The following is a 71,674-nucleotide window of genomic DNA, read 5'->3' as shown; positions in this document are numbered from 1 at the left end:
AGACTCTATGCAGCCAAATAAATAAAAATAAATATTTGAAAAAAAAATAATGAAAATCAATATGCCTTTTGCTGAATGCTCAGGAACAGAAACAAGGAAATAAACAGTCCTATCATATCAAAACTTTGTCTAAGAGGTCTGCTCCTTCTACATGGGATCCCTGGGGTAAGAGCATCAGAGCTGACGCCTTCCCTTCCTAGACCTTGGTCTCCCTCGACTTAGGGGATACTATTTTCATCCCCGCCTGCTATCAGGACTCCTCCAAGTCTAGACAGGAGATGGACAATGGTCTTCCCTGGATCTGTGTGCCTGTCCTTTCAGGTCTGGTGTCGTGTGTTCTCACCCACCTCCCCTCTGAGTAATTAGAAGTGATTGACTTTCTCCTCTGGACTTTAATTTCTTTACAGCCTTTTAAAGAACACCATGGCTACCTTGTCTGAAATCAAGTCTGGATGGAGCCATGAATTAACTGCAGAAATTTGATTCAGGCGTTTGACCTTTCTGTGTTTCTGTTTTTCTGCTGGCAAAATGAAGGGTTGGAATGAGTGGTTAGCTCAGTCTCCTTTCTGATCTCTCTATTATTCTAAGGCCATCTAACAGGCATGACTCAAATTGCTCGTAGCCTGTTTTTCTTCTACAGCGATACACTGGGGGAAATTGCCTGAACCTGAAAAGTCACGTCTAAGATCCCATTGCTTTTAAAGAACAAGCCTGGCTGAGTAGAATCTGGGCTTCTCGATTCTCTATCTCCATAGAGATGGTATTTAAAGTACATGAGGGGGGCTTCCCTAATGGTGCAGTGGTGAAGACTGTGCTCTCAATGCATGTCCGAAACCAGATCCTGAAATGCTGTAATTAGAGATTCCATGTGCTAAGACCCAGTGCAGCCACACAAAAAAAAGTGCATTAGGTTTAAAGAAATCCAGAGCCCTTCCTATCTCTGGCAAGCTCAACTGCATGTAAAAACAGCATGGCTGATACAAACACAAATGCCCAATCATCAGCTTCCTCCTCAGGCCCCAGTATCCAGTCTCTGATATTATAAGCAGGATTCAAGCTAGAGTCATGACAACAAGCACTTTTGCAGGAACAAACAAATTGGTATGGCTGGGACATGCCAATGGGCCATCAGGATATACATACAAACAACTCTGAGCTAAACACTGGTAGTCACAGTTTCCTTTTCATATGTGAAGATGTACACAGTTTTACTATGATGATGATAATGACAAGATTCATGTTCAAAGAGTAAAAGAACTCAAGTGAAAATAATAAAATGTTTGAGGTGACCCCACTGCTATCAGCGATATCTAAGATTGTGTGGAAATTCACACTAGTGCCTGAAGGCTTTTTACCAGTAAGGATCTAGAATATCAGATGCTTCTCTTTTGGCAGGAGACCTGGGAGAACTAGACCCGGAAGACATAGATATAATAGAAACTAGATGGAGACACCTCTCAGTAAAAGTCTAGGAGGCAGCAAAACCAGGAACCCTGATCCAGTGAAGAAACAAAGTTAAGAGATCAGAGTGCAGAAAGCAAAATCAGACTTCGGTACAGAAGCAAGGAATTCAAAGGCAGGAAAACAGAAGAGAGGACCAGTGAATGAAATGAATTAGCAGAAGATCATTTGGACAAATACCAGAAAAAAAATCTTTATTATCTGAGGTTGGATATTAAGATGATCTTCTAATGTCATGGTAATATGGGACACAGGGTTCACAAAAGGTTCTATAAGTCAATCTAACCCACCAAAAAAAGACAAAGGATGTGTGTTTTCTGGGTTTCATGATGGCTTGGGCTTCCAACTGAATTTGGTTTGATAATATATTAGCACATATCCTGCTACATATCCTTGAGTAACAATTAGCAAGAAACTTAGCAGCTTAAAACAGCATATTTGTATTGTTTCGCTCCAGTATTCTTGCCTGGAAAATTCCATGGACAGAGGAGCCAGTTGGGGTCACAAAGAGTGGGACACGATTGAGCACACACACCATTATTCTGTGGACCAGGAGTCCAGGCCTTACTTTGCTGGGTTCTCCACTTCAGAGTCTCATTTGAAAGCTTCAGCCAAGGTGTTGGCCTGGGCTGCAGTCTCACTTGGAGTTTCGCCTGGGGAAAAAAATCCTCTTCCAGGGCCACGTGACTGTTGGCAGCATCACAACTGAGGCTGTGAGACAGACCTCAGTTAGAAGCTCTTCTCAGTTCCTCATCATGTGGCTTCCTCCACAGGGCAGCTCATGACATGCCCGGCTTCTTCAGAGCCAGTTAGGAGAGCCTTCTAGAAAGACCATGTTACAGTCTCATGTAATGTTACCAAGGGCATGCACATATGTTCCATCACCTTTGCCATATTCTAGTGATCTGAAGCAAGTTAGAAGACACACAGGCACTCAAGCAGAGGGAATCATGCAAAGGCACTATCAGAAGGTGGGGATCATGGAAGTCCCTTCGAGTCTGTCACCCGTAAATAGAGGTGTTATTTGTTGCTGGATCTCAGTATTCTTCCATTCTCTTTGACAGATTCAGAGAAGACACCACATGCTTGGCAATGAACAACATCACACAGTTAAGTACAGGCTGCTGGACCAGACAATGGAGCTCTCTAATCATTCCTTAGTTGACGACACAAGGTTGTTTCCTTTCTCTTGGGTAATAGCTGAGTTTCCATTCCCAGAAATCTAAGCTTTCCTTTTCCCAAGTAGACAGAAACCACGAACCAGATGAAATGAGGTAAAAATTTAACAAGGAAAAGTATTAGGGTTGACATCTGGGTCCCTTAAACCTACCTCACAAGTCGGGGCACGATGTGGTCATAAAGACTTGTGAATAAGGCTTAAGGGATTTGATTGACTCAGTCTGAGTCAGCAGTGTGATGAAGCTGCCAAGAACAGCAAAGGCTTTGTTAGACGCAGTGTAATTAGTCCAGATGGGCGATTACTCCAGAGGAGACGACCCTTTCTCACTCTGGGCTGCTCTGACCACACACTAAGACTGGTGCTGATGCCAAATCTCACATTCTGCAGGGGACATGGGTACATCGTGCTTAGTCGCTCAGTCGTATCCAACTCTTGGCAACCCCATTGACTGTACCCTGCCAGGCTCCTCTGTCCATGAGATTATCCCAGCAAGAATACTGGAGCGGGTTCCCATTCCCTTCTCCAGGGGATCTTCCCAACCCAGGGATCAAACCTACATCTCCTGCATTGGCAGGCAGATTCTTTACCACTGAGCCACCTGGGAATCCCACGAGTCCATCTCTGCACTGAAAGAGTAGAACCTCTCAGGAGGCTGAGGAGGTGAAAGCATGAAAGATAATAAACCAAAAGGAACGAATTCCTGAATAGTGGACAGCACTGTTTTCAAACCCTAGAGGGCTGTCTTATGGACAGGTATGAGATGGTTTTATGTGAGTCCAAAGAAGAGCACTGATACCCTTAGTGGAAATCGTGGAGGATCAGAGTTCTGCTCAGAATGAGAAACATTTTCAAAAGCCACAGCTGCCATAGAAGAGGTTACATGTTTGTCACTGGAGAGCTTCATCAAGTCATTCAGTTATTCAACAAACATTTATTCTGCCGACAGCCAAGCACCAAATTATGTACATAACCAACAAAGCAAGTGCATTCCCTGTCTTCAAGAAAGGTATCTTGAATAAAACAAATTAATAAACAGTTTCAGTGACAAGAAGTATTCAACAACCTCCAAGCCTTAGATAGTCAGTTCTTACTGATGGCCCGTGTAGGAGACCATAGCTTGGTGCCATGTGCATGTTCATTCTGGAACCAGAATGAAGGAACTTAGGACAAGAGAAGAACAAGAGAGATGTCATTGAAAGCTTCCCCTTAGATGAGGCTTGTCTACTCACATCCCATTGGTTAAAGCACGTCACATGGCCAATGCCAATGTCCATGGACTGTACCAAAAAGTACAGTCTTGCCACATAATGACACAGCAACAGTCAAGTATGTATAACCCTATACAGGAAGGTGGGAGCAATCAGTTCAGTTCAGTTCAGTCGCTCAGTCGTGTCCCAGTTTTTCTGACCCCATGGACTACAGCGCGCCAGGCTTCCCTGTCCATTACCAACTCCCTGAGTTTACTCAAACTCATGCCCATTGAGTCCGTTATACCATCGAGCTATTTCTTCCTCTGTCATCCCCTTCTCCTCCTGCCTTCAATCTTTCCCAGCATCAGGTCTTTTCAAATGAGTCAGTTCTTCCCATCAGGTGGCCAAAGTATTGGAGTTTCAGCTCCAACATCAGTCCTTTCAATGAACATTCAGGACTGATCTCCTTTAGGATGGACAGGTTGGATCTCCTTGCAGTCCAGGGTATTCTCTAGAGTCTTCTCCAGCACCACAGTTCAAAAGCATCAATTCTTCAGCACTCAGCTTTCTTTATAGTCCAACTCTCACATCCATACGTGACTACTGGAAAAGCCATAGCTTTGACCAGATGGACCTTTGTTGACAAAGTAATGTCTCTGCTGTTTAACATGCTGTCTAAGTTGGTCATAACTTTTCTTCCAAGGTGAGAACAATATCAGGGACAAAAACACACTTTGTTCTTGAACTCAGTCTGTAGAAGTTGAGAGAACAAGATTTTGTGGACTATGTAACTCTTTGAAGGGGCTTCAAGGATGAAGAAGACTGTTTTCTTGACAGTCTTAGGCCAATCACTGTTCCTCTCCAAAATCATTCTATATTTACACATATACTTATATAGAATAATACAGTGTGGATGTTTATAATTTAGTTAACTCTGGTCTAAAGGAGATGGTTTTCTTGCCTGGGGAGAGAAATGAAAAAATAAACAAACTTTCCACTCAAGAAAAAAATCTCCAGAAATTTAAATAAGGTAAATGAAATTTAACAGTTGAGAAATTACAACTATGAAGAACTAGGTTAATCCAGGAATGAAACAGAGTGAATCAGGAAAAAAAAATATCAGAAGCTGAATTTAATTAAGGGACCAAGAAGGAAGATATTAGTAGCTGTTCTCTGTGAGGAATAATAAATGAAAGATTGTCATTTTTGGTTGTAAAGGCCTAAATTATGGTCTTCTGCATGCTTCCCTCCTCAAAAAAGAATGAATTTAATTTATCTGTAAAAATTTCACAAATGGAAGGAGCCAAGGCAGGCTGACTACAGTTTGTTGATTTGTTTGTTTATAAGAAATTCTACTGCCTTGGCTACTAGAGGCAAATCAATTCCCAAATGGGGAGAAAAGAAATGTCCTTTTTTCATAAGTGTGGTTGGTGAACCAAGAGAAGTTGTTTGAGGCAGAGACGGGCCCTGAGCCTAAAACACGTCATTGCTCACACTGCATAACTTCAAATACATTTAATTCCTGTGTTTGGGGAGTTCCTTTTTTTTGTTTGTGTGTCTGCATGTGTGTGTTCAACCTCCTGATGCAAAGTCATTCTATAAAAACTTTTGGAATCTTGGAATCAACATGCCAAATGCACCATAAAATGGCAGTGAGTTAACCGCTACTTCAGTAATTTCCAGTCAAAAACCACTTTGTTCTCTTCAGAGGAAAAACACAATTTTAATATTTTAAAAACAGTGTGGTGATTATAATAAAATGACAACCAGCATTTTCCTCTAAAGCTATGACTAGGGCCTTGGGTATGTCGCTCAGTCACATCTGACCCTTTCAACCCCACGGACTGTAGCCTGTCTGGTTCCTCTGTCCAAGGGATTCTCCAGGTAAGAATACTGAAGTGTATCCCCTGGGGAACCAGGGGATATCCCCAACCCAGGAACTAAACCCACATCTCCTGCATTGCAAGCAGGTTCTTAACCACTAAGCCACCAGGGCCCTAGTTGGGCCCAATCAGGGGTGACTAAGGTGAGTTCCAATCTTTCTGGATCTGTAAAGTAACGGTTTGCAAGGCAGTGTTGGTAAATGGGAGTTTGAAGCCTCTTTGGAGTTCTGTGTCCACAATGTGCTAGCCATGGGAACCTGACCGGTAACAAAAGCGAACGCTTACGGAGCACTTACTATGCGCCACATACGGTTCTAAGTGTTTACATGCATTAACTCATATAGTCCTAGCAACAACAAGATGTAAAGTAGGCATTATTATCATTCACATTTGTAGGCAGAAAAACAGAAGCATAGTAACTTGCCCCAAACATACAAAGATTGTCTATAAATCAATAAACACAAGACAATAGAAAAATGGGCAAAAGACATGAATAGGTGTTTTATAAAAGAGGGATACATTAGGGGTATGGGATTAACAGATACAACCTACTACATACAAAGTAGACAAGCAACAGGCTTATGTTGCACAAGACAGGGGGTTACAGCAATCATCATCTCGTAGCCTATAATTGAGTGTAACTGCAAAAATACTGATTCACTATGCAGAAACCCTACTCCTAAGTTTACAACAAACATAAATGTTTACATTTCTGCACCAAAAGGACACACACAAGAATGTTCACAGACGCATGATTTGGGAAAGTCCTAAACTGGAAACAACCTGAACGTCATCAACGGTAGGACTAAGAATCTTCCAACACTCACACAATATTCAGCAGTAATAGAGAATTCCATCTCCAAGCAATGGCATGGATGAATTGTATAAGCAATGTAGAGAACAAGATCTGGGACTCAGAATAGTGATGCGTGCTGGTATTTAAATCATATTCCGGTTTGCAAATTTAGTCTCTAACTTTAAAATTCAGGAGAAGGGGTGACTTTGGGGAAGGAAGAGGGGGAGGATGTTTGATGAGGAAGAGGCCTGAAAGTCTCCTGGAGGTAAAGACCTACTCCTCCATCTAAACCCACTTCTTCATTCCTGGCTCAAGAACCAAGTGAGAGTGAATTGCTTGACAAGTTGCCCTTCTTCAGACTTCCATGGGTCATCAGACAAGAATGTATTTGGTCATTTTCTATATAAAGTAAATATTGAAGTATTACTAAAACTGATTTTTTAAAAATCAGAGACTAGGCTCCGGTTTGCACCCTTTCCTAAGAAATCAGAAATCCAAATATACAATAATGTTATGTTTAATAAAGTTAAACATAAACAACTTTAAATGCTATAGACTTAGAAATACTCTAGTACAACAAACTGGTGATTTCAATTTCGTTTTTCATTTCAGTTATTATCTACCCAGTCTTAATCCAGGGATTGCCTTCAGGTAGTGGTATTATTGTTTTCTTTTTTTCTCTGTCTAGTTTTCTGTGATTTTTTTCCAAATTAGCTGTAATGAACAAGTATTACTTTATAAGAAAACAAATGCCAAAGCAAAGTTCAAAATTTAGCTTAACCCTTAACACTGGGATATGGAGGTTTAAAAACAGTATTTAGCCCTCGCTTGTGTGTCATTGGTGGCCTGTATGCTTTTTTCTCCTCTGATCTGTTCAGTAAATTCATTAGAGAATTTTGCCATTTGAAACGTCTACTGAAACCAAACATTATGGTACATGGATGTGGCCCAAATCCCACCTCTTTGTGAACGATTCTGTTCCCTGATTAGCTGATCTTTTTCTCTGAATCCATCAAACACTCTGAGGGTAGGGCTTCCCTGGTGGCTCAGTTGGTAAAGAATTTGCCTGTAAGGCAGGACACGTGGGTTTGATCCCTGGGTGGGAAGATCCCCTGGAGAAAGGAATGGCAACCCACTCCAGTATTCTTGCCTGGAAAATCCTACGGACGAGGAGTTTGGCCGGCTACAGTCTATGGGATGGCAAAAAGTCAGACACGATGAACATACTTTCGCATGCATAAGGACTTCCCAGGTTGTGGTGGTAAAGAAACCACCTGCCGATGCAGGAGACTCAAGAGTCTAGGGTTCAATCCCTGGGTCAGTAAGATTCTGTGGAGGAGGAAATGGCAGTTCACTCCAGTATTCTTGCCTGGGAAATCCCATGGACAGAGGAGCCTGGGGTCACAAGAAGTCTGACATGACTGATCATGTCCAACTGATCATGCATGAAGCAGCTGTCGTATGCATAGAACTTAGTGGTATCCATCTCTTGACTGATTAAATGATTTACTAATTAAGTACCTCAAAATTTGATTCCACAATTTTGGCTTTCTTTACTCTCTATTATAACATATAACTGCAAAGGTCATGTGAAAATTACAAGAAAAAATTTATAATACATCATGTAGGGGTGCCATTTCAAAGCTTCTAAGAAATAACATTGCATTTCACTGACTTTACGTTTTTTACATCTTAATATTTATGAAACTGAGATTATACCACAATGGATAGCATCTCACCATTGTGGTCGGCCAAGAAGTTGTCATGAGGCTGATGTCGCTGCCTGCTCGCGCATGGACTTGCCTGTTGCCGCATTTAGTGTGTACTATGTACCAGGCACTTTCTGCGTAATAAGAAGAGAAGGGGGCCATTTTCATGATTTTACAGAAGAAGAAGCTGAGGCTAAGTAACTCAGATGAGATCACAGAGCGTATTCTGCAGATCTAGGATCTGAACCCTGGCAACCTGGATCTGGAATCTGCCCTCTTGAGGTTTGTCATATGTCCTGAATGTTTATTTTGGAAGAATTCACCTCATGTTCTCTTTCCAAGAATGAGTAGGGCCTCAAAGGTATAAACTATGAACCCAACAGACTTACAATAACCCCAGGCATTGACCTTGGCCATGGTTAACAACTAGAGCACAGGACGGTACGTAATGAGTGCTAATTACGGGCAGTTCTGGGGTTCAGCTCAATGACACTATGAGCCGTGCTGTGTAGGACCAGCCAAGACGCACGGGTGATGGTGGAGAGTTCTGACCAAATGTGGTCCACTGGAGAAGGGAATGGCAAACCACTTCAGTATTCTTGCCTTGTGAGAACCCCATGAACAGTAAGTGAATTAAGGTAAAGGGGAAAAGAGTTCATCAGTTGGGAGACTTTAAATCAGCTTCTGTAAGTGGCACCCCTATTCCATGCCCATGCCGTAGAGACCAAGATGGACGTCGGCTAAATAAGTCCTTTATTACTGAGGGAAAAGAGATTGCAGAAATTTACCATATGAGAGCTAAGAGGGCTGCATAACTGAACCCCAGAACTGGGCACTTACCCATGGGGGAAGAGACAGCCCTGGGCCAGAACAGACCTCTCTCCCATAGAGGTGGATCCCAAAGAGGCAGCAGAGGAGTCGAGCAGGTCGGACATTTCCTACAGGCATCTTGCTCCCAAGAGGAAGAAAGGCAGAACTAACGGATAATCTGAAGATACACTTCCAAGTTCTTTCACAAGTAAGTCCATTCACTGGGATTCCCAGGTGGCTCAGTGGTAAAGAATCTGCCTGCCAATGCAGGAGATGTGGGTTCAGTTCCTGGGTTGGGAAGATTCCCCTGGAGGAGGAAATGGCAACCTGCTCCAGTATTCTTGCCTGGAAAATCCCATGGACAGAGAAGCCTGGTGGGCTACAGTCCATGGGATTGCAAAGAGTCAGACATGACTGATTAACTGAGCACACACATACACACTGACACACAAGTCCATCCACTTCCCTATTCAGGCAGAGTGTCTCTACCAATCAGAACAGCTTCCAGGTAGAGTGAATCCAGAAGGGCAGGCTGAGCCCAGATAAGGAGCAAGAGCTGTGAAGGGCATTCAACCCTCCAAAGGATATGTGGACACCTTCCTGATTTTCAGCTCTAAGACGACAGGAAGTGCTATCCTGTCCACTCCTGTATCTCCAGGGCCCACCCCTGTGCCTGGCACAGATGAAGAACTAAAAACTACATGATGCTGGAATAATGAATGAATGACCACAGACACCAGAGCCGAGATCTGAAACCCTGCATGAAATCAAGGGCCGCAGTGTGAGATAAAGTTTGCCAGCAATACATCTTCATCATAAATGTATGCAGGGTGAAAAAAACAATGACATTGAGAACTGAGCTTTTAAGCCTAGAGTTAGTTTACTAAATGCAATTATAACAGTATCATGAATATGGGATTTAAATACCTTATGGTTAATTCCTAGAATGTAAGTATCTTTTCAAGGCCTGAAGAGAACCCCTGATCTCTTCTTCATTTGGAAGAGATAGACCATAAACTCCACTGGACTCTTCTTTCTTTGATGAAGTGAATACATGAAATTAAGCAAGAAAACAGAGATTATATCATGAGACAGGAGGACAAAAACATAGAAAGACTTGATGTTCAGTTCAGTTCAGTTCAGTCGCTCAGTTGTGTCCGACTCTTTGCGACCCCATGAATCCCAGCATCCAGGCCTCCCTGTCCATCACCAACTCCCAGAGTTTACCCAAACTCATGTCCATCGAGTTGGTGATGCCATCCAGCCATCTCATCCTCTGTCATCCCCTTCTCCTCCTGCCCCCAATCCCTCCCAGCATCAGGGTCTTTTCCAATGAGTCAACTCTTCGCATGAGGTGGCCAAAGTATTGGAGTTTCAGCCTCAGCATCAGTCCTTCCAATGAACACCCAGGACTGTTCACCTGGTCCTAAATCCAGCACTGCTGGTTGTATGCCCTTTAGGAATCTCCTTAACTGCTCTATGTCTGTGCAAAACGAGGATAAGAGATATTCAGATCTCCTAGCACAAATCTTATCAATAAACACCATGATTTTTGCTTACCTCTTCATACCTCCACCTTATTTCTCATGCTGTCTAATACATTTTCCCAACTTTGTACCAGTTAGCCATTTTTAACATGGAATTCAAGCATGGTTTCATCTAATCAAAGTCACTCAGTCGTATCTGACTCTTTGTGACCCCATGGTCTTTGTGACCCCATGGACTTTGGAGTCCATGGAATTCTCCAGGCCAGAATACTTGAGTGCGTAGACTTTCCTTTCTTCAGGGGATCTTCCCAGCCTGGGGATCAAACTCAGGTCTCCCACATTCCAGGCAGATCCTTTACCAGGTTTCATCGAGTCTCTGTCCTAAACCGTCTTTGGTCCACTTGTTTTGACATCTTCTGTGTCCTGGAGGTCAGACTTTGTTTCCATGGTGAGGTCTCTCATGGTAACAGGATAGATACAAAACAGAATTGAGGTATCATATTTGCAAGGTAGCCATTTTAAAATTTTATAATAAATATTGTTACCAATATATTGAGATATGTCAACTTGATCATTTTAAATATCAAATGCTTTTTTTTTCTTTTAGAGCTAAGTTGTCTGAGCTTCAAAGTGTTCTATAAAATACACATTACTACCATAAAGGAAAAAAAAAAATATATATATATATAGCGAGCTCTTTTGGAGTGTCATTACAAACTCTTTTAAAAGAAAAGTATTATAAAAGTCAGAAAGAGAACTCACAAGCACCTTTCAAGACTTTTCTCATAGTTTTGATTCTATTTTAAATCTGGAATCAAAACAAGGCTCAGAAGTGAGAAGGCAGCCCTGCCGGTTTGCAGGGACAATAAGGCCACACTCTGGAGGACTTCAGCAGGGACTCCGAGAGGAGAGAGCTGCTAGAAATAGCAAGGGCTGCTTGAAGCTGCAAGTTCAGGGTAGAATGTAAGGGCGTGAGAATCACATTCCAAATGTTCTGTCGACCTTCCTAGTACACCGGGAACCTGAGCGCATGAGAATCGTCAGGCTGAATTGTAATTTTTCTCTTCTGCACATCTGTGAGCCCCTTTGGGGTTAGGGCTTACACTTTATTCTTCTCTGTACATCTCCACCCAGGTACTTACCACCGGGCTGCTATCTAGGACGTACCCAGTAAATGTTTCCACTGAACTGACAGGGCTAGAGAGAGGTAAAGATCCTTTTTTTTTCTCCTGAAGAGTTTGAACCTCTCAGGATCCTTGAATAAGGCCTAAAAGAGAGAATCAGCAAGACCCGCTTATCAAAGCATCATCAGCTTTGGTCCCTGCAAACCCGAAATCAAAGAGAGTGCCACAATTTCCCGTGGCCCTGAAGTCTTTCTGGCACTCAGCAGGGTCTAACAATTTGAACAAGAGGACCACTTCAGGGCTGCAATATTGTAATTTCTGCAGCACTGATGTGTGTAATTTGGGGCAAAGCTTGACCCAGGACCAGAAATAAAAGCAGCATGTTTTCTATAGTTGTTTATCCAACATAACAAATGGACCTTGAAGTATGAGTCTGGAATTGCGGTTTTCATGCATACTCTGTGTGATCAGTCTCTCAGTCATGTCCGACTCTCGGTGACCCCATGGACTGTAGCCCTCCAGGCTCCTCTGTTCGTGGGATTTTCCAGGCAGGAATACTAGAGTGGGTTGCCATTTCCAGGGATTCTTCCTGACTCAGGGATCAAACCCATGTATCTATCTCCTGCATTGGCAGGCAGATTCTTTACCACTGCACCTCCTTACCAGAATCAATTAAGCATTCATCCCCAACAACATGACCACCAACACAGGGCCAACCACTCCATTAGAAATCTTGAGATTTCTTGTATCTCAAGGTACTTTCAGGGCCTTTCAAAAATATTGTAATTTCTTTTAAACTCTCAAGAAATACTGATTTGGGGGACCTCATAAAATATTTAAATAAAAATAATATCAATATATTCTGGAGAAGGAAATGACAACCCTTTCCAGTGTTCTTGCCTAGAGGATTCCATGGACAAGGGAGCTTGTCAGGCTACACAGTCCATGGGGTCATGGGGAGTCAGATCACAACTGATCGACTGAAGACGCACACACATGCTTCTTTATGGCGATGTAGACGTGCCATATAATTTTAATGTTTAATTAATTACAAAAGCAATATGGGAGAAGGATAGGTCCTATAAAGGCAAAAGTTAGAACTGAAACTTGTCACCACATGTGCCATGAGTATCCAGTGTTACTAAGGGGATGAAAGTCCTGTTTTCAGAAAAAACATCCCATAGTCTATTAATCACAGAGGCGTGAGTCATTTTCAAGGACACACAGATAAGGCTGGGAGTTGGACAGGCTGGTGGGGTAGGCAGGTGACAGGTGTGCTGGCTGGGAGGAATCACAATCCTACATATTTTCTGGATATGACCATCATTTTTCTATTCTCACAAGCCTTCTGCTCCAGCTAATTAGCAAGTCAAAAGAAATGGAAACAATTCTAGACCTCAGCACAATCAAATTAGAGGAGTTATTTGAGGATACCATTTTCACACAGTGCAATCACACTCCCTTTGTTTTGGTCAAATGAGTGAAAACTATTTTTCAAAGCGAACGCCCTCTCCTCTCCCAACCAGCTCTGTGCACAGCGGCATTTCATATCTGCTCTCATCCATTATACACGTGATCTTTTCTATGAAGACAGGGATGCACAGTCTACAATTAAACACACCCATCCAGCTTTCTCTACAACAAGGACCTTTTAAAAGTACATTGACTTTTAAGGTGATTCAGCACTGAAAGCCATTAGTGCATCATCTAAATCAAGACTTGGAAAGTTTATTAAAATTGGATTTTTAACCTGATCCCAATTTCCTCTGCTTATAAAGAATCCCATTGGACTCCTTAATATTCATGCTATTAACCTGAAAGTTTCAAATGGCCATTAAGGGAGGAAAGGCTGAGGCTGTACAGGGGAGCCTTACAGATAAAATCAGGTTGAGCTCAGGAAGGTAGAGTGACTCTGAGTCCTCGACGTCATCTGAGGAAGCAAGCCCTCTCTTTCTCTCTCTCTCTCTCTCTCTCTAATTCTCCTTCTCCTGACCTCTCTTCCATCATATATTTGAGGAAAAGTAGAAAACCAGAGATAACAAAAGCAAACATAAACTATTCAAGTACAGAAAGCAGTGGGCTAGGAATCTTTTTCATGGCAAATAGATGGGAAAAAATGGAAAGTGGCAGATTTAATTTTCTTGGGCTCCAAAATTACTGTAGATGGTGACTTCAGCCATGAAATTAAAAGATGCTTGCTCCTTGGAAGAAAAGCTATGACAATCCTAGATAACGTATTAAAAAAACAGAGATATCACTTTGCTGACAAAGATCCATATAGTCAAAGTTGTGATTTTTCAAGTAGTCATGTATGGATGTGAGAGTTGGACTACAAAGAAGGCTGAGCACCGAAGAACCGATGCTTTGGAACTATGGTGGTGGAGAAGACTCTTGAGAGTGCCTTAGACTGCAAGGAGATCAAGCTAGTCAACCCAAAAGGAAGTGTTAGTCACTCAGTCATGTCCAATTCTTTGTGAGCCCATGGATTGTAGTCCACCAGGTTCCTCTGTACATGGAATTCTGGAGGCAAGGATACTAAAGTGGGTAGACATTCCCTTCTCCAGGGGATCATCCTGATCTAGGGATCAAACATGGATCTCCCACATTGCAGGCAGATTCCTTACCATCTGAGCCATCAGGGAAGCCAGGAAATCAACCCTGAATATTCATTGGATGGACTGATGCTAAAGCAGAAACTCCAATCCTTTGGTCACTTGATGCAAAAAGCCAACTGATTGGAAAAGACTCTGATGCCGGGACTAAGGGCAAGAGGAGAAGGGGGTGACAGAGGATAAGATGGTTGGTTGACATCACCAACTTAATGGACATGAGTTTGAGCAAACTCTGGGAGATAGTGAAGGACAGGGAAGCCTGGCGTGCTGCAGTCCATGGGGTTGCAAAGAGTCAGACAGGACTTAGTGAGTGAACAACTATAAGAGCAACAAAGATGCTAAATAAGAACAAATAACCAGTGAATACTTTCTTATTTACCTAAGCATAAGACTATTGATCACTGATCAATGAATGCTGGCCAAAATCAAAAAAGAGAGAGAAGCTAAAACACCAATCCTTGCCAGTGGCCAGATCTGTCTGGAGTCATTTGGGGCAAGAGAAGCTTGTGACAGAGTCTCAGGGCTGTGGCCTGAGGTTCTAGTTCCCTTTTGGGGCTTGTAGTGGGGAACTAAGTAGATCAGTTAACCGGACTTTGGCTCCCAGGGTACAAATGGAATCACTGCCAGTCTCACTTTGCATCTCACAAATGAGTTGTGAAATCCAGACTGTGGGCCCAAAGGCACTTTGAACTCTTAAGGAAAAGCAATCATACCAACTTAGGACATCAAAGTGGCTCCCTATTTTGAAGAACTTGTGATCTGCACTGGGCTTAGCTGCTGGTAGGAGCTTAAGGACTCCAGTACTTGGCAAGGGTATATTTGAAAATACCATTTGACCTGCACAACCTCATCATACATGATTTTACAGGGGTTCATTGAATGAGGCAGGAAAAGTACTTTTTTTTTAGAAGCTAATGCAAATTTGAATCTTAAGGCTTTTCAAAGAGAGGCTTTAAACTGACTTTGTTTTTTTCCAGGTTTACTGAGATGTAATGGATATACATCACTTTAAGTTTAAGGCATACAGCCTTCTGGTTTGATTTACATCTGTTGTGGTATGATTATGACAATGAGTTCAGCCAACAGACACCTTCTCACGTAAACCCAACAAAAGGGAAGAAAAGAAGAAAAGAAAAAAGTCTCTTTGTGATGAGAACTCTTGGGATTTACTCTATTAGCAACTTTCCTCTATACCATACAACAGTGTCAGCTATAGTCATTATGATGTACATTATACCTCTGATATTTATCTTTTAACTGGAAGCTTGTACTTTTTTCCTACCTTCTTCCACACCCAGCCCCCAACCACAAGTTTGATTAAAGTGACTTTTTAAAATACATATGTGTGTGTGCGTGTGTGCGTGTGTTCAGTGGCTCAGTCATGTTTGAACCTCTGCAGTCCCATGGACTGCAGCCCACCAGGCTCTTGTGTCCATAGAATTTTCCCGGCAAGACTATTGGAGTGGGTTGCCATTTCCTTGGGCTTCCCAGGTGGCACTGATGGTAAAGAACCCACCTACCAATGCAGGAGATGTAAGAGAGGACTGTTAGATCCCTGGGCCAGGAAGACTCCCTCCAGGAGGAAATGGCAACCCACTGCAGTATTCTTGCCTGGAGAATCCCCATGGACAGAGGAGCCTGGTGGGTTACAGTCCATGGGGTCACAAAGAGTGGAACATGACAGAAGAAACTTAACACAAAGGTACTCCAAAAGCATTTTAAAAGTTCTAAAATATTATGTCAATATTAGTCTGGCTCAAAGAAGCGATCAGGATCATTAAAACTTCTATAATCTTATTTTCCAAAATAAGACTTGGCCTTGGCTTCCCAGATACTACTGGTTTTATTAGACAGCCAGAAAATGCTGATCATGGTTTTGCTTTCCAAAAGGGCAGTGGGTAACATTACAAGAGAAAGAGGTCAATTTCCTACAGGATTTATTACTTAGGTGGGTGTGTATTTTTAATCTGAGCAAAGTTAATGAGGTTTTTTACACTTGAAGGGCAAATTTGATTTCTTCCAAACATTTATTTTCCAATACTTAAGATATGGAAGAGCGACTGAAATTTCATCTAAAATAAATTACTTTGACACTCATCTGGCACGTTTTCTTTTTCCTTTATTTAATTTCTTAACATATTGGCTGATCTGCCTTTTAGGGCCACTAGTTTGGGCTCCGATAGAGAGACAGCCTAGCTTCTCCAAGGGGATTCCTACTCTGGGTCCCTGGAAACCTTACATTTGAAATTAGACTGAAGGCTGGTCTAGTTCTGACACAAAACTTTCAGGTACAGGAACGCGGGGGAAGGGGGCAGGGGGACCGGCTTAATTTCAGAGCCCGCGTTTGCAATCCCGATGCCCTAGAGAAGGCAGAGCTAAAAAGCTCTGCGTTCTCCGGATGAATCCGCATCCGCTCCGGGGACGCGAAACCGAAGAGGGAGGGAGTGATCAATGGCGACACCGAGCGCTGGGGAGCCGGCTCCTCGCGCAGATCCTCGCTCCGGCTGCCCGGCCGCCGGCGTCCGGGTCCGGCTGCGGTGCGAGTGGATGGCTCCCCTCGCTTCCTGGGCGGCGCAGGGAGCAAGCGATGCCTAAGGTGGGCACCTGCCCTGACGGAGACCGGCCGCGCTGACGCACGTGGGAGGGCCCGGCGAGGCCGGGGAGTGGAGGAAGACGTGGGCTCCGGGTTAGGACCTCGCCTTCCCTAACGAGAGTGACGGTGGAGACAGGATGTCCCAGGTTCTCAGGGACGGCAGTCGCCCAACCCACAACCGGCCCCACCCTCCCGGGAGGGAGCGCTAGTCCCCTCCCCAAGTTCCATCCCCACCCCCAGCTTCCCAGGGCTGAAACCCCGGGAACTGCCGGGCCAGGGAAGGGGCGGGACTGACTCGTGCCGTACCTGTCCGCGGGATTTCCCGAGCCCTGCCCGGCCGCCCCGGGAGCGGAGTGGCGAGCCGGACTCCGAGTCGACCCGACCCCGGGGCAGCACCGGAGCGGACCGGGCAGCAGTGGGCGCTCGCGATCCTCCTCGGCCCGACACGCTCTCCCTTCGGGCCCGGCCTCCTCTGTCCCCTCCTCCCGCTCCCGCTCCTCCCTCTGCTCCTCCCCTCGGCGGCGGTGATAACCTCGCCTCCCCGCCTGCAAAGTCCCCGGCGCGAGGGCAGCCGCGAACCGCCGCCACCACTGGGTCTCCGCGGGCGCCTGCGCCGGTGTCTCGCCCTCCGGCCCGGGTCGTCCTGGAAAAACTCGCTCCGCTGGCCGCCGGGGCTCCACGGCGCTGCCCATGGCCAAGCCCAGGAGCCGACTTCGGGCGCCGGACCGGCTGGACAGCCGAGGCGCGGCTCAGGTGAGTGCGGCGCGCGCTTGCGGCGGCGGGGGTCGCCAGTGTGGGGAGCAGCAGGACCCGGGGCCATCGAGGTGCCCCGACCTGGCATCCTGGACTTCAGGACCAGAGCAGAGCCCAAGGTGAGTGAAGGCTGGCGCAAGTGGAGTGCACGTAGGTGGAGGAAGGAAGGAGAGCCCAGAGCTTTCCCCATCCTACTAGCCTCCAGACTTTGTCCCTCAGCTAGGCAAGTCTTCAGGGACTGGTTTTTTTCAAGCAGGTTTCTGACTCGGTGGATTTTTTTTCTCTTTTTTTCCCTTACCCCCTAGAAGAGTCAGGAGGTTTGCATCTGCCCGACGCGTCTCTCTAGGACCGACCGTGAGGGGCAGTAGGAGCGCAAAGCTCCGCGGAGCCTGGGTACCACTCTGGCTGGCAACTGGGGCGGGGATAACAGCAAAAACTCCGTCTTCAGGGAGCATCCAGGGTGGGGAAACCTCAGTGCGGTTAGCTTTGGGAACGAAGCAGAGATGGGACATCTCCCGAGGGGCGGGCAAAGCTCGGGAGGAGAGAGATGGAAGCGGCGGACAGACAGTAAGTAGCCTACCCCTTCGCCCCGCCCTCCCCCCCCCCACCAGTGCCAAACATGCACGGTTCTGGTTTTTCGTGTTACTTTTTACTTTTTTTTTTTTAATCCTGCGTCTGTTTCTATTTCGAGCACCTTGGGTGGTGACGGCAGATGAAGGTGAGGGGAGGAGGGGCGCCAACCCGCGGTGGAAGCGCGTAGACTCGGACTCAGAACCGGGCACACTCGCGGAGCCTGAAGTCTGCAGGTGCGACCTCTAGGCCAGGCGGCCGGCTTGCGCTGCTGACCCCAACCTGTCCCGGAGGCCGGCAAAAAAATAAAAAAAAAAAGAGAGAGAGAGAGATGGAGAGGCGAGAGGGAGCGAGAGCTGGGATGCAGGGCGCCGGGCGCGGGGCGGGGGGGGGGGGCGGTGCGGGGAGTGTGAGGTGTGCTTTGCTCCGCGGAGGTTTGCGAGCTCCGCGAGTCTTCCATCTCCTCCCCTCGGCGAGGCGATCGTCCACGCTTCTTCGCGCACCCAGGCCCCTCTCTCGGGAGGGGATCGCACCCCTCTTCCTCCGCCCTCCACTTTGCAGGACCAGTCGGATCCTTGCTTAGCCTTGCGTGAGTCTCGCTCCTCCCTCCCCCTCCCGGCGCTGTCCGCTGGCTATTTTTATCCACTACTTGTTCAGAGATGCTTTCGGGGGGGATTCTGGGGAGGCGACTCCAAATCTGGTGTCTTCTCGCTCCGCTCCCAGAAGCGGTCCCCTCCTAGCAGGGAGCAGCCGCGAGAAGCGGCCAAGGGATGTAGACGGAGCTCTGGAAACCCGGGTTCCACCTGCCCCGCTTCTCCGCCTGCCGCTAGGTGCGGGCGCGGATCCTCGAGGGTCCCATAGCGCCCTGGGGCCGGTACTTAGCTGGCTTTTGTGGCCGCAACCCGTTTACACTCAGGATCCTTTGGGCCCTACTTGGGCGTTATTGCTCTGCAGCCACATCTTACCCTATTTTGTTGAAATGCAATTGCCCACTGCCGTTCAAGGGTTAATTTCAGGAATTTTATGTTAAAAATAAAAAAAAAATTAAAAAAAATAAAGGAAAGAAAGAAAGGGCAGGGAGATAACCTAACTTCTGCCTCCTTGAATTTCTAAACCCCATCCTTTGGCGTTCGGAATTATTCTTCCTTTCTGCTTCCTCGGTACTGATTGGGTGCGACTCGAATAAGCCTGACCGAGTGAAATTCCAGAAGATGAACGCTTCAGCTGCAGATCCCCGCGTTACTCTTTGTATTTCTAGAGCTTAGATTTTTTTTTCCCTTTCCTCCCATAGGATTGCAGAAATAACATATTGAAATGGCCCACTGTGTTACATAAGATTTTCTCCAGCGCTCGGCAGAGCAAAATCAACTTCTCATGGAGCGTTTCAGGGCTTCAGCGGATCCCTCTAACTCAGCTGAGTTTGCCTGGGATCAACAACTTCGTGACTAAGCACTCTTAAGTCGAAACAGTTCATTACCATGACAGCATACACTGAGGATCCCTTTCTGAGGCATCCTGAGCCTTGCTTTTGCGGCTTCTGATTCAGGCTAAAGCTGCCCGCTGTACAGTGCACTGTAGCTTTAAGATGGGAGATTCTTTGCTTGGGAAACTGGTGAGAAAGTGATACCTTGAACTCTACAGGGGAGAACAGGAAAAGCCCATGGTTCTAGCTGTGCTGTTGGTGTGCCTTGTGTGAAATTTCAAGTCTTCCACGTTGTTGTTCAGGAGTCCTTTACTTGTATTCTCCCGTGTAATTGGGGATGTGCTTTAGTTCTGAAAAGAAGACCATTCTCTTACTGGAAATGTCCAGCGAGCTCCTTGAAGGGAAATGCAATGTGGAAGCTTTCCTTATGTTGAATTAAAATTTGATGACGGCTAAAAAGAAACTAGGGAGAGGGACTGGCTAATGTAATGTGCTTGATTGGTACAGAGTGGCTTTTCCAGAACAGAGCATCTACCCAGGGTGGTCCAGACCCACAGTGAGTCCTGAGTCATGTTCTGGCTATAGAAGCCAGTTTGGAGAAAGGCATAGTAAAAGGTACTGATGTCCTGGTGGAACTGAGTCTGTATTCAGGATTAGGACTGAGAATTCAGGCTCCAGGGCCTGCTTCTATGCCAGGGTTCTTGTATAAGAGACAGTCTTGGAGGAGTAAACACAAGTAGCAACTTTGGTGAGTAGCAGCAGCCTTCTAGCTGCTCTGTGGGAAATGAAGTGACTTTCTGGCTGTTGCTGAAAGCTGTAATTTTCCAGCTGATGTTGGAAAAGATCTGCCTTTTCCCCCATCACTTTGATGTAAGTATCTTCTGTCAACCCCACTAATGGCCCAGGGCTTCCCAGTCAGGCCAACCTTTTCCAGTAGGGAATGGCAAGACTGCTAACTGGATTTGGAACCAGCTTCTTGCTTCAGGACCCTAAGCAAATGCTTTGTCCTCTCTGAGCCTCAGATTCATCCTCTAAAAAATAGAGCTCGAAATATTATTATGAGAAAGTGGGAAAGATACATGTGGAGAGCATTTGGGCAGTTCTAAAACACTGGTGAAAAACATACTGGGTTAATTTCCTTTTCCTGCAAATTTCATTTGATCTATTTTAATGCTAATTTTCGTTTTAGTTTGTGAATGTCTGTGTGAATTACATGTTTTAAATATTCAATGAGGGAGAGGATTTCGTGTAATGGGCCAATATCTCCTGATTATTCCACCTGAAATTCACCAGCATCAGGCCTCACTACTTCTGAGAACCATTAGTTTCTTATTTGTAGAATCAGAGTTAAAGTTTTTTGGTGCTTCTTTTTTTTTTTTTTTAGCTTAATGCATTTTGTATATTAAAGGAAATGTATGTTTCAGGAAGGGCCTTGGTATTGATTAACCAAAAAAGGAAGAATGTTGCAGATTAGTGTTAGCAGTTGGGGAAAAGGGATACATGATCAGTTTTAGAAGATGACCTGGGTCTCCGATGTCTACATCTGTCATCTAGCATAAAGCACTGTCTCTCTGTTGCATTTTTGTTATTCAGAATTTGTCCCCAGGTGCTAGTTAAGTGGCTTAGTAGATGCTCAAATAGTAATTTCAAAATAAGTGAATGAATATTGAACTGAACCTTCACAGCAAGCTCATGCGGTACACGGGCAGATGGCAACTTTTCTATTTTAAAGATTTGGAATCTGCCGATTAGAAAAGTTAATTAATTTCCTAAAGGTACAAAGGATTCCAGATTGGAGTTGAGGTCTGCCTGTTCTCATTCCATTCTGTTCTTCATCCTGTTGCCCTCTCTCCCATCACCACTTAAAATTCTCCTAATCCATAGTGGACTTTTGCATTTTGTAAGGTTTCCAGCAATCAAACACCCTTCTTCTTCAGGGAGGTACCAACCTTCCCTCAGGTTGGCTTAGTAGTAAAGAATCCACCTGCCAATGCAGGTGACATGGGTTCAATTCCTAGGTGGGGAAGATCTCCTAGAGAAGGAAATAACCCACTCCAGTATTGTTTGGAAAATCCCACGGACGGAGGAGCCTGGCATGCTACAGTTCATGGGGTCGCAGAGAGTTGGACAGGACTTAGCCACTGCTGCTGCTGCTGCTAAGTCACTTCAGTCGTATCCAACTCTGTGCGACCCCATAGATGGCAGCCCACCAGGCTCCCCTGTCTCTGGGATTCTCCAGGCAAGAACACTGGAGCAGGTTGCCATTTCCTTCTCCAATGTATGAAAGTGAAAAGGGAAAGTGAAGTCGCTCAGTCGTGTCTGACTCTTAGCAACCGCATGGACTGCAGCCTACCATGCTCCTATGCCCATGGGATTTTCCAGGCAAGAGTACTAGACAGGGTTGCCATTGCCTTCTCCAGACTTAGCCACTACACAACAGCAACAGCAACCTCCCCTCATGGAAGGACTTTAACACGGGGCGGGGCGGCGGGGGATGGGGGGCTCTTTCTTTGTATCAGTATCTCTGAGCTCTGAACTGGGACTCAGCCTGGTGATCCCACCTGAGGCTTGGAATCTCAAAGGACTGACTGAAGGACAAAAGGACAATCAAGCGTTTATTTACCAGTGTGAGTCATGAGTCAAGAGGTGTCAGCTGCAGCCCCAGTGTCTTAGGATGTCCCAGGGATGCTATTCCAGGGGCATAATCCTGATGCTTCCAGGTTCTCTTCATTCCTTCTCGTTTCCAAGACCGGCTTTCCAGCTTCTCATGAATTCCTCGAGGTAACTCAATAGTCTTCAAGTAAATTCCTTCTCTCTCCGATTCAGTCAGTCTTGTAACCAACTGATGTCAGCCTCTCACAATGCATCTTCAGGCCTGCCTCGGGCATGAAGCTTTCTCAGCTTCCTCTACCCACAGGGAATTAAGTTTCATAGCTTTTTCAGGCCCTTAGAGGAATATTTACTGGGCCATAGTATGTCAACAGTTATGTGATACTACCAGAGTTCTAGAAAAATGAATACATTATTCTTCCGAGAAATAGCCTGAACATAAGGGAAATAGGTCCCAGTGGGCATTTTTTCTTTTCTTTTTTTTTTTTAATCCATGCTGTGTGTTTTTTGGTAACTTTCCAGCAGGGGTCGCTCACTCAAATGCCTTCAGCAACCCGGCAAGTAAATAGCCTGAGTGAAACAGGCCTGGAGGACAGGCCGGGTAAGGGGGAAGTCTTGGCTCTGATCCAGCACGCAAGCTGGGACCTCAGGCTCTGTCTTGCCGAGTATGATTTTATTTTCCAAGATAGGCTGTGAGTTTACAATTTTATGTAGAATTGACTGACTTAAGTTGTGTTAGTTGTTCAGTGTGTCTAACTCTTTGTGACCCCATGGACTGTAGCCCACCAGGCTCCTTTATCCATGGGGTTTTTCAGGCAAAGAAGACTGGAGTGGGTTACCATTTCCTTCTCCCGGGGATCATCCCAACCCAGGGATGGAACCCACATCTTCTGCACTGGCAGGTGGATTCTTTATTGCTGAGCCACCAAGGAAAGCCCTTGACTTTTAATTGTGTCTGTGTGTGATCAGTCATATTGGATTCTTTGTGACCCCATGGACTGTGGCCTGCCAGGATCCTCCGTCCATGGAATTTTCCATGGACGAGAATGCTGGTGTGGATTGAAATTTCCTACTCTAGGGGATCTTCCCAACCCGGGGATCAAACTCCAGTCTCCTATCAGCAGCTAATTCCGTATTTTTAAAATAATACGATGTGGATGAAACAAAGCATGTCTATACGTAGACCTCCTTCCTCATCTGTACCTGCATCCCACAGGCCTCCAGTTTATGGCCTCTGGGTTCCAGGCACAGAAAAGTAATGGGTGGGACTACAGAGGCTCAGTATAGTCAGTTATTTATAAGCTTGAAGCAAGAGTGCATCAGGAGTGTAGTGTAAACAGTGTTCCTGTGAGTTAAATTTTGCGTTTACAGAATTTCTGTTTGCGGTGTTACTTTTTCCTTGTGCTGTAAGCAGCTACACCAATCACATTTATGCCCTTAACACATGTTTATTGAGTTCCAGTCATGTACCAAGCGCTGTTCTTCTCACTGGTGACACAATAGGGGATAAAACAGATGGAAAGCTCTGCTCTTCTGCTTGTCTTCAGTGGAGGAGACAGGTAAAAGCAAGACGGGGAAGGACAGTCCATCTTAGGTCAGACTCTTAGGTACTAAGAATAAAGATAAATTAGGGGAAATGTCAGGGTACCAGGGTAACACCTTTGGCAGAGGGCCAGGAATCTCCAGGTTCAGTCTCTGATCCAACATAACGAAAGTCAGGTCCGACATAAAGGACATAAAGGATTTGAGAATTTGGGAGTTTGGACCTAGTATTATATTCCGGGACTTGCTATTGTGGGTAAACCCCTAAGAGCAGACTATTCTCTTAGTTTTAATGAGGTCACCTCTTGAGCCCATTCATTGAGTGTCCAGCAGGTGGTAGGTGCTACGTTAGGTGCTAGAATCCATTAACACAAAATTTCCAGTCCTCCAGGAAGTTGTAGGCCAGTGTGGAAGACATGACCAGATGATCACAAAAGAGATTACTAAAGTGAGTGACGAGGGCGAGAAGGGAGTCGTAACCGTTGAGTTTTGACACTCAGAATGCTGACATTCAGCATCTTTTTGACTTTTTTTTTTAAGAATTTTTACTTTTTAACATGGACTGTTTTTAAAGTCTTTATTGAGTTTGTTGCAATACTGCTTCTATTTTATGATTTGACCTGTTCCCTGTGAGGCATGTGGGATCTTAACTCCCTGACCAGGAATCAAACCCAGGTGCCCAGCATTGGGAGGCAAAGTCTTAACCACTAGTCTGCCAGGGGAGCCCCCATTTAACCTCTTTTTAATGGACCATCTGAGATGTACCAGGAACAGTTTAGATCTGTGCTTTTCATCATCAATACAATTTTTTGAAGCTTTTTTTTTTTTTTTCTTTTAAACCTGGCCATGGCATTTTGTCTGAGAAGGCACTGGCACCCCACTCCAGTACTCTTGCCTGGAAAGTCCCATGGACGGAGGAGTCTAGTAGGCTGCAGTCCATGGGGTCGCTAAGAGTCGTGTCACTTTCCCTTTTCCCTTTCATGCATTGGAGAAGGAAATGGCAACCCACTCCAGTGTTCTTGCCTGCAAAATCCCGGGGACGGGGGAGCCTGGTGGGCTGCCATCTATGGGGTCGCACAGAGACAGACACGACTGAAGTGACTTAGCAGCATGGCATTTTGTATTCTTAACCAAATTTCATTTTGTATCAAGACAATTGAGTCTTTAAAAAAATCTTTTCTAAGTGTGAAATGTACTTAGGCCCTTTGAGACTCTGGTACATCTCCCTCTCCAGTCGACTTTGCCATTGATGGTGACTGTTGTTGCCAGGGTAGCTGCACAGAAGCGAAAAAAAAAAAAAAGTTATTGTTCTTGAGGAACTTACAGTTTAGTATTGGCAGTCAGATAAATGAGCAATTTTTCTGTGTATGAACCGAGAAATGCATCCTGTTTGGGCCTTTGCTTGTGGCATCAGGTAGGCCTGCCTTTGAGAACAACTTCTTTCCAATCACTCTGTTTCTTTCTTTCATGGCAGTCCTCCTTCCCACAGCATGGTTTTGCAGCCATAATGTTGATCTGGAGTCGTCCTGTTACTTCGGTGGTTCTCGTCCTCCCCACCTTTCACGCCCCCGTCAGAATATACACCGGGTCTGAGCAGGCATCTGGAGCCTCAGGTTTGTTTCTGCCACCAGTTTGCAGAACAGTGTGTCTGGTTCCAAGTAGTTGCTCAGAAAAGGAGCAAGAGGCAACATTTCTGCCTGGGGAACTGGGAAAGGCTTCATGGGGGAAAGAAATATTTAAGGAAAGAGAGAGGCTTGCAGAGAAAAGCCAATGAATGGTGATGATACAAGATTATCAAAATATGGCCCCAAGCCATCCCATTTGTCCATTTTAGAGATCCTCAGTGTGGTCAGTCCAGGTAAATAGCTGGCATGTTAAACACAAACCCTTCCCTGAATAGATTCTGGCAGCACAAAAGTACTCTGGCGTGAAAAGAATGAAAATGATTTAAAAAGAATGAAAAAATGGAAAAAATAAATAACAAAATAAGAGAAAAGAATGAAAATGATAACTCTTAACTTCCATCTAGAACTTTCATACCCACTGTCTCCTTTTTGTCTTGTACCTGGTCCTTCAAGGGAGACAGGGATCTCTTAGCATTTTTATTTTATATTTAAGGAAACCAAGATTCTGAAAAGTGACTTTTCTTAGATCCTCAGAATGAAGACGGCAGACCCTGGTCCAGGGCCACAATTCTCCACTTGCAGTGAGCAGATGGCTCAAGATGGAGACAGGTTAAATCCCTGGGGGGCTGAGTAGCCAACATTTTCTATAAGCAAAAGAATGTTTTTAGATTTGAAACATTCACGTCTCCTTTGATTTGTTGAGAACTTCCACTTCAGCACTTTCCGAGATGCATTTTGTGTCTTGATGAATTTCCCCTAGAATTCCTACAGATTAGGTACACTCTGCAGTAGAGTTGTTTTTGTGTAAATATCTTTACTCCTTAAGGAGAGTAAATCAGAGGCCTGTATCAGCAGTTAACATACAGTGGGAGAAAGGTGATTGCAGATGCAGCTGAAATGAAAAGCCTTGCTCTTCTAGCTGTGCTCAGAGAAATACATACTTGAGTGGCACATAGTGAAAGCAGGCTGGCACAGCACCACCTCTGAAAAACTCAGTTTCACTTGATATAAATTCCATCTTCAGCCAGATTTTTCCCAGTGTCCCTGATAGGAAGGAAGGCCAGAGAAGGTGTTAATTACACGTTTCTGGAATTAGGTGTAGGAGTTATTCTCGAAGAGTGTGGCTTTTGAAGTCATGTCTGTTTGAATTTCTGATCTCCTCCTTACTGATGGTATCACCCCGAGAAATAGACAGTTTTTCTGGGTCTCAGATTTTTCAGTATTTTAATGAGGATTAAAGGAGATTCCCCTTGTCAAATGCCTAGCCTAATGCTCAAGAAAATGCACGTTCTTCTTATGCAGGGTTGCCTGATTTCACAAGTGAAAATACAGGATGATCAGTGAAATTTGAACTTTGAATAAAGAACATATACTCTTTTAGTATAGGTATATCCCGGATACTTCATATTAAGACATGATTGATTGTTTTTCTGGAATTTAAATTTAACTGGAAGTCCTGTATTTTATTAAGCATCTCTATTCTTGCAGTGACAGTTGTAGGTGATGCATTTGGTGAAACTTCTAGAGCTGTAGGCAGTGAGAGAGGGAAGAATACAGTCATTTGGAGGTGAAATAATTTAGCCACTGTATGATCCAAGTAGAGAAGGAAGGGCTGTTTTCTCTGATGAGCTTAGCAACAGATCAAACCAAGGCAAACTTACTTGTTTGCGAAAAGAAGCAGAAGAATTGTGGACAAGTCAGATCTCTCCCATCTATGCAGCAGATTATTCCCAGCACCCTTTGGGAAGAAGGCATTTCAACCCTTTAGGCCACCAAGGGAGCAGCCAGTCCACCAACGCAGCACATTATTCAACACAAACATTGCTCTGAGCTCATTACTGCAGGACCGGAGTTGGAACCAAGAGATCCACACAAGGGCTCCACTGAGTACAGTGAAGGAGTGCTTTGTGCTTTGAAAACTCACGCTTGCAATTGCTCCCTCCTCGGATGAATCCAAAGCTAATAAAACAGTGAGAGGGCCTTTCAGACTGGCTCCTCCCAAGCAGATGACCTCAGGTTATGAACTGAGGCCGAGATCTCCCGAGGACCGCTGGACTTTGTTGTTCTGAGGATGGCCATGGAACTGTGTTTCCATTTCAGGTAATAACCTGGCAGAAACTCAACAAGCAGTACTTTGGTTGCCAGTGGACTTTTCCCAAGCAGAGTTTAATGCTTTCTTCTATAGTAAGATACTGCTTATGCCAAAATGATGTTTCTGTTGCATCTGAAATTACTAACTCTTCATTTAACTTGAGCTGCTTACGAGCAGTGTGTTTATATGGAATATGGACCAGAAAGGAAGCAAAGTGGCTTGGCAGGTTGCATGTAGAATGACTCAGCCAGAGAGATCTGGTTACATCCACTTTTTTACCTCTTGGCCATGCAACAGGAAACGAGTTATCTCCCATCTCTAAGCCTCAGTTTCCACATCTTCAAAATGGGCATAATTAAAATTATAGCAGATAATTGTTTAGTGCAAATTAAACTAAATAAATAATGTCAAACATTTACACAATGCCTGACTCATCAGCATTAAAAAAAAAAAAAGATGCTGTTAATAAGATAACGAAAGCAGTGTAGACTTCTAGATTGCAAACTCAACGTTATATCACAGAGAGCGTGGATCTCATAGCTCACATTCTTGGGAGACTGTCTGGTCTTTTGCCCTTTGTTTCTTTAGTCTTAATTTATATAGTGTGAGCAAATCTTATTATTTCATTTTCTGGGCCAAAACTTAGAAGCAGCAATGCAGAAGGGGTACAGCAGGAACCGTCAGGGGAAGACAAAGTACAGAAAGAGAAGGGAAGGAGGAAGAACCCAGGAAAGAAGGAGGGAAGAGAAGGGAGGAGAAGCCAGGACAGAAAAGGATTATGAGCAGACAGAGGATTAGTAGCCCAGGGAAATGCTGTGGCCTCTTGTAGCATGAAGTCCCTGATTAAATCCTATCCAGACACAGTCATTTAAGTAAATGTCACTCCCTCTCCCTGTCCCAAGGCTTCTCAGGATCTGGGCTTAATACCTATGACCTTGAGGGAAGGACATACAAATTGTAATGGTGGAACTGGAAAAAATGTGGAACGTGATAGAACTAGAGAAGTTGAGGCCTTTCTCCCTGCTCTGAGTCAGCACGAAGTCCTAGATGACAGCTGAACACAAGGGAACCCAGTGCCATCTGCTGGAGACACCGGCCACCATGCCCCCCATGTTCCTCCGCTTGATGCCTGGAGTGGGTCTGTTACTTTGGGTTTGGTTTTATTTCCATTCAGTACACAGGAGCTCTCTTTACTTTAACTTTATTTTTTCTTGGGGTATAGCCAGTTAACAATGTTGTGATAGTTTCAGACGATTGGCAAAGGGACTCAGCCATACACATACATGTATCCATTTTCCCTTAAACTCCCCTCCCATCCCAGCGCCACGTAACATTGAGCAGAGTTCCATGTGCAGTACAGTAGATCCCTGTTGGTTATCTGTTTTAAACATAGCAGTGTGTACATATCCATCCTAAACTCCCTAACTATCCCTTCCCCTCATCCTGCCCCCAGCAACCATAAACTCTTTCTCTAAGTCTGTGAGTCTCTCTCTTAAACGTGGGCTCTTATTAGAGAGACTTTCGGGTGGCATCTCTCCTGCCGTGCTTTCTCCCTGTGAAATGGTTCCTCCCCTCCTGACCTCTCAGCCCCATCTACACACACATCAGAGGAACTGACCTTTTCTGGGGGACAAGTCGTCGGTCCTCAGTTGTTCAGTGAGGCAGGAGCATCCTTGGGGCCAGAGCATTATTGAAGATCACAGAACCACCCCTGCTCCCGACAGCACTGCATTATTTGAGGTTTTTGACATTGGAGAAAATGCTTTTGTTTTTCCCAACCTTGACTGTCCTGTTAAAGGGCATTACATTTCCTCATGGACCTTTTGGGCTCCCCTGGTGGCTCAGTGGTAAAGAATCCACCTGCCAATGCAGGGAACGCAGGTTTGATTCCTGGGTTGGGAAGATCCCCTGGAGAAGGAAATGGCAACCCACTCCAGTTTTCTTGTCTGGGAAACCCCATGGGCAGAGGAGCCTGGTGGGCTACAGTCCGTGGGGTCACAAAGAGTCAGACACGACTGAGCAAGTAAGCAACAGCAATAACCTGGACCTTTTGCTGGTAGAAACATTGGTTAATATATGTAAAATACCCATTGGAAAGTCTGGTACTGAGTAAGTGTGTATAAGGCGGCACTTAGTAGTGATTATGAGCTTTTCTTGCTGGTAAGCCTGATCTTGTGTGAAAAGCAGATTAAGAATGTTACTAAGGCTCTAGCTGTGTATCCCCACCCAGACCACCTCGTCCTTCGCTGATCTGTCCAGGTGGGGAGAAGCCCAGGACGACCCCGGCAGCTGCCCTTACCCTCCGTTTTCACGTAGGAAGGGAACAAGGTTGAGGGACTCCTAATCAGGGTAGAAATCTTTCTCAAAAGCCTGCAGGAGATTTCCCTGTAAAACAGAGAAGTTTGAAAGTTAGTCACTCAGTCGTGTCTGACTCTTTGTGACCCTATGGACTATACCCACCAGGCCCATGGAATTCTTCAGGCAAGAATACTGGATTGAACCCAGGTCTCCCCATTGCAGGCAGACTCTTTACCAACTGAGCCACCAGCAAAGCCAGATTTCCCTGTAGGTCCCCTTATCCAAAAGTTTGGTCACATGCACACAGGCCAGAACTGCGGAAGGAGAAACTAAGGCACAGCCATTTGAAACTGTGGAAGAGCCAATTAATCAAACAATAAGCCAATTAATCTGGGTCATCCAGAATCGATCCCTTTCACCTTTGAGCAACTACAGGAGACGTGAGGGAGACTCAGGTTCGATCCCTGGGTCGGGAAGATCCCTGGAGGAGGGCATGGCAACCCACTCCAGTATTCTTGCCTGGAGAATCCCCATGGACAGAGGAACCTGGCAGGCTACAGTCCATGGGGTCACAAAAAGTCAGACACAGCTGAAGTGATTTAGCATGCACAAGCCTTTGAGCAACAATTACACTTATGTTTGTATCTTGAAATTGGTGATGTATGCTGCTCCTCTCTAAAACATCTTTGACTACTGTCTTCAGCCAAAATGTAAATCTTATATTCTGGTTTTGCTTTTCTTTCCCCCCTCAGCTTCATAACTTTTAAAACTGTTTGCAATCTACAGTATTCTCTATGTTAATTTCTCTAGCTCTGACCCACTGTGCAGAACACAAATATAATCTGGTCCCGGCCCCGTCCCCCGGTGCACAGTGTCCCATGGAATCCATGGTTTACAGCATTGGTGTTTGAGTACAGGACACTTAAATGCAGATGAGCTCTGGGCCCAACTACATTGCTACATCACAGTATCCCTTTGGGCAAGGTTATCATTTCTGCAAACCTCACATACTCTTCATGATTTTTTCATAAACTTATTTAATGTTTAATCTGTTCCAGTAGATTAAATCACAGGAGGATGGAGGCTTTGTCTGGACCCCCCAACCCCTAGATCAATCCCGAACCAGGGTGTGGTAGGCATTGTCACCCAAGAAATAACTACTGACCAAAAAAACTAAGGACCCCAACATATTCTGTTTTATTGATTTGTCAGGATTAAAGGCAGTGGTGTATGGAGCACATTTAGTGTTCATGTTGTTATTTAGTAGCTAAGTCATGTCTGATTCTTTTGCAACCCCGCCTGACTGTAGTGCTCCAGGCTCCTCTGTCCATGGGATTTTCCAGGCAAGCATACTGGAGCGGGCTGCCATTTCCTACTCCAGGGGATCTTCCTGACCCAGGGATCAAAGCATCGTCTCCCCCATCTCCTGCATTGGCAGGTGGATTCTTTACCACTGAGCCACCAGGGAAGCCTCAATGCCCGTAGTGGGTTCTCCAGACCTAGCTGTTAATAATGCAAGTAATGTTGCAATTCCAAGTCCCGCAGCCTGGTGTTCGCACACTACTCTTTCAAGCCTTGTCCCTTGCCGTCCTCTGTTCTGACTCCCACCTCGTGGTCTGCCCACAGGACTCCCCACTGTTTCCCCAGATGAATCAGGACCGTGGGCATCCCCACCCTTTGCCCGGGCTGTGCTCCCTCTGCCAGCCCTGTCCCCTTTCTTCTTAGCTCCAGACTCTTGTCTTTCCCCCAGATCTGTCTTGGATGCTCTCCGCCTCCCACCTCCCATCCAAAATAATAATAATAATAATGCCTGTGGCAGCATCCTACTGTCTGTCTTTAGGTTCAGAGTAGGGTTGCACTCCCTCCCTGACCCCACCCCATCTGAAGGTCAGATGGCCTTGGGACTTGCTGCGGGCAGTGAAAGTGACAGGAAGCACTGTGTCACTTCCTGGAGCTGGAAGGGCCAGCTGAGGTTCTATGCACATTCTCCCCGATCTGGCCCCAGATGGCCGGCGCTGTCTTTCTAGGTCTCTGAGACCCTCGAGTGGGCAGAGTCCTGCCACCAACCCAAGTGGGACAAGAAGCTGAGGGTTGGAGGTGCTGAGATGCAGGGTCTATTCTCGGTGTTCCCGGCTCCTCCGGCGCTGTGACATTGCTGTAATTGACATGGGCTTGGCTGCTTCCCGCAGGAAACGCCTGCCACGGGAGAACAGGATAAACCTCTGCTGTCAGCTCTGCACCCGCTCCTGCCTGGTCCCAGATCTCAGTGCAGGATTGCGCAACAAAATATGGATCTATGCGCGGAGAAGGCAGAAAAAAAAAAAGCCTGCCTTTGCAGCTGCTGAAAGTGAAAGTACCGTTAAAATAAACAGAAACAGGAGTCTTTGAGAGAAGCCTGAGGTTTTAGTCCAGATTTGTGAGTTCAGATGGGCAGCTGTCGGTGGTGGTCCATCAGGGAATGAAGTGACCTGAGTCGGTCTCTGGGTAACATCAGTGCCACCTGGTGCTTTGTTTTCTCATGAGCCCTCTGGTTGCAGGCAGCCCTGTGTGCACCAGCCTTCCCCCAGCCTGGCAGCCCCTGTTCCAAGGACTGCTTTACATTATTTAGTCTTGAAAGTGGGCTTCCCCCGTGGCTCAGCTGGTAAAGAATCCATCTGCCAATGCAGGAGACACAAGAGACGTGGTTTCAATCCCTGGGTCAGGAAGATCCCCTGGAGGAGGAAATGGCAACCCACTCTAGTCTTCTTGCCTGGGAGATCCCATGGACAGAGGAGCCTGGAGGGCTACAGTCCGTAATGTGGCAAAGAGTTGGATATAACTGGGCACACATGCACACACACACAGTCTTGAAAGTCAAGCTTGCCTTGACCTTACTCTGCTCCCAGCCACGCTTCCTGGCTGTACAGATTCCAGCAGAAGCTGCAGAAGGGCTCAGGGTTGGCATGGAGCCACTTAGGAGGATGCCAGTTACACCAGCCACCAGACCCTGCTGATTGAAACAATCTCGTGTTCAGAATTGCCTTCACCTGCCGCCTTTTCTTACTTGAAGAGTTCTTTACAGTCCTCTGCAAAGATGGTGCCAAGGCTAAATTATCTCATAAACGTTGTCCTTTAAAAATATTAGATTAAGAGCCACTTTGTGCTCTTTATTCTGCTATTTTCTTTGTTTTCTCTCTCTCTCTGTGAATGGCTCTCAATGCTCAAAATTTTCCGCTTTCCCTAAAGAATACTTTTCCTTACATGTCAGTTTTTGGAATGTTGCGATTCCTTTCTTTACTTAGGACCATTATTTAAGTAGGCTAGATGTTATAAAAATCTAAATTTTAATTGCTATTATTGTCCTTTTACTTCTCTTTTCAAGCTGATGTCATCATGCTACTGTTACTCTGGTATTTTTGAACTCCTTTGTCTTGAGGGTTTAACCTTGTATCAGGTGAGCTAAAGTGTTCTTCCTCAATATCTTATTTGAATCTTATAGTCACTCAACAATGTAGGAACCACCTCCTTTTTTGCGTATGTGGGTGCTTAGTTGTATCCAACTCTTTGCAACCCCATGGACTGCAACCCATCAGGCTCCTCTGTCCATGGGATTTCCCAGGCAAGAATACTAGAGTGAGTTGCCAGTTCCTTCTCCAGAGGATCTTCATGATCCAGAGATTGAACCCGCATCTCCTGCATTGGCAGGCGGATTCTCTACCACTGAGCCACACCTGGGGAGCCCCCTACTTTCTTTAGATGGGAAAAATAAGACCCAGAGAGATGTGTGACTTTTTTCATGATCAAATAACTAAGCCAGGATTTAAACCCCAGCAGATATCAACTCACTTGCTTTGATCTTCCCACACCATTCTATTTATTTCTCTGTTTATATGCTTTACCCTGGATGTCATTTTAAAGCATATTGAACTTGGTTTTTGTCCTCACCAGACTTCTAAGTGTTCCCTAGGTGTTTTTTCCATGAAGTATGTCCCAAACTTCCTCTTCCTGGCTTCCTTTATTTGCTAAAATAGTGTTCATCCCAGATCCTCCTCCAACTAATTGGGCCAAAAGTGTCTATTTTCCACATCCATCTTCCTCTGTCCACAGTGGGCCACTGGGGGCTGTGGAGGGACCTGTCTCCTTCTTGTATCCCTGACCAGTGTCCAGAAGGGACCTGTGCTCTGGAGACCTGGTATCCCTGTCCTGAGCAAACGATGTAGTCTCCTGGATGGTATCTGAGAGAAGAAAGAGGGTAATGTGTGTAAGAAGAAATCTTGAAATTTAATTTAGTGACCCACATTATTAAATGTCTTTCTTCCTGTGACTGTAAATACTTGAAAGACACTTGTGGAAAGCCAACCAGAAATGTCAGCATAATCATCAATACCTCATTTAATGGGAACTGTTGAGCTTGGGCCAAGCCCCTCATTTGCCCCAACATATGGGACACCAGATGCTGAAGAATTGGTACTTTTGAACTGTGGTGTTGGAGAAGACTCTTGAGAGTCCCTTGGACTGCAGGAGATCAAACCAGTCCATCCTAAAGGAAATCAATCATGAATATTCATTGGAAAGAGTGATGATAAAGCTGAAGTTCCAGTACTTTGGCCACCTGATGCAAAGAACTGACTCATTGAAAAAGACCCTGGTGCTGGGAAAGATTGAGGGCAGGAGGAGAAGGGGATGACAGGGGATGAGATGGCTGGATGGCATCACCAACTCGATGGACATGAGTTTAAGCAAGCTCCAGGAGACGGTGAAGGACAGGGAAGCCTGTAGTGCTGCAGTCCATGGGGTTGCAAAGAGTCGGACAGGACTGAGTGACTGAACAACAGCGAATGCTGGTTTGAGTTTGATCCTAGTCTGAAGCACAAAGCCAGGGCATCAAGTTCACACCGGCTGATGGGGAAATGAAGGTGATTGTCAACATGGGAACTCTGTGTGGCTCAGTGACCAAGATGGCTGTAGTGATTTATTCTTTGACATCTTTGAAAATGTCCCTTTGGAAATGCATTGTCATAGAAACATCTCACAGGCAAGACCTCAAGGTGTGTGTTAGCTCCCCTAGTGCCTTGATTGTCTTGAGAGGATGTAAAAGTTGCAGAAAGTCTTAAAAACCTGGTCTGTCATCAGAGCTCCAACACAAAAACACACACGCATACACATACATACAGATTTTATGTAGCAAATTCCTTTCAGAGGATGAACCTTCATGATGTGTGTGTGTGTGTGCTCATTTTTTCCAGGCAGGAATTGTGAGGCCGGTGGCCATTTCCTACTCCAGGGGATATTCCCAACCCAGGGATCGAACCCACGTCTCTTGTATCTCCTGCATTGGCAGGTGATTTTTTTTTTTTTTAACCACTGATGCCACCTAGGAAGCCTGAACCCTATTGAAGTCCCGTCAAATCAAGTTGACACCATGAAAGAAGGAGCAATGAGAAGTTCACACGCAGACTCCTGTCTCTTCTCTCCCTCTCCCAACACCTTTGCTTCTTCCTTCTTGTTCACGAAGACTTGGAGGAAGAAATTCTGCCTATTATTGGGACATGAGGACTCATTCCCACACCATTTTCCCGCCTTTGGTTTTGACAAACAGAACAAACTATTTCTAAATGTAACTTTGTTACAGTTCTTCTTGTCTCTTGACACATTGATATGACCAAAATAATTTGATGTTGATGTATGTATACCCATCATTCTGTTGTCTGTGAATCTTTATGCTAGTAAGCTGTGCATTCATGGCCATTTCTCAGCCCTAACCTCAGTGCAGTTATCACGTATGTTGCCTCCTCTCTCTCATCTGCCCCCGAAAAACACCCTATACCCCTGCATATACCCGAGTTATTGGAGGGAAGGAACAAGGATGCAAGCTGTGTCTTTTAATTCCCCAGGGCCTGAGACACAGCAAATCCCTTTAGGTCTTGGCTGGGTTCTGGGTACGTTGGGCCAGCTGATGATTGTGTTTTGCACTTGCTACTATTCTTTAAAGATTGCATCTTCACTGATTTAGGAAGAGACTGGATGTTATGTGTGATCAGGACCAAGAAGCGGGACCCCTCTGGCAGCCCTCTGTCCTTTTCTGTTGTCTTAAGGAATTCTGCTCACTCCCAAACTACCCTCCCAAACATATCTAAGCAAAAGTCCTGAACTCAACTGCCTCCATCCAGCCCAGAAGGTGCTGAGGCTCACCCTTTGGAGTTGGGTGTGGGGGAAAGTTTATCCCATGACACACAACCCCTCAGCCCCCACCCCAGCTGGAAGGACTTGGTCTACTTTGTATATTTTCCTTTCATTGAGAAGCTTTTATATAATGCTATTTTTCTTCATCTTTTTTTTCCCCCTGGGGGTGATGAAGCCTCCTTCAGAGGGTTCCCCTCTCCTGCATATCCACCTCTTAATCAGGTCCTGGGTTTCAATAATATTTGTTGATTGAATGCTGAATATGATCTGAATAGAACCAGAGCAACAGGTAGCTTGGGAGACCCTACACCTGTCAGTACAGGAGACATAAGAGACGTGGGTTCAATCCCTGGGTTAGGAAGTTCCTCTGGAATAGGAAATGGCAACCCACTCCAATATTCTTGCCTGGGAAATTCCATGGACAGAGGAGTCTGGCGGGCTACAGAGTCGCAAAGAGTAGGACATGACTGAAGTGGCTTAACACACACACACCCTCAAAGGGAGTCCTTCCTGCTAGAAGCTATATGATTTTTCTGAATATCAAAAGGACCTCAGAAGTGTAGAAATTCAATATACATTGCTCCCGTTAGCCTATGAAATGGAAAGCTGATGCCAAGTGACAAAACATTATTAAGATTTATTTTTAACAGTGACTGTTTTGTTTAGAATCTTGGATAATAGTGTCTTGCTTTGACAGACAAGAATGTTTCTTAATTCTCTAAAGCCTTCATATTATAGATGGATATAAGAGGGCAGATGTTCTGAGAATTTATGGTCCAATTGTTTTCTTTTGTAAAAGAAGCTTAAGAGTATTTCTGGGTCTTGGCCAAGGTCACACAGAAGTCAGGACAGAACTTGGGACTAGACCCCAGCTCAACACCCTGCTCGCTCTTGTGTATGGGTCCTTTCAAGCCAAGACGACTTTGTGGAGGTGCATTTTATGTACCTGAAATGATCGGTGTTAGAGAAATTGATTATCTGGATTAAAGATGGAAAACAGAGTTCTGCCAGGGCTGATGATCACGCTTGGTGAGGGTTTCTACATGCCTGGCCTCTTCTTGGTGCTTTGTGTATGTGGTAATACCTTCTTTAAGCCTCACAGCAATCCTATAGTATTAATACTGTCATCCGTGCATGTTACATACAAAAACAGAGCCCACAGTGGTCACATGACCTTGGTCACACAGTGGGAGTAAGGGATGGAGCTGGGGTTCAAACCCACACTGTTAACCACCAGCTGGCCCCTCTGAGCTCGTCATTCTTGAAGATTCCTGAATGTCTCCCTCAGATGCCAGATTGTTTCAGATACATTATTTAAGGGGTAATAAATTGAAAATATTTTTAAACTATAAACCACTTTGCAACAGCATGCAGAAAGAATATGTGATCAGGCTGACGATGGTTGAACTTACTGTATAGTATTGTAGTTAATCTGAAGATACTGAAATTTATCACAAGCAATAACAAGAGATCACAGAAAAGGTTGTGTCAAGTGCAAGATCTAGATGTAGTTCTTCTGGACCGATTAAACAGCATTTAAAGATTCCAAGATGACTGAGATAATAAGGCAGATGCTTTCTGTTTAAATTTATTATAGATAAGTTCAAGCTCGATTCAGAGGCAAATGAGACACTAACTCATTTTGTAAAACCTGAAGCTTTAAGAATAAGGAAATATTTAACTTGAATAGTATTTAAAAAAATTTTTTTAAAGTAAGGGATGAACAGAAATCACAGTTCTGTGTGTATGTGTGGGAGGAGGGAGAAAACAGCCGTTACTTTATTCAGTACTGTTACAGGAACAGCAACAACTCAATTCTGAAAAGGAAAAAAAAAAAAAAAAATTACAGACAATGTAAAATCGAAACCAGCTATGGTGCCGTGCTTTAATTCTGCCCATGCCTGTTTCCCCCTCAGCAACTTGCAGTCAGGGGTATCTCAGTCCTTGCCCAACCCTGGTGTCTTTCAAGGTCAGTACTGAGCTCACACTCAAATGTCTGTTTTTAAATGATCACGTTAAACCAAGAACACGCATATCCAAGAGGAAAGACAAAAACAAGCTCTTGGACCAAGAGTGAGCAGTAGTTTCCAAGATTTTCCATTAACGTGTCCCAACTTGGAGTCTGTGAGTGGCGTTTCTGGGACTCAGGCTGAGGAATTTTTCCTTTGTTCTATTGCCAGGGCTCTTTCCCCTCCCTGTGCTTCTGAATTTCAAGTTGTGGCCCCTACGGGCTCCTGCAGTCTCGTATCATCTGCCACTTTTCCCCAAAGACCTTACCTCCACAGCCAACCCCAGCACGGGCTGAGTCCCTGCCCCCTGCCCAGCCCTGATTCTGCTGCAAACTCTTTCTGGGCTGATTGTCCCTGGGGACTTCCTGCCAAGCAGACCCCAAGCCTCCTCCTGGATTATTTCTGGCCACTGATGTTGATTCCTTTTAGTGCAATGATGCCAGGCCCTCCCTGTCTTCTTCCTGTGTGGCTTCTCTCCCCTGTGCTCTGATACAGCGGTGCCTAATCCCTGATCACCCTGGACACCGTAATAGGTTTCCTTCCACAGGTATCTTCTACATTACAGGGTGCTCTGAGGGCAGTGACTGGGTCATTTCTGTGTCCCAGGAATTCCCCTCCTCCAGGGGATCACATTTTGTTGGAACTCTTCACTGTGACCCGTCTTTCTTATATGACCCTGCACGACACGATTCATAGCTTCATAGAGTTACACAAGCCCCTTCGCCATGACTAGGCTGTGCTGCATGAAGGGGATGGAAGCATCATGCTGCTGCTGCTAAGTCACTTCAGTCGTGTCCGACTCTGTGCAACCCCATAGACAGCAGCCCACCAGGCTCACCCGTCCCTGGAATTCTCCAGGCAAGAACACTGAAGTGGGTTTCCATTTCCTTCTCCAGTGCATGAAAGTGAAAAGTGAAAGTGAAGTCACTCAGTCGTGTCTGACTCTTTGCAACCCCATGGACTGCAGCCTACCAGGCTCCTCCCTCCATGGGATTTTCCAGGCTAGAGTATTGGAGCATCATAGGTGTCTTGTAAAAGTGTGAAGTGATCACCTGTGGGAAAGCATAGACCTGAGGCATCAGTCTTTGCAGACTTGCCTTCTAATCCTTTCATTTAAAAAAAAAAAAAAATCTTCACCTTTTTGAGCATCCATAAAAATCAAGAACTTTCATATAAGTATCCATAATAGAGTCTCAAAAAATCCAAAGATCATACGACACTGGTCCCTCTTCCCCAAAAACACCGGCCAGAGTTATGGCAGCAGCTTGCTCATTACACCGCCTGTGTACACACGGGGCTGCTTGCTGCTTTCCTTCGCCCCAGCCACCCAGTTTCCAAGGTTCATGTCACCTGCCTGGATCCAGGAGACCGTGGTGTGCCACCCTGGGAAGACTCACCCAGTGGAAACAGTCCCAGGCAGACTCTTTCTTTCTTCTTTCCCCTAAGGGCTGTGTATCAGCCCTGGTGGCTCAGATGGTAGAGAATCTGCCTTTAATGTGGGAGACCTGAGCTCGATCCCTGGGTTGGGAAGATCCCTTGGAGGAGGGCATGGAAACCCACTCCAGTATTCTTGTCTGGAGAATCCCCAGGGACCAAGGAGCCTGGTGGGCTACTGTCCATGGGCCATGGGGTCGCAAAGAGTCAGAAACACCTGAGAGACTAAGCACGGCATAGCACGTGAGTGTGCTCCGCAGCTGTAACAAAATGCCAGAGGCTGGGTGGCTTAAACAACGGCAAGTATTTATTCTTCCCAGCTCAAGTTCAAGATGCGAACAGATTCAGTTCTTGGTGAGAGCTCTCTCCAGGTTGCAGATGGTTACCATCTAGCATTGGGGCTTCCCCGATGGCTCAGTGGGTAAAGAATCTGCCTGCAATCCAGGAGACACAGACGATGCAGTTTCGATCCCTGGGTTAGGAAAATCCCTGGAGGAGGAAATGGCAACCCACTCCAGTATTCTCGTTTGAAAAATCCCATGAACAGAGGAACCTGATGAGCTACGGTCCACAGGTTCACAAAGAGGCAGACACGACTGAGCAACTAAGCAAGCAAGCAAGAGCATGCTCAGGTGGCAGAGACAGAGCACGAATCTCTCTCCCTCTTTTCCCAGGGACGCTCATCTCATTACGGGTCTTATCCTCAGGACTTTATCTAACTCTAATTACTTCCCCAAGGCCCCATCTCCAAATATCCACCACACCAGAGACAAGGGCTTCAACCTATGAAATTTGAGAGGCAACATCATTCAGTCTATCCAGCCTGGCTCAAGAAATGAGACAAATTCACCTTCCACCTTTGCGTATCCAGGGGAAGAATTTACTTTGACTTGTATATATTTATTTTCAGTGGCAACTATTCTAGGGCTCCGTGACCCCAAATAAAAGAAACACAGGTTCCCGTGTGTTTGGGGTTCAGTGCATGGGTATCAGCAGACGTTGCTTTCTGATTCATTTCAGCCCCTGCACCCTTGACCTTGGGGCTCTGGTCCTCTGTGACCTGTGTCCTAATCAACAGGGATGCAGAAAGGACAGGGGGTTCTTTGGCCTCTGAAGCTCTGTGTCTCTTTCCTGTCCATTTCCGGGGAAATGGATTGCATGGGTGCTGGCCATGAGTGGGGTGATGAGGACTGTCCACCTCGTCCAGGGACGTTCTCACAGTCAGATGGCACCTGTGGGGAGATTGGCTCATACCTGGAGCGGGAGCTGAGCCATGCGTATCCGAGCGCACCGAGGCAGTTGAGATCCTGTCTCCCGTCTGCTGGCATGGCCCCCTTTTCCACTCAGCTGCACTGAGTAATAAGAGAGGCCCCGTCCGCCCTCCCGTCACGGAGCTCAGCCTGTGCCAGTGTGTTTCTGCTTCTAATGAAGGATTTATTTAGGTCACCACTGCCTCCTGTGCACAGCACCACAGATTAAACATGAAGGGGGTGGAGGGGTCCTCTTCATCCCTCCTGCACACACCTGGCCACCTATCATTCAGGCAGGGGGCCTTTCTGGAGGACCCTCTGCGAGCCCCTCCCCAGACAGAGAGCCTGGATCGCCCCTGTGTGCCACTGTCCTTTCTCCTGCAAGCCTCTGTCTGGTTGAGTCACTGCAGTACTTTGGATCATGAACAAATGCGTTTGACTAATTATCATCCTTGATTCCCATTTATATCACACAGCCTCCCCCCTTTTTTTTTTTAAGAGACAAAAATAGCTGCCACGATTGAAGGGCTTGCCATCGGCCAGGCAATATGGCAACATCGTAAGCACCCTCATAGGCTGTTCTGTTTAATCCTTCCAATAGTGTACGTTGGCCAGGACATTCGATCGAAGGCTCTGGGTTTTCAGTGCTCTCTCGTGGATTTTAAGTTATAAAGCTGAGATTTGCGCCTGGGTTTTTGGCTCTAAATCCTCTGAATTCCAGCATCGGCCCTCCACCCCTGTCCACAGATAACACCACCTCTGTGACCAGACTGATCCCTCTCTATTTTGTCTCCTGCAATTGTTTCCAGCCTTGGATTTAAAAACAAACTACCCTAATAACCATAGGAGACCAAATCCAAAGGCAGCCTTCCCAGCCCAAGGCCAGGGGCATCAGGCTCCGAATCTGAATGGATGCAGTTGTTCCAAGCTCAGGGAGTTCTTTAGTTTTTACCATTCCAAAGGCTGTGGGTGGGCAGACCGGTTCTCCAGGCAACTGGTTAGAAATGCAGACTCCCAGGCCTCTGCCCAGAACTCTTGGATTAGAATCTGCATTTTGAACTACATCCCCAGGGAATCGATGTGCACTTGTAAGCCTGGAAAGTGCCTGGCGAAGGTGATGGAGCAGCCAGAGCTCCTGGTGGGGATGTGGGGAGCTTTAATTGACTCCAACTTGCAACGCCTTGCCCAGATCCTTCAACCTAATCTCTCACCTAATTTGGAAAAGTATATCCTGTGGGTTGACTTCAGGCTACTTATGGGGCAGTTGGCATTTATCATCCATCGTTGGATCAGGGAATTCTCAGAAGCTTGGAAATAACATGGTGATTGAAATCCACTGGCCCCAAATTCTTGCCCCACCATGCTGCCCTCCTGGGCTGACCCAGGCACCTCCTTCCTTCAATTCCGGGGAGTTGCATTCATTATCCAGGTACCCTTCTGTATATATGGAGCCTCCCATGTCATGGAGGTAACAGAGCCTAGAAAGTGGAGGAGGGAGTGTTGGAACAGTCCTGGTCTTTTTCAAGAGGAAAATAGGGCTGGTTACTCCTCCTTTTCCCAGGCAGTCAGTGTGGCCCAGAGAAACTTTTTTTCTTTAAATTGGAATATGATTGCTTTGCAACGTTGTGTTTATTTCTGCTGTACAGCAGAATGAATCAGCTATCCGTATACATATAACCCCTCTTTTTTGAATTTCCTTCCCATTTAGGTCACCACAGAGCACTGAGTGGTATTCCTTCTGCTATACAGTAGGTCTTCCTTAGTTATCTATTTTATACATAGTACCAATATGTATTGGAGAAGGCCGTGGCACCCCACCCCAGTACTCTTGCCTGGAAAATCCCATGGATAGAGGCACCTGGTAGGCTGCAGTCCATGGGGTCGCGAAGAGTCTCACAGGACTGAGCGACTTCACTTTCACTTTTCACTTTCATGCATTGGAGAAGGAAACAGCAACCCACTCCAGTGTTCTTGCCTTGAGAATCCCAGGGATGGGGGAGCCTAGTGGGCTGCCGTCTATGGGGTCGCACAGAGTTGGACACGACTGAAGCGACTTACAGTGCAGTGCAGTACCAACATGTATAAAACAGATATATATCAACGTTCCTGTGTCAGTCCCAATCTCCCAATTCACCCCAATCCCCCCTTGGTATCCACATGTTTTCTGCATCTGTGCCTTTATTTCTGCTTTGTAAATAAGATTGTCTATACCAATATTTTTTTCCGATTCTACATATATGCATTAATATTCCATCCTTGTTTTTCTCATTCTGACTGACTTCTCTCTGTAGTAACATTATGTGAACTGACCTTGCGTCTTTTGTACCCTGAGCTCTTTTCTACCCCCAACTTACCTCACAGCAATTACCATGAGTAAATTCAAGCAAAAGTCAATGTCAACAGCTGTTGACAAGTGTCATGTGTAGGCAGTTTCAAGAAAATAAATATTTATGGGAGTCTTGAGATCTCTCTGTCCTTCTGTAGACTGACAGGCAGGAGCTAAATCTGCTTCCTCTTTCTTGGTTTCCACGATGACCTGCCAAGGATGGAAAGTTGACCCTGCTGCCACATGCTCTTAAATTAGCCAGGCAGAGGTAAAGGTCTCCTAAAGGCAAACAAAACATCATCTACCGTTGATTGCTCAGAAGTTTGGTTGGATACAGAAAGGATGGTTCTCATCAAACCGTCTTTACTTGGGTATTACTGCATGCCAGAAAGTTAAATCACTCGACACTCCAGCATGTGTGGAGAGAGGCAATTCTTGGAGAGTAACACAAGAGCTCTCCTCCTTTCTGCTGTGTTATCAGGCTTGGAGCAAGCTTGCCCCCTCTGCCTGGGATGTGCTCACCGCAGCCCAAGGAAGGCATCTCCACTCAGAGGCAAAGCACACTTCTTGCTCCTGTGACGTTTTTGTTCTAGTTCAGTTGCTCAGTTGTGTCCGACTCTTTGTGACCCCAGAGAACGCAGTATGCCAGGTTTCTCTGTCCTTCACCATCTCCTGGAATTCGCCCTAACTTGTGTCCATTGAGTCGGTGATGCCCTCCAACCATCTCACCCTCTGTCGCCCCCTTCTCCTGCTTTCAATCCTTCCCAGCATCAGTATCTTTTCCAGGGAATCGGCTCTTCGCATCAGGTGGCCAAAGTACTGGAGTTTCAGCTTCAACATCCGTCCTTCCAATGAATATTCAGGGTTGATTTCCTTTAGGATTGACTGGTTTGATCTCCTTGCAGTCCAGGGGACTCTCAAGAAACTTCTCCAGCACCACAGTTCAAAAGCATCAACTCTTCGGCACTCAGACTTCTTTATTTGAGAAGGTCTTTTAACCTTACTCAGCTGAGCCACAAGGGAAGCCCAAGAATATTGGAGTAGGTAGCCTATCCTTTCTCCAGCCTTCTCCAGTGATCTTCCTTACCTAGGGATCGAAACGTGGTCTCCTGCATTGCAGGCAGATTCTTTACCAACTGAGCTATCAGGGATAAAGAATCTGCCTGCAGTGCGGGAGACCTGGGTTTGATCCCTGGGTTGGGAAGATCCCCTGGAGAAGGGAAAGGCTACCCACTCCAGTATTTCGGCCCAGAGAATTCCATGGACTGTGTAGTCCGTGGCATCGCAAAGAGTCGGACACAACTGAGCAACTTTCACTTTCACTTTAACCTTAATAGCATGTTTCTGTGTCTGCCTTGGGGAGAAAGGCAGGCCATTAGCATTCGTAGTATGCCCTGTAAATGCCAGACATCGCCCTGTCTCTTTGGCATGGGTAATCTATCGGAATCATGATAGCATCCCTATGAAGTAGATTTTAGCCCGTTTTGCAGAATGGCACACTGAGGCCCAAAGAGATGAGAAGCTAACCTGAGCTCAGCTAGCTATAAGAATTCTAGCCTGGGTCTGTCCAGTTGCTTTTCTATTACCACTCACTGCCCTTTTATTGCTTACAAATATATAAGATAAAAGGAGAATAGCCACCCCCTTGATACTGTTACAAGTATTTGGAGGGATAATTTCTACATGAGGGCTTACTGCCTGACACGCGGTGGGCACTCAGGGAGAGAGTAATTGCTTCCTTTCCAACCCTTCTGTCAAATCCCTTGGATGACTTTGGTCCCCCAGATAACCATCCTTGTCATCCAAGACCATCTTTTTCTGAGGGGCGAAAAGGTTTTCCTGCAGACAGAAGGACCACAAGCACCGCTGTGCTTGATGTACTGAATGTCCCTCCTGTGAAATATTCTAGTTCTTTAATTTTATCCATGAACATGTTCTAGTGATGGAGCTGAGAGCAGATGTGTTGTAGTGGTTACATTTGAAATCTCGGTCATAATGTGAATTTTGTGGTAAGACTTAAGAAGAAAATTAAAATATTTTTGAAGGGTTATCTCACTAGTTCCCATCCTTTTTTAATGAAAATGCATTCTAGGCTCTCAGGTGATTTTGTCCATCCTCCAGGAGAAATTTTGAGCCCCCTTCTCAACATCTGGTTCCTATTTGATCCTCTAGGGAGGAAAGCTTGCTACTTTTTGCCACTGTCTTTTTCATAAATGGCAAATGGTTAAGTTTCTCTTTCTGCTGAATGAAAAGCCTCTGTCAGTGCCTTCCGTCATTTGCCTGACTTGCCGCTACATCCAATGTGTTCATTCAGCAAACAGCATCTCTAGCACCCACTGGGTACCAGCAATCACACCAGCCCCCGAGGATGCAGCGGCGGGAGGTAGGATGCTGATAAGGAAGCTCTGAATTGACTTTGTTGGGTGGAGAGGCAGGCAGTAAACAAGCAAACATAATTTTGGATAGTATATCAGGAATATAAAACAAGATGATGGGAAAGAAAGTGATTAAAGGCGAGAGGTTGAGCTCATGTTGCCGAGGAAAGCCAGCGTTTGAAATAAAATCCGTGACGGGACAGCCAGCCTCAGGAAGCATGTTGGGGGATGGAGCATCCTGGAAAGACGGAGCAGAGAAGGCCAAGGCACAGAGCTGGTGTGAGCTTGGTACCATCAAATGAACTGGAAGGCCCGAGCTTGTCTTAAAAGGGCAGTGAGGTGGGAGGGGCAGACAGATCCTATTCTAGGTTCATTCCTGACCCGAAAAGGATTTGCATTTAACTTGTATTTTTTTCACCTCAAAGCATGTGGCTTCCCAGTTCCCCGACCCCATGCCTCCTTCAGTGAAAGCTAAGAGTCTTAACCACTGGACCACCGGGGAAGTTCCCTTGGATTTAATTTTTAATGCAGGGGAATCTCCACCTGGAAAATTCTGTGTCCTTTCCCATGGGTCCCCCGTGCCTGGTGTGTGGTCAGCATCTTCATGTGGAATCCAAGGAAGCCTAGTGCTGCTGATGGGAAAGACTCTTGGCTTCAGAATTTTTGAAACTCAGGGCTTCGTTTACACTGCAAGATGAAGCAAGCAGCCTGCCTGGTAAAAGGGAGTGAACAGAGAGTGAGTTAGATCTCTTTCAACAGGGAAGGATGGGACTTCTCAGGTGATGCTAGTGGTAAAAGAGCCCACCCTCCAATGCAGGTAAACAGAAGAGACGAGGGTTCGATCCCTGGGTCGGGAGATCCCCTCAAGTAGGAAATGGCAACCCACTCTGGTATTCTTGCCTGGAGAATCCCATGGACAGAGGAGCCTGGTGGGCTACAGTCCTTAGGGATGCAAAGAGATGGACATGACTGAAGAAACCACTCCGTTTCTCTGAGCCTCACTTTCTTGTGACAGGATCAGTTCCGTCCAGCACGCAGTGTGCGTCACACGGGTCCTGTGTGTAAAGTGGCTAGCCTAGTGTCTGCTCAGTAGCAAGTGCTCCGGATGACTGCTGCCAACATTGCTTTTTGGAGGAATGTAGACTGGCCTCCAGGTGCTGTTGAACAGTCTTTGTGCTGATGCCAGCTCAGGCTCCAGACTTCCAGAAGATTCCCTTTGATAGTACCTAGTTTACTTCTGAAGAGAGAATACTCCATTTATTTTTGTGCTGCTTGCAATTTCAAACTTTCCTTCCTGGTTCTTTTCCTGTTTGAGATGCTCCTGATTTGTGAGTGGGGTCAAGGATCTTACTTTTGAAGAAAGCAGGTTCCACAATTAACGAGCTTTCAGAGTAAGAATTGCAACATTGCTCAGTGCTGTGGATCTCTGTGGATCTCTGCTGTGGATCGCTGTCCACTCCAGTTGTCAGAAACCACATGTGGCCTTGGGCCCCAGAATCACCTCAGATGGTGATTTCAGCCACGGAATTAAAGGACGCTTGCCCCTTGGAAGTAGAGCTATGACAAACCTAAACACCATATTAAAAAGCAAGCCTGGCTTTGCAAAGGGGTTGCAAAGACTCAGACGTGACTTAGTGACTGGACAACAGCAACAAGAAGCAGCCTTGAGATGTCCTACAAATGTATACACACTGGCTTTTGAAGACTTAAGACAAAAACTGCAAAAAATCTCCTTCATTTTGTGTTGAAGTAATAATGTTTTGGATAGGGTTACAGAAAATATTCTGTTTTTAAAACAGGGCTTCTGGAAAATGTACAAATGCATATGTGGGTCATTTTAACATCTATAATAAAAGTAACAATGAGATATGATCCATCTTAGGGCAAGCTGTGACAAAGTGTTGGAGACATAAATGAGCAGTGGTTACTGTCAGCTTTGAGAGGGTTGCTCTTACCTTTCGGAGAAGGCAGTAGCACCCCACTCCAGTACTCTTAACTGGAGAATCCCATGGTTGGAGGAGCCTGGTAAGCTGCAGTCCATGGGGTCGCTAAGAGTCTCACAGGACTGAGCGACTTCACTTTCACTCTTCACTTTCATGCATTGGAGAAGGAAATGGCAACCCACTCCAGTGTTCTTGCCTGGAGAATCCCAGGGATGGGGGAGCCTGGTGGGCTGCCGTCTGTGGGGTCACACAGAGTTGCACATGACTGAAGTGACTTAGCAGCAGCAGCAGCAGCAGCAGCAGCTCTTACCTTCCTGAGCAGCTCTTAATGACCTATGATGATTTGAGGTTTTCTGAATATCTTGTAAAACAGTGTGTTACACTTTTACTTACATAACTCCTTTGGGGAAGGCAGTGTGGTTGGAAGAGTGGAGGGGAGAAGGTATTGGTGAAAGTAGGGAATACCAGATCACCTTTCCTGCCTCCTGGGAAACCTGTACGCTGGTCAAGAATCAACAGTTAGAACCAGACATGGAACAGCAGACGGGTTCCAAATTGGGAAAGGAATAGATCAAGGCTGTATGTTGTCACCCTGCTTATTTAGCTTATATGCAGAGAACATCATGTGAAATGCCAGGCTGGATGAAGCACAAGCTGGAATCAAGATTGCCAGGAGAAATATCAATAACCACAGATAAGCAGATGATACTGCCCTTATGGCAGAAAACGAAGAGGAACTAAAGAGCCTCTTGATGAAAGTGAAAGAGGAGAGTGAAAAATTTGGCTTAAAACTCAACATTCGTAAAACTAAGATCATGGCATCCACCCATCACTTCATGGCAAATAGATGGGGAAACAATGGAAACAGTGTCAGACTTTATTTTCTTGGGCTCCAAAATCACTGCAGATGGTGACTGCAGGCATGAAATTAAAAGATGCTTGCTCCTTGGAAGAAAAGCTATGACCAAACCAGACAGAATATTAAAAAACAGAGACATCACTTTGCCATCAAAGTTCCATCTAGTCAAAGCTATGGTTTTTCCACTAGTCATTTATGGATATGAGAGTTGGACTATAAAGAAAGCTGAGCGCCAAAGAATTGATGCTTTTGAACTGTGGTGTTGGAGAAGACTCTTGAGAGTCCCTTGGACTGCAAGGAGATCCAACCAGTCAATCCTAAAGGAAATCAGTCCTGAATATTCCTTGGAAGGCCTGATGCTGAAGCTGAAGCTCAATTATTTTGGCCACCTGATGCAAAGAGCCAACTCATTAGAAAAGACCCTGATGCTGGGAAAGATTGAAGGCAGGAGGAAAAGGGGATGGCAAAGGATGAGATGTTTGGATGGCATCAGAGACCCAATGGACATGAATGTGAACAAGCGCTGGGAGATAGTGAAGGACAGGGAAGCCTGGAGTGCTGCAGTCCATGGGCTTGTAAAGAGTTGGACACAATTAAGCGACTGAATAGCAACAAGGAGTTTTTAAACTACATACTAGTCTTTTGGTTGTTTTGGAGGGGGAGTTGTTTCAGAGTGGTGGTGTTTTTGTTTTGTTTTTGTAAAAGACAAATTATATTTAGTTTCTTCTCAGGAATTCCCTGGTGGTTTCGTGGTTAATTCTTCAGGCTCTCACTGCTGAGGGCCCAGATTTAATCCCCAGTAGGGGAACTAAGATCCCACAAGCCTCATGGTTCAACCAGAAAAAAAAAAAATAAAAGTTTCTTCTTTTTGCTGTCTGCTGGTAACTCCCCTTTAGGAAAGTGATCTCAGATGCTCCCTGTGCTAATCCGCATGCCTCATAATAAAGTGAAAAGAGCATGGATAGTCAAAGGGTGTGGATCTCAGGTCTGGCCTCTGGCTCTGTTCCTTCGGTGTCCCAGGATCGGGCTGTTTTCTGGGATGTGAGGCTGTGAGATGGGGAGAGTGTGGCTGCTCAGTGTGGAAGAGCTGCTCTCTCCCTCACTTCACCCACGTGACACCCTGCACATGCACACACATCTACACACATGTACACATAGATGTGCAGACACACAAGCACACGCGTGCACCTGCTCACATACCCTAAACGTGTGAAAGGCAAGCACAACTGGTCCCTTTGGCTGACCCACACAAGCAGTGGAAAAGGAAATAGAATTTCACTGAGTCATGCTAAAACATGCATTTGACTAAAGCAAATGGCCCATTAAATTGAGCTCATCCAATCAGTAAGACCAACCTTGAACCCCATCTTGTTTGGCCAGCTCTCTGAAACGTTTTTTTTTTTTTTTTTTTCCCTAAATAAGCATGTGGTGATTTTGCAGTTTCCTTTTCCAGTGTTCTATGATTTTCAACTTCTTAATTGTTTGGTCTTGAATATACATTTTTCAAAGTGGTTAATACAATTGATATCTGAAGGATATCAAATCAATTTGATCATAAACAGGGAAGCCCTGTATATTGTTCTTCATTACACATTCAAGACAAATTTTAGTACTTCTCTAGTGGATCAGCCAGTAAAGAATCTGCCTGCAGTGCAGGAAGTCTGGGTTCAATCCCTGGGTCGGGAGGATCCCCTGGAGAAGGGAATGGCAACCCACTCCAGAAGTCTTGCCTGGGAAATCCCATGGACAGTGGAGCCTGGCGGGCTATGTAGTTCATGGGGTCAAAAGAGTCAAACACAACTAGCAACTATACCTCTACCACCAGACAAGTTTTAAACTATTAAAGTGAATTTTAAACCTGGCATAATGAAGATGATGGGCCTTCTTGATGGAAAATGTGTTTTCTGGCTTTGTAAGTCCTACAGTCCCCAAACTGGGCCTGTCTCCAACTCTCCCTAAGCTGTGTTTAGACAGAGATTATTTAAAACAGAGCTTCCAATCGCCTCTTTCCTGGAGAGGGTCAAACACGGATTGCTGCTTATCAGCCCCGTAAAAACATCAACCGTGGCTCATGTGTCTTGGGGGCCCATACGCTGCAGCTCAGCAGTGCCTGTGCTCCTTAGGGACTTTAACGCCCAAATGTGATAAATCTCAGAGAGTTAAAGGAGGAGAAGGCATAAAGCAGGCAGTTCATGGAAAGAGCCCTGCGTTTAGAGCTTTAAATTTAGACCGTGAATCTTGAAATGGAATAAATTTTTGTGTCCCTGGGCAAGACCCTCATCTATAACTGTCCTGCATTTCTACTTTCCACTGCCGTGTTGGGGTGACATTCCACTGAGCAGACTGCAAGACTCGCTCTTTATAAACAGTTAACCTTTGCTTGTGTGAAAGTTTTTTGTTCCTTCCAGTAACCTCACCTGTTCATCCCTCCAGGCCCACTGCACACACTTGCTCTACTAGGAAGACATCCCTAATTGTTTCAGGCAAAATGAAGGAACGCAGGTCCTCAAAGTACCTGAACTGTGATCATAACGGATACCATACTGATGCTTGCAGTCAGGTTGTGTCGGTTAACTTTTGCCAAATTTGTACTGCAATACAAACCAGCCCAAAACTCAACAGCTTAAAACCACAAGCATGCATTCTCACACACGAGGGAAATGGCTAGGCTGCACACATGGGGTGGCTCTATGCCAAGTGCGGTTTGTCTTTCTCCTGGGACCTGGGCACATTTTTTTTGTTGTTGTTCATCACAATGGTGTAAGGACTGAGGACATGTGAAAACACACTCCTCTTAAGGCCTCTGCTGGGCACTGGCACACTGTCGTTTCTGCCCACGTTGTTGTGCATTCACTAAGTCGTGTCCAACGCTTTGCAATGCCATGGACTGTAGCACACCAGCCTCCTTTCTCTTCCACTATCTCCCTGAGTTTGCTCAAACTCATGTTCATTGAGTCAGTGATGCTATCTAACCATCTCATCCTCTGCAGCCCCCTTCTCCTTCAGCCCTCAGTCTTTCCCAACATTGGGGTCTTTTCCAGTGAGTGAGCTCTTTGCATCCAGGGCCAAAGTATTGGAGCTTCAGTTTCAGCATCAGTCCTTCCGATGAATATTCAGGGTTGATTTCCTTTAGGTTTGACTGGTTTGGGCTGAGTTCCAAGGAATTGATGCTTTTGGATTGTGGTGCTGGAGAAGACTCTGGAGAGTCCTTTGGACTGCAAGGAGCTCAGACCAGTCAATCTGCCCACGTGCCACTGGCCAAATCTTAAAATCACTGGGAAGTATGTTCCCCTCTGCACTGAGGCCACAGCAAGAACTGGATCCAGGAACAAGTGAACAACAGGAACTAACCGTTCCATTTTTCAAACAAGTTCGCCGGTCCTATTAAATCAGAAGCCCCTCATGGGTAGGGGAGCAGAAACCATGGCTGCTTCGCTGTCTCTTGCCCCTCTGCCTGGGGCTCGAAGCTAGTTGCTATTCACTGATGTTTCCTGAGGTCCAACAGACCTTCCCAATCTTTTTCCTTTGTAGCAAAGTTTGGCAAAATAGGACTACAGGCCAAATCTGGCCTGGTTTTTGTGTCAATAAAGCACTAAACATATAAATATTGGGGGGAAAAAAAGTAAAAGAATAATAATTTTTAATGATCCATGAAAATGATACGGAATTCAAATGTCAGTGCCCATAAATAAGACTTTATTGGAACACAACTACACCCAAGTCTCTGTGCATTGACTGTGGACACTTAAGAGAAAATCAACATAGCTGAAAGAGTTCCCATGGAGACTATATGTCCCCCAAAGCCTAACCATTTACTCTCTTGCCTGGTGCAGAAACTGTTTGACACCCTTGCTTGATAGGATAAGTGAAAGTGAAAGTCACTCAGCCATGTCACACTCTTTGCTACCCGACCCTGTGGACTCCTCTGCCAGGCTCCTCTGCCCATGGGATTCACCAGGCAACAATACTGGAGCGGGTTGCCATTTCCTTCTCCAAGGGATCTTCCCCATCCAGGGATCAAACCTGGGTCTCCAGCATTGCATGCAGATTTTTTACCATCTAATAAAGAAACAGAAAACCCCGAGGAGCTGAATGTCTTGCCAAAGATGACAGAGTTGTCAGCTTGATTAAGCCAAGTATTTACGTGGGGTTAATATTTTCCCCTTTGTTTCCTAGTAATCAGAAGCCTGCAATACCCATGTGTCACTGATCTGGAGACGACCCCCCGCGGGCAGCACTTCATGACCCAGCGGCGCCCGGCCCAGTGAAGCCACCGTGGTGTCCGGCATGGCCCCGCTGCTCCTGGGCGCGGTGATGCTGGTGGCCCAGCTCCAGCTAGTGCCTTCCCGCCCCGCGGTGGTGCCAGGGGACGAGCCGGGCCTGCCGGAGCTGGTGCGGAAAGCGGCAGCCCTCCAGGAGGAGATCTCCGACGGCGCAGCCCCCAATGGCTCCGCCCAGCAGCTGCCGCAGACCATCATCATCGGAGTGCGCAAGGGCGGTACCCGCGCACTGTTGGAGATGCTCAGCCTGCATCCGGACGTGGCGGCCGCCGAGAACGAGGTGCACTTCTTCGACTGGGAGGAGCACTACAGCCAAGGCCTGGGCTGGTACCTCAGCCAGATGCCCTTCTCCGCCCCACACCAGCTCACGGTGGAAAAGACCCCTGCGTACTTCACGTCGCCCAAAGTGCCTGAGCGCGTCCACGGCATGAACCCGGCCATCCGGCTGCTGCTTATCCTGCGGGACCCGTCGGAGCGCGTGCTATCCGACTACACGCAAGTGTTCTACAACCACGTGCAGAAGCGCAAGCCCTACCCGTCCATCGAGGAGTTCCTGGTGCGCGACGGCCGCCTCAACGTGGACTACAAGGCTCTCAACCGCAGCCTGTACCACCTGCACATGCAGAACTGGCTGCGTTTCTTCCCGCTGCGCCGCATCCACATCGTGGACGGCGACCGCCTCATCAGGGACCCCTTCCCCGAGATCCAGAAGGTGGAGCGGTTCCTGAGGCTGTCGCCGCAGATCAACGCCTCCAACTTCTACTTTAACAAAACCAAGGGCTTCTACTGCCTGAGGGACAGCGGCCGGGACCGCTGCTTACACGAGTCCAAAGGCCGGGCGCACCCCCAAGTGGACCCCAGACTCCTCAATAAACTGCACGAATATTTTCATGAGCCAAATAAGAAATTCTTTGAGCTTGTCGGCAGAACATTTGACTGGCACTGATTTTTTTTTTTTTTTTTTCCGATAAGCTAGGCTCGGAACCTTTCCTATTGTAAGTTCTGGTGTACATCTAGGGTGGGGGAAAGAATTTTAAAAGGGCATTTAAGTATAATTTATTTGTAAGATCCATAAATTACTTCTGTACAGTATTAGATTCACAATTGCCATATATACTAGTTATATTTTTCTACTTGTTAAATCGAGGGCATTTTGTATTGTTTTTCATGGTTGTTAACATGTGTAATATGTCTCTATATGAAGGAACTAAAATATTTAACTGCAAAAAAAAAAAGAAAGAAATTCTGGAGATGCAGTCTTTTTTGAATATAATTAACTTGCCCCCAACTCCAAATAGCTGTGTGTGTTCATTCATCGCGTATATTTCTTTGTTATGCTTTAAAAAAAATGTTTTTCATAGTTATTACCTTCCTCTCCCCTTCTCTCCTGTCTTCATTGTCGTTTAAATTTTTAATGTCTCCCTGAGGTCATCAGATTTATTTTTTACTTGCATTGTGAGACTTATCTTCATTGAGATGCCTGTTATTCTTGGAGGTGACAGTTTCACCCATTTCCAGCTTTAGCAGGTCCCTGAGTGTGGATTCTAACTCCACGTAAACTCCAAGAGGACAAAGCAATTAAGCTGGAGAAGTTAGTTGCTAACCAGCAAGAGACTTGCTTCAAAGAGTGCTTACACTTCCTTCTGATTGCAGCAATAGATGAAACAACAATAAAGGAAATTAAACCTGGCTTTCAGAATGATCTTGGGGCTGTGTACTTTGCCCCAGGTGGCAGTGGGTCTCCAGAAAGTCACTTAGAATAGAAAAGAGGAATTGCAGAATCTTTGCATGTCCCCATCTGTGAAAAGCTGACTAAAGGGATAACCGTTTGCTTGGGCTGCTGCTGCTGCTAAGTCACTTCAGTCGTATCCGACTCTGTGTGACCCCACAGACGGCAGCCCACCAGGCTCCCCCATCCCTGGGATTCTCCAGGCAAGAACACTGGAGTGGGTTGCCATTTCCTTCTCCAATGCGTGAAAGTGAAAAGTGAAAGTGAAGTCACTCAGTCGTGTCCGACCCTCAGCGACCCCATGGACTGCAGCCTTCCAGACTCCTCCATCCATGGGATTTTCCAGGCAAGAGTACTGGAGTGGGGTGCCATTGCCTTCTCCGAGTCTATTAATCTCTTTCCTGAAAGATCAATATGCACTTATAGACATATATTCCATATGCTTTGAGATCTGGGTGTGTGCATGTTTAAAACATCAGCTCCAAATTTGGAGTCCTGAATGTGAAAAGAAATTTAAATTCCCAAGGGTTGAAATTGAAAAGAGAAAAAAGTTCAAAGCAGTGGCGGATATAGGTTTGGAACCCCTTGCACCTGCCTCAGAGACGAGGGGCCCAATTTCAGTTTCACTTCTGCCCTGAACAACTGGGTTGTTAGGAATGATCAGATAAGCCCCTCTGAGCCTCAGTTTTCTCCTGCATTCTTCGTTCAGTCAGCCTCATACAGAATTAAATAAATCAGATTTTTTTTTCTTATTATGAATACAAATATGTTCGTTACGGTAAAACAAAAAATTACAAGGACACAAATGCGTCTCCTGACATAGTTCTTACTTAAGGCAGAGGACTGAAATAGACATTTTGTAGAGGAACTCATTGAGATTTCCCTCAAGCAACCCCAGGAAGGAGGAATTATTCTGGTAAGTTCACAGTGGAAGAAACAGGCACAGTGAAGATAAGGAACTCACCCAAGTTCACGTTGACTATAAAACAGAGCTCAGAGTCCACTTAGAGTCAAAGCCCAAGGGTTTTTTATTTTATTTTATTTTTTTGGTTTTTTTCTCTACCCATTTTCCCCCTAAATGCAAATGGAAAGACCTAGAGACAGTTCTTCCTGACATATTCCTTTTCTGGTGCCAAATGTCTTCCATCCCAAGAGGTGAGCCTGAGCCAGAGGGAAAGAGCAAGAAGGAGCCTGAGGTTTTCTCAGCCGTGCTATCAGGAAAGTGAGTCACCTTAGTTATGCTTCACCAGTCTGGCTGGACCTTAGCATGGACTGCGTCCCACCCTGGGCCCTGCACAGACAACAGAAAATGCCTTCTCTGCACCTTCATTCGGAGAAGGCAATGGCACCCCACTCCAGTACTCTTGCCTGGAAAATCCCATGGACGGAGGAGCCTGTTAGGCTGCAGTCCATGGGGTCGCTAAGAGTCGGACATGACTGAGCGACTTCACTTTCACTTTTCACTTCCATGCATTGGAGAAGGAAATGGCAACCCACTCCATGTTCTTGCCTGGAGAATCCCAGGGACGGGGAAGCCTGGTGGGCTGCCATCTATGGGGTCGCACAGAGTCGGACACGACTGAAGTGACTTAGCAGCAGCAGCAGCACCTTCATTAAGTGAAAGTGAAGTCGCTCAGTCGTGTCCGACTCTTTGTGACTCCATGCCTACCAGGCTCCTCCATCCATGGGATTTTCCAGGCAAGAATACTGGAGTGGGTTGCCATTTCCTTCTCCAGGAAATCTTCCCAACCCAGGGATTGAACCCCGGTCTCCCGCATTGTAGGAAAATCCTTTACCGTCTGAGCCACACGGGAAGTCAAGGTTGTCATTAAAAAAAACCAGCTCCCCAGAGGGTGTGGCAGAAATAGAGTGGGCTTCCTGTTGACATGGTACTTTACCATCTGCAGAGTGTTTCCCTTTATAGTGCACCACTGGATCTTACTTCTATTATACCCACTGTAATAGATGAAGGCTGAAAAAATGAGAGACAAAGATGAAATCAAGTTATCAAGGTTGCCCAGGAATTGGGTGACTAAGGGGAGACTCTGATATGTGTTTTCTGACTCCAAAGAGGATGGTTTTTGCAAAATACCTAAGCATGCCAGCACCCTCGGGATGGTGTACTTGAAGCTTGTGCTGTTGGGGCAAGAAGGTGGTGGGTAGGGATGAAGGAGGGAGGGACCAAGCACTGGAGACATGATTTAACTTTTGTGGCTGACACAGCTGATGCTAGGGGATGACTCAATTTAAGATGATCAATGGGTATAAATTCAATAATTGTTGGTTTGGAGGTGTGCTTATATGCTCAGGTACATCTGATTCTTTGCAACCTCATGGACTACAGCCCCCCTGGCTTCTCTGTGCATGGGATTTTCCAGGCAAGAACACTGGAGTAAGTTGCCATTTTCTGCTCCAGGGGATTTTCCCAACCCAGGGATCGAACCCATATCTCTGGCATCTCCTGAATTGGTAGGTGGATTCTTCCCCACTGAGCCACCTGGGAAGCCCAATGGGGGTGTTGTTGACTAAAAATGCTGTCATGGAGGTCTACCACAGGCAAGGGTCAGGGGCCCTGGTAGCTATTTCTATTCACCTGTTTTTGGTACCCCCTGAGCCAGCCATTTGGAAGGGATAAGCAGTATGAGGCCGTTGCTCCAGACCTGTTCCAGGCCCTTGGCTCTCATCTGAGCACGGTCAGATTCAGAGGGGTCCTGCCGTAGACCAGGGTGGGCCTACTCAGAGGCCCAAATGCAGTGACTCAGGAGTCAGATGGACACCTGATCCGTCTCCAAACGCCTCACAGGAAGTCTATTAACAGAGAAAAGCCTGGGGAGTGAGGTTGCTGCCTGGATTGGTCTAGGCTCAGGGCCAGCCTGGGTGATGACCTCCTCGCAGGGCGACGGAGAACAGCTGAGCAGGGTCTCAGCTATTGTGTTCCGGATATTTGGAATATTCACTTCACTTGATGCTTCTGAGGCATCAGACAGCCCCCTCCCATCCTCCAGGAATCAGATAGTGCTGAAACCCTGATAACACTATTTTGGTTATCAGCTCACAGCCTGGAAATTTGCTATTTTAGCAAAACTGCTGGTGTGCCTCTGAGCAGAGTGCCTTGCTCTTTCTATCTTGGGAGACAGTACACAGCAGAAAGGACATGTGGGGCAGAAGAGGCCAGTGTTCAGAGTGCCTGCTACCGCAGAGGTAGAGTCAGAGATCACTGCTGAGAGTTTGAGTATTCATTACAATTGTGTTCTTCTTTTGAGACCCTACTACGTGCTTAGCATGGCACTAAGCTCTCAGGAGAATGAAAATGTTAATCCAGGAATAAATAGTCATTAACTGTTCTGTGTTTAAAATAAAAACAACAAAAGCATAGAAGCACTAGGAAGGCTATTCTGTGTTTAAATTAAAAAAAGGAAAGCCGGCAGCTTAAACTGTACAGATTAGCCAGTGTAGTGTGCTTAGGGCCTTCAATAAGGATTCAAGAATATCCCTGAGAGAAGTCAGTTAGCCCCAGGATAGAGTGGACTAACTGAGGCATAAGACACGGACCTGCCCCATTGTTTTAAAAGAAAATAAGTAGAGGAAGCTTCCCTGGTGGTCCAGAGGCTAAGTCTCTGCATCCCCCAAGCAGGGGGCCCCCTGGTCGAGTAACTGGATCCCACAAACCACAATTAAGAGGTTGCATGCTGCAGTCAGGAATTTGCCTTCCTCAGCCGGGGGTTCACATGCTGTGACTGGGGATCCCACATGCCACAACTGGGACCTGGAGCAACCAGATAAATATATATAAATATTTTTAAATGATAATAATAAAGAGAGGAATACTATTCCGGCTATAGGGATGGTGGTCTCAGAGATGGGGAATGTTGGCATCGAGGATCATATACAGTGAGAGATGACAGAGGTATCATTTAACCACACCATTGCTCAGAGTAGGAAGAAATGGGAAGGGTGGCGTGGCAAAGCTGTGACCCAGATCGCTTATCCTGTGGGCCACAGGACCCTGTCCTTACTGCAGGAAGGCTTCTTGGGGGAATTGCCATAGAGCTGGAGCGCAGGAGGCAATGGAGGTAACCAGAGCAGGGCATTCTGGACAAGAGCAGGTTAAGGAATCAAGGCAGTGGGGGTGTGGAGGCGGAGGAAGTAGAGATGCAAGCGGGAGAAGGTCTCCTGGGCATGGGATTGGGTTCAGCACACTGGGAGCTCACTCTGTGGCCTTGACATCTGCTTCCCAAGTGGCGGAAGCTGGCTTAGTAGGCATCCATGCGTCTCTCTCTCTCCTGTGCAGGTGTATATCTGTCAGATAAAAATAACTACCATTTTTGCATACCTGCTATGTGCTTGGTATTTTAAATATGTTGTTTTTAACCCATGTGGTAACTCTGAGAAGTAGGAAATGACATAGCCCTAATTTTACAGGGGAGGAAATGCAAACTCAGAGGCTAAAGGGCCTGACCACGATGCCAGAGCCACTGATGGCTACAACTGGAATTTAGCCTCTAGTGTCCACGCCCTGCTACTAAAAGTCTATGCAACTGTGAGTCAGCAGAGGAAGAAGTAAAGCATATGCCTCGGGCTCCTCCATCCATGGGATATTCCAGGCAAGAATACTGGAGGGGGTGGCCATTTCCTTCTCCAGGGGATCTTCCTGCCCCAGGGACTGAACCAGGCCTCCTACATTGACAGGCAGATTCTTTACCACTGAGCCACCAGAGAAGCTCCTAAAAACATAAGAGGCATCCAGAATCTCAGGAGGCACTCTCTAGTGCTATTGGATCATCTTCAAGCCAAGAGTCGCTGAATCCTGATACAAAAGGGATGTGATAAATCAGGTTCCTTACCAGTAGATGTTCATTTAGAAAGTCTGAGCTTGAGCTAAAGACCAGAACAGCACAAAGGCGCTCTCTAAATGGCAAGCAAGGGATGAGGACCAAGATGCTGAGATGCTTGACTGAGGTGTTTAACTGAAATATTTTGGTGGAAGGAATGACCCTGACTCTTCCGTTCACCCTGAAATCAAGATCCTCACTCCACTTTCCTCAAATTTCCAAGTTAGGTGACCTGAGAGAAAAAGCAAGGAGAGCTAGGAGACCTGAATCAATCTGAATCCCAATTCCACCAGGTATTAGGTTCAAATTCCCAGAAACTCAATTTTTTTTTTTTCTGAATATAAATGGACTGACATTTACTTAACTCTATTTTGGGGAGCATTCAGTAAGATAAAGTAAAACCTGTTAACTTTGTGGGTATTTGGTTTAGTGGTTAAAAGCATTGAGAACTTTGGGAAGTAGATCAAGACTGGTTTTGAAACAGGAGGCCCCAAGGCCCTGGTTTCCCACAATTTCCCAGCTTCAGGACCATGGCTTTTGCAGTTGGTGTCCAGTCTGGACTCCATTCATCAGAAAAACACTCTGATTCCCCATCGCCCATTCCCCACCCCCATCTGGCTGCTGAAAGCTCACCCTGTGTACTATGTTCTGGGGCATTTCTCTTAATTGTCGGTTTCTGCTGTCCCTGGAGGTGCCTGGGAAGTAATGCCCACACTTCTTCTCTACTCTCCATGGGGTTGCCTGTGACTAATGATTGACTGATGTGGCATGAGGCATAGGATCACGGGGAAGCATCCCAGCCTCCTGGTCTCTGGGCAGGACAACCTCTATGGTACAACTCACATTCCAGAATTCGTGGGATCAAGTGGAGGCTAGACTTCTCCTGAGGGCTTCCCAGGTGGCACTAGTGGTAAAGACATGCCTGCCAATGCAGGAGACGCAAGAGGCATGGGTTCGATCCCTGGGCCCAGAAGATCCTACTGGAGTTGGGCATGGCAACCCACTCCAGTATTCTTGCCTGGGGAATCCCATGGACAGAGGAGCCTGGAGGGCTACAGTCCATAGGGTTGCACAGAGTCGGATACGACTGAAACGCCTTAGCACACGTGCGTGCACACAGACTTCTCCTGAAGCCACACTTCTGCCTAGTTTCCTCTCCTGTTTTATTCTGTGTCCCTGATTATCTATTTCTTCCACAATCCCATTCCTAGTAAATGACTTGCCCAAGAATACAGGTGGAGAAGGAAATGGCAACCCAGTCCAGTGTTCTTGCCTGGAGAATCCCAGGGACGGAGGAGCCTGGCAGGCTGCCGTCTAGGCGGTCGCACAGGGTCGGACACGACTGAAGTGACTTAGCAGCAGCAGCATCAAGAATACAGGACTCCCCATCTCGGGCTTTGCTTCTAGAGCATCCACTCTAAGATAGTAAACTTGCATAGAGGTCTTAGTCTCTCTGTATTTCTTATGAATAATATGACCAACCAGTAATACAACAGGGTTATTCTAATTTTTCCCATAAGGAATGAGACCACTTTCTGACACACTTTCTGTGTGTTCTCTGACACACAGCAGTGCTAAATACAATGATAGACTTAACCATTATCAAGGAGTAGTCTCTTCTTTTGGCTTCTCAGACTATCAACAGTGTCCATGCATTACCATCAACCTCCAGCTTCATGAAAGCTTCCTGGTTCTCACCAATATGAGGGCATCACTCTATCTTACTTATTTTACAAGATATCGTATCTCTATTGTTTGGTTAGTAATTAATTTAGAGCTCCTGAATGAATGTCTTTTCCTCTTGGTTACAACACCCTGGCGCTCAGCATTGTGCCTGGCACATGGTAGATAGCAAATACTTGTTTGTGGATTGAATTATAATTCTAGCCCAGATGTCAATCTGATGTGAAAACCCCCTTCCCATATCCTGGCTTCGGGAGCTGCCGTCCTGAGAACCCCTTCTCTGGGCCACCACTGTTAGCAGTTCACAGTATGCTGTTTACTTAATCCTTACAAAACCCGGGGGAAATACTCAATCCAAGCTCACTGTTTTTTTTCTGACCATCATATCCCAAGCAAATAGAACAATGTTTGACCTAAGAGTTACAAACATTTATGAACGAAATGAATCATTCCAACATTCAAGCTTTCTCCACTATGCCGTATGATACAACCTCTTTCCGAATATTGCACTAGTAGAGAATCCAGTATTCCCTAAGGCAAGCCATTGCATCTCCAGATTGGCCACTAAAATTCATGCTTCCTCCAACTACATCTCTATTCCCCTAGCTTCCTCCAGTGGATATGAGTTCTACACCAGGTCCTATGAAGAACAAATCTCATTCTACTTTTTTCACGTTGGCACACTGGAAAGTATGCTGACCTTGGATTCTGAAGTCCTAAACTTAGAGAGCTAATCCCGAACCTAGTTTTTCACAGCAGTGTGGCCTTGGGCAACTTCTGTAGCTTCTCTCAACTTCTGGTACCTTTCTGCAAAGCAAGATAAGTGATGCCTTCTTCACATAGATTCTATGAGTCTTGCATGGCTAGTGGCCAATGTACAAATACAAGGGATCATAATTCTACAAAAACTCATCAACATTGAAAAGCAATTTAGCTCTCATGACTGGTGTCACCCCATTTAGAGGGTAATGGAATAATACTGAGTATTAATGAAAAGCTGGGTATGTATTATCTCATTTAATTTTCAGATTAGCCTCTGAGGCAGACATTACTATTAACCTCATTCTGTGGATGGGACATCTAAGGCAAGAGACATTAAGTAATTTTCTCAAAGTCACATGACTAGTAAATAGAGCTAGATTTGTTCCCTGAACTGTCTTCTTGGCTAGCATATATGTAGTACTAGCTAGTACTAGTAGGGTAGCCTAGTATCTCCAGGTTACCCCACCTTTCAGTGCAGAAGAGAGTCCTTTCTTTAACATACTTGCTCATGAAAAGAACTAGAGCGTAAAGAAAGCAAACATAGAGATTAGGAACTTAAGATAAACATCAGCAAGGAGATGTAGTAGGTAGAATTCAAGAATGTCCTCCCAAGATTCCTCGTCCCTGGTATACATACTCTATATAATTTTCTCCTCTTGAATGTAAGCTGAACTTGTAAATGAGATGAGATATTTACCCTCTTGATTGAGTTACATTATCTGGTAAGGATAATTGCATGTGACGTTATCAGGTTTTCTGAGACTCCAAGTCAGCTTAGCATACTGGGGAGGGAGAAAGATTCTCCTACTAGATTTGAAGTCACCTGCCATGTAAGAAGCTTATCAAGGGACTGCAGTGGCCAGCAATACTGGAAGGGTCCTTCAGCCATCATCCAGCAAGGAAACAAAAGCCATGGTCCTACAGGTGCAAAGAACTCAAGTTTCCCAACAAGATGTCAACTTGGAAGAGGGCCCCAAGCTCCAGATGAGAACATTCTGGGTGAGACCTTGACTGCCACCCAGTGAGGGCCTGCTTGGACTCCTGTCTCATGGAAACTGAAATAATAGAAGTATGTTGGTTTAAGCTGCTAGATTTATAATTTTTGTTATGTATTAATAATAGAAAATTCCCTGGTGGCTCAGATGGTAAAGAGTCTGCCTGCAATGTATAAGACCCAGTTTGATCCCTGGGTGGAGAAGATCCCCTGGAGAGGGGAATGACTCCAGTATTCTTGCATGGAGGATTCCATGGGCAGAGGAGCCTGGTGGGCTATACAGTCCATGGGGTTGCAAAGAGTCAGACATGACTGTGCAACTAACACACACACACGTACACACACACTACAAAGTCTTAAATCTACTTTTTAGCCATTCTTCTCAATTTATACTCACTTTTATATACTCTCTATTGAAAACAAACAAAATGCATGACTTTTTTGCTACCCAAGGAATACATATTTGTTGTATGAAAACTGAATCCTTCAAGTAAGATTATCTAGAAATAATCACTGCCAATATTTTGCCTTGCTTCAGATTTTTCCAACACATGACTTGTGTGTATTAAAAATAAATTACCTCTTTTTGATAACAGTCAACAACCAGAAGGTAAACATCAGCTGATACCTATCCACTGATAAAGTTGAAAGAGAACTTAGAAATAATTTAAGCTAAGCTTCTTGTTTTATGGAAGAAGGGTGTGCGTTCTAGAGGAGTCAAGTCACTGTTCATGCTGAATTTATAATGGATGAGAACTCAGAACTACCCCTTAATACCTTCCACGCTGTATGTTTGATGTCATATCACTTGTATAACTCCCCACCAGACACTTTGGTCCCCTGATGAAATCCAGTTGCTTCCTACGAAACCACTGCCTCACAGTGTTTTGCAGGAAGCCAATATCTAGATGACAGCAGCTGAGTAAAGTTAATGTCTTCATTTAGTAGTCGTTTTGCTGCAATGGGAAAAACAACAAAAGTTAGGTAGAGTTGGTATTCTGGGCTTAACTGATGGTGCAGTGGTAAAGGAATCCACCTGCCAATGTAGGAGAAGTAAGAGATGCAGTTTCAATCCCTGGGTCGGGAAGATACCTTGGAGTAGGAAATGGCAACCCAATCCAGTATTCTTGCCTGGAAAATTCCATGGACTGAGGAGCCTGACAAGCTGCAGTCTATGAGGCCACAGAGAGCAGGATATGACTGAGCAACTGAGAACGCACGCGTGCACACACACACACACACACACACACACACACAGACCTAGTATTAAAATTACCCGTTGCAATGTTACAAATTACTCTAAAACTTAGAGTCATGCTACATTTATTATCTCTGGTAGTTCTGAGGGTGGGCTGGGAAATTCTGGCCAGTTCTTCCTAGGGTGTTCACCCAGTTGCATTCAGATGGTGGCTAGGATTGAAGCTGCCTGAAGGCTGAGCTGAGTTGGAGATCCAAGACAGCTTTGTTAATGACATGTTTGATGCCTTTATATTTTTGGGTTCCAAAATCAGTGCAGATGGTGACTGCAGCCATGAAATTAAAAGACGCTTGCTCCTTGGAAGAAAAGTTATGACCAACCTAGACAGCATATTACAAAGCTGAGACATCACTTTGCTAATAATTAAGGTCAAAACTATGGTTTTTCCAGTAGTCATGTATGGATATGAGAGTTGGACTATAAAGAAAGCTGAGCGCTGAAGAATTGATGCTTTTGAACTGTGGTGTTTGAGAAGACTCTTGAGAGTCCCTTGGACTGCAAGGAGATTCAACCAATCCATCCTAAAGGAGATCAGTCCTGAATATTCATTGGAAGGACTGATGTTGAAACTGAAACTCCAACACTTTTGCCACCCGATGTGAAGAACTGACCCATTTGAAAAGAACCTGATGCTGGGAAAGATTGCAGGTGAGAGGAGAAGGGGATGACAGAGGATGAAATGGCTGGATGGCACCACTGACTCAATGGACTTGACTTTGAGCAGGCTCTGGGAGTTGGTAATGGACAGGGAAGCCTGGTATGCTGCAGTCTATGGGGTCACAAAGTATGGGACATGGCTGAGCGACTGAACCGACTGACCGACTGACTTGATGTCTCAGTTGGAATGACTGCCATGCCTGGGGGCTGGCTGGGTCTCCCTCCCTCTGCCCTCTGTGTGACCTACTTGTGCTTCCTCACCACATAGCAGACTTAAGGTCATTGGTGGAAACTTTTCTATGGTACTTGACTTTCCCCACAATGAGTGTTCTAAAGAGCAAAGCAAAAATTGCAAGTGTTACCTAGAGAAACTACTGCTACACGGTATTGTTACAGTGGGGCCAGCCCAGATTCAGTAGGAAAGGACTATTTAAGGAGCTGAATAATAGAAGGCGTGGTTCACTGGGGGGACCTCTTTGGAGACTAGCTGCCATGCTTGGATGTTCCTTGACAATAAAATGGACAGAACACCTATTTAATGGATTTTTGGTCATATTTAAAAGAGAGATTAATATAGGTATAAGCTTTCATGAATCTTAGAATCCATTATACAAATGCAAGGTATCATTATTAAAAGTCCTCAGGCCAACTATGTAATTTCAACTATTTTGACCTAAAGCATTTGCCTATTTTCAGCCCAATCTTTTGATTGTGTGTGATGGTGATTAAGTGATTTTGCATGAATCATTTGTTCCATGATACACTGTGTTTTTATTATAGCCCAACCAAACCTTATGAGGAGAAAAGATACACTTAGAACAAACTGTGGACTGGGTCAGCAGGGAAATTTGGTCCTCTGCGTAGGCAGAGCTACAGGACCTCTCAGATAATCTGTCAAACACAAAAGAAAGTTACTGAGACATTTAACACTGCATATTAGAAGCTGTGTACAGCATTCTAAAAAGAATGCATGGCAGATTCGTTTTCTACTTTCTTTAATTTGGAAGTTCTATCTTTAGTAGCGATTTGCATTTTCCACACAATTAAAGACTCTACCTAGTTCTGATTTGCACTTGAAGTATCCAATTCAACTGTGATTTACATTTTTTCCTCTATTTATCTGTTTCCCAGTTAAAAAAAAAAAAAACTAGGTCTTAAATCTTGACATTAATTTGGGGTCAGATCAGATTAGATCAGTCGCTCAGTCATTTCCGACTCTTTGTGACCCCATGAATCGCAGCACGCCAGGCCTCCCTGTCCATCACCAACTCCCGGAGTTCACTCAAATTCACGTCCATCGATCAGTGATGCCATCCAGCCATCTCATCCTCTGTCGTCCCCTTCTCCTCTTGCCCCCAGTCCCTCCCAGCATCAGAGTCTTTTCCAATAAGTCAACTCTTCACATGAGGTGGCCAAAGTACTGGAGTTTCAGCTTTAGCATCATTCCTTCCAAAGAAATCCCATACCAGACCACCTGATCTCCTTCAGAATAGACTGGTTGGCTCTCCTTGCAGTCCAAGGGACTCTCAAGAGTCTTCTCAACACCACAGTTCAAAAGCATCAATTCTTCGGTGCTCAGCCTTCTTCATAGTCCAACTCTCACATCCATACATGACCACAGGAAAAACCATAGCCTTGACTAGATGAACCTTTGTTGGCAAAGTAATGTCTCTGCTTTTGAATATGCTATCTAGGTTGGTCATAACTTTCCTTCCAAGGAATAAGCGTCTTTTAATTTCATGCTGCAGTCACCATCTGCAGTGAATTTGGAGCCCAGAAAAATAAAGTCTGCCACTGTTTCCACTGTTTCCCCATCTATTTCCCATGAAGTGATGGGACCGGATGCCATGATCTTCGCTTTCTAAATGTTGAGCTTTAAGCCAACTTTTTCACTCTCCACTTTCACTTTCATCAAGAGGCTTTTGAGTTCCTCTTCACTTTCTGCCATAAGGTTGGTGTCATCTGCATATCTGAGGTTATTGATATTTCTCCCGGCAATCTTGATTCCAGCTTGTGTTTCTTCCAGTCCAGCGTTTCTCATGATGTACTCTACATCTAAGTTAAATAAACAGGGTGACAATATATAGCCTTGATGTACTCCTTTTCCTATTTAGAACCAGTCTGTTGTTCCATGTCCAGTTCTAACTGTTGCTTCCTGACCTGCATACAGATTTCTCAAGAGGCAGATCAGGTGGTCTGGTATTCCCACCTCTTTCAGAATTTTCCACAGTTTCTTGTGATCCACACAGTCAAGGCTTTGGCATAGTCAATGAAGCAGAAATAGATGCTTTTCTGGAACTCTCTTGCTTTTTCCATGATCCAGCAGATGTTGGCAATTTGATCTCTGGTTCCTCTTCCTTTTCTAAAACCAGCTTGTACATCAGGAAGTTCACAGTTCACATATTGCTGAAGCCTGGCTTGGAGAATTTTGAGCATTACTTTACTAGCGTGTGAGATGAGTGCAATTGTGCAGTAGTTTGAGCATTCTTGGACATTGCCTTTCTTTGGGATTGGAATGAAAACTGACCTTTTCCAGTCCTGTGGCCACTGCTGAGATTTCCAAATTTGCTGGCATAGTGAGTGCAGCACTTTCACAGCATCATCTTTCAGGATTTGGAATAGCTCACCTGGAATTCCATCACCTCCACTAGCTTTGTTCGTTTTGCTTTCTAAGGCCAACTTGACTTCACATTCCAGGATGTCTGGCTCTAGGTCAGTGATCACACCATCATGATTATCTGGGTCATGAAGATCTTTTTTGTACAGTTCTTCTGTGTATTCTTGTCATCTCTTCTTAATATCTTCTGCTTCTGTTAGGTCCATACCATTTCTGTCCTTTATCGAGCCCATCTTTGCATGAAATGTTCCTTTGGTATCTCTGATTTTCTTGAAGAGATCTCTAGTCTTTCCCATTCTGTTGTTTTCCTCTATTTCTTTGCATTGATCGCTGAAGAAGGCATTCTTATCTCTTCTTGCTATTCCTTGGAACTCTGCATTCAGATGTTTATATCTTTCCTTTTCTCCTTTGCTTTTCACCTCTCTTCTTTTCACAGCTATTTGCAAGGCCTCCCCAGACAGCCATTTTGCTTTTTGGCATGTCTTTTCCATGGGGATGGTCTTGATCCCTGTTTCCTGTACAATGTCACGAACCTCATTCCATAGTTCATCAGGCACTCTATCAGATCTAGGCCCTTAAATCTATTTCTCACTTCCACTGTATAATCATAAGGGATTTGATTTAGGTCATACCTGAATGGTCTAGTGGGGTAATTTGGGCTAATACTGGACAAATGTGATTAACTATTTCAGAAGATCAATTTGCTCACATGTTAAATAGGAATATGGTACTATTAAGGAATTCTTGTGCATATTAAAGGCCACAAGCACAGACAGGCACATGGTAGACACTCAACACACGTGCATTCATTGTTCTTTAACACACTCTTTGTGGATCCCTTCAAAAGGTCTGTAATAAAGAACTGGCTGTTGGAAACAGAACAGCCCCTTGGTATCACTGCCCATTTTGAACATCAAGGCCAACACTTGAAAAAATCAGTGAAATTTTGTTGTGCCTCTAAATATAAGCATTCACATAAATCCAGGCCATTGACAAGCAAACACAATTTTTGAGACAATTATCTGAATGATAAAGGTCTATTTGTTTTTCTGAAGTATTCAAGTATTGAAGAAGATAAGTCTGAATGTCCTCTTCCTTCCTTTCTTTTCTATACATGTCAGATGCAGATTAAAGGTATTTTAAAAAGAAAATCTTTTCCACTAAATAGTTTGGAAATTTACCTGTTTTGGTAGAGAAGGCTCCTAACTATTTGCTAAGAACATAAAATTACTGTTTTTCAATTAGCTGCCATTTCTCTCATCTGTGTGTGTGTGTGTGTGTGCGCATGCGTGTGATCTGTACCATAATCATTCATTTAAGATTCAGTTCTCCCATCTCCCAGTGTATGAACTTTGAAAAGGAAACTTGAAAGAGTTTGAAATTTCAAGGGATATTTTACCCATGCTCATCATCTATCTATTAAAATCCAATATTTTATTTATAATCACCCACTGGTAGAAACTGGAGAAAGAAATGGCAACCCACTCCAATACTCTTACCTGGAAAATCCCATGGACGGAGGAGCATGGTAGACTACATTCCATGGGGTCACAAAGAGTTGGACACAACTGAGTGACTTCACCTTCACTTTCACTGGTAGAAACAACTCAAGTGTCCACACACAGGTGACCCGGTAAACCAATGTTTTCTCTCCATACAATAAAAAGCTATTCAGCTGCGGAAAGGAATGAAGTCTTGTATATGCTACAACATGGATGAACCTTGAAAGCTTTATGCTGACTGAACTAAACCAAACACAGAAGAAGAAACACTGTATGATTCCAATTATAGGAAATAAATAATTGATCAAATTCATAAAGACAGAAAGACAATTAGAGGTGACCAGGGGCTGGAGAGGAAGGAGAAATGAAGAGCTATTATTTAATGATGGTAACGACAAACCTGTATGCGAGACAGCAAAAGAGACACAGATGTATATAACAGTCTTTTGGACCCTGTGGGAGAGGGGTGGGGGGATGATGTGGGAGAATATCATTAAAACATGTATAATATCATATAAGAAACGAATCGCCAGTCCAGGTTCAATGCAGGATACAGGAAGCTTGGGGCTGGTGCACTGGGATGACCCAGAGGGATGGTATGGGGAGGGAGGTGGGAGGGGGGTTCAGGATGGAGAACATGTGTACACCCGTGGTGGATGCATGTTGATGTATGGCAAAACCAATACAATATTATAAAGTAAAAAATAAATTAATTAATTAACTTAAAAAAAAAAAGAAAGAAATGACTTTCAAATTTTTAGCCTACACACACACACACACACACACAAAGAAAGTTTCTGCTACAGGGCTTCCCGGGTGGCTCAGTAGCAAAGGATCCACCTGTCAACACAGGAGATGGGGGTTCTATCCCTGGGTCAGGAAGATCCTCTGGAGAAGGAAATGGAAACCCACTCCAGTATTTTTGCCTGGGAAATCTCGTGGATAGAAGACCTGGTAGGCTACAGTCCATGGAGTTGCAAAAGAGTGACACACATCTGAGTAACTGAACAGCAACAACAGCAAAGTTTATGCTGAGATGACAAAGTTTTGGAAATAGTGGTGACCAATGTACATTTATTTTGGAAATAGTGATGACCGATATGATTAAAGTATATGCTTAAAAATGGTTAAAATTTATGTTATATTTCTTATCATTTTATATATATATATATATATATGTATATATATATATGGACACAAATTCAACCTAAGGTCTATATTAACTTTTCACTTCATTGCAAGCAAGTCAACCATGTTCTTAATTCATCTGCAATTTATGCAGGTGGACTTTCATAAAAGTATTAACTTCATGTATCACCAATCATTGCATAACAATTCTAGTTTATAATTGCTGCATTATATATCAATTTACAGATGGAAAATAAACATGATACTTACTGTAAAGCAGGCCTAATTGGATCCACTTTTCATGTGCCTAACTGGTGATTTATCTTGAGACCAAATACATCATTTACAGTTATAATTTAAGCTACTGTACACAGTTTTACACTGTGGTATTGAAGAAGACTCTTGACAAGGAAATCAAGCCAGTCCATCCTAAAGGAAATCAGTCCTGAATATTCATTGGAAGGACTGATGCTGATGCTGAAGCTGAAACTCCAAAACTTTGGCCAATTGATGGGAAGAACTGACTCACTGGAAAAGACCCTGATGCTGGGAAAGATTGAAGGCAGGAGGAGAAGGGGACAACAGAGGATGAGATGATCGGATGGCATCACCAACTTGATGGACGTGAGTTTGAGCAAGCTCCAGGAGTTGGTGATGGACAAGAAAGCCTAGCGTGCTGCAGTCCACGGGGTCACAAAGAGTTGAACAGGACTGAGTGATTGAACTGAACACAGTTTTCCAATCCCTCCCATGAGAAGTGCATTATTTCCTATCTAAACGGTGCTCTTCCCAACCTTCCTGTGAAATGTTCAACATCACAGCCTTAGGGTGTCTGCATCATCCAGGATGAAAATTAACCCATGACACTGTCAGTTCTGTTTGACAATAATTTCTCATCATGAGTTGGGACTAACTGATCAAACTGTTGGAAATAAATGATAAAAAAAAGATTACCTTCTTATAAGCAAAATCAAATTATATATATAATTAGAATGTCTGCCTTGTATAGGAATGGGTTGTTCACCAACATGTTGGTTAAGCTCAACCCAGAAGACCCATCAATGTGCTTATATTTTCTTCCTAAGGATGTTGTAACAAATTACATGCTCAGCCACTCAATCGTATCTGACTCTGGGACGCCATGGACTGTGGCCTGTCAGGCTCCTCTGTCCATGGGTTTCCCCAGGCAAGAATAGTGGAGTGAATTGCTGTTTCCTTCTCCAGGGCATCTTCCCAGCTGCATCTCCTGCATTGGCAGGTGAATTCTTTACCATTGAGCCACCTGGGAAGCCCAGAAAGGAGTGTAGCTGTTTACAAAATGGAGGTGGTAGATGGGATTTTTTATTTTAACAGCTCTGAGTTTTGGTCTGGAGCTTGTTTCTGCCTCCCAGCCATGGGCAGGTTGAGAAATGGGACCAGAAAAGGCAGACTTGTTTTCACTCAGTTTCTTTTCTCCCCAGACCATCCTGTTGTTGCCTCTTTTCATAGTTTGTGTCTCTGGGTCTGCATGCTGAAATCCTAATGTAGGTACCCATGGGCATTCTTTTCAATTCATGCAGTGCATTGCAAGAGGTCTCTAATGTTTACAAAATGGGAACATGGCACCTGTCCTGGAGGAGCCTATGGCCCAGGAGAAGGGATATGACCACATACCCTGCCAGCTGTGATAGACAGGTGGACAGAGAGGAGGTAAGAGGGGACATGGCAGTCACCTGGATGGGGGAAGGCATCATAGAACAGGTGACATTTGCTCCAGGTCTTGAGGAGGGTCCTGAATTTGTCTCCATCCACCACTGACTGCAGCCCCCATTCTTCAGTGGATTCTTGAATAGATATGCAAGGTTTTCTTGAATTTCATTCCACCCCACCCCAACCAATGTTGTCAATCATCGCTAGATGTACATGTCACTAAGGGAGCTTTTTGAGAAGCATAACTCTACCATACTCCACTTCTAACAGATGCTGATTCACAGTGAGGGGTGGATAGGGTCGTCCGGATTCTGAGTTTTTGTTGCTTGGTTGGCTGGGTGGTTAGTTTTGAGGCATCACAGATTATGAAACAGGGCATGATTGACTCTTTGTTAGTTGGGTCTGGAGAAGGGGTGGTTCCAAAGCT

General features: G+C 45.2%; 2 protein-coding genes across 7 annotated transcripts; one reads left to right on the top strand and one right to left on the bottom strand.

Moving 5' to 3' along the window:
* Positions 1-16,422: 16,422 nt before the first annotated feature.
* On the bottom strand, positions 16,423-17,537 carry LOC138988243 (collagen alpha-1(I) chain-like). The gene is made up of 2 exons (XM_070372705.1): positions 17,152-17,537; positions 16,423-16,956 (listed from the first exon to the last, which is right to left on the bottom strand). Exons 1-2 carry the CDS (start codon positions 17,535-17,537, stop codon positions 16,701-16,703), a joined length of 642 nt encoding a protein of 213 aa, XP_070228806.1. The 3' UTR covers positions 16,423-16,700.
* Positions 17,405-54,085, top strand: HS3ST1 (heparan sulfate-glucosamine 3-sulfotransferase 1). 6 transcript variants are annotated; one of them, XM_070372701.1, is made up of 4 exons: positions 17,405-17,598; positions 17,904-18,165; positions 18,290-18,404; positions 52,293-54,085. In XM_070372701.1, the coding sequence occupies exon 4, from the start codon at positions 52,404-52,406 to the stop codon at positions 53,340-53,342; it is 939 nt and encodes a 312-aa protein (XP_070228802.1). In that variant the 5' UTR covers positions 17,405-17,598; positions 17,904-18,165; positions 18,290-18,404; positions 52,293-52,403; the 3' UTR covers positions 53,343-54,085. The 6 variants fall into 6 exon arrangements, with proteins under 6 accessions (XP_070228802.1, XP_005897083.1, XP_070228801.1 ...); XM_070372700.1 differs by having other exon boundaries at positions 17,581-17,717; XM_070372702.1 differs by lacking the exon at positions 18,290-18,404 and having other exon boundaries at positions 17,581-17,717.
* Positions 54,086-71,674: the final 17,589 nt, after the last annotated feature.

Source organism: Bos mutus, chromosome 6 (genome assembly GCF_027580195.1).
Source record: "Bos mutus isolate GX-2022 chromosome 6, NWIPB_WYAK_1.1, whole genome shotgun sequence".
Lineage (NCBI taxonomy): Eukaryota > Metazoa > Chordata > Mammalia > Artiodactyla > Bovidae > Bos > Bos mutus.
This window is presented reverse-complemented; position numbering and strand designations above follow the sequence as displayed.

Excerpts from the sequence above, each read along its gene's own strand:
- HS3ST1 (XM_005897021.2), top strand. The coding sequence starts at position 52,404 with ATGGCCCCGCTGCTCCTGGGCGCGGTGATGCTGGTGGCCCAGCTCCAG.
- LOC138988243 (XM_070372705.1), bottom strand. The coding sequence starts at position 17,537 with ATGGGCAGCGCCGTGGAGCCCCGGCGGCCAGCGGAGCGAGTTTTTCCA. Across the intron at positions 16,957-17,151 it reads TCGGGAAATCCCGCGGACAG|GGAAGGCGAGGTCCTAACCC; the intron begins GTACGGCACGAG and ends CACTCTCGTTAG.